We start from the raw sequence: 66,958 nt of genomic DNA on the forward strand, positions 1-66,958 counted from the left end.
TGTGCACGTGTTTTGATAGCGGAAGGTTAGGAATGGTGGCAGCATGACACTTGTGATTGTTGAACCGATATCTGAAGGGCGTTTCGGTTTGTCCAATGTACTGTAATTTGCAGACGGAACATTCGAGCAAATAGATGCAATTGTAAGTGTCACACGTAAAATTTCCTTTACTTTTATAGAAGAAATCAGAAGCAGTGCTTTTAGCAACGTGTGACGTCCTCATATGCGCGCAAACCTTGCATCGTGGTTTTTTGCAAAGTCGGCAACCGACAATATCGGGAACCCTTGTTTTAGATGAAGTTAGGATGTCATGCAGATTGCGAGACCGTCTGAAGACTACCCGAGGTGGCAATGGAAAGATTACTTTAAGATGAGCACTGTGCGCTAGTATGTTGAAATGTTTCTTGAGAATTGAGGAAACGTTGGCACCGATGCTGAGTGTGTTAGAACTAGATTACTTTGTGCCTGAACGGATGGTTGCTTTTTAGCGCTAAACAAATCCTTGCGATTCAGCGCATCGGCTTTTGACGGCATCCTCAACAATGCGGGGTGGGTATTGCTGCTGGATCAAAGATTCGCGGAGTTGTGCGCAGTTTGCATAAAAGTCTGACTGCTCAGAGCAAATTCTCTTAAAGCGGAGCGCCTGACTGTACGGTATACTGGTTTTCCAATGTTTTACATGCGAACTTTTAAAGTGAAGATAACGGTGCCTGTCTGTAGGTTTCCTGTAAAGCCTAGTGGTTAGTTTGTTGTCAGAGATGCAAACTGTGACGTCCAGAAAGTTAACGGTAGAACGAGAGTAATCATGCGAAAACGAAATAGATTGGTGAACAGTGTTGAAATCAGCTATAAAAGATAAAAGTTCATTTTCACCATGGGGCCAGATCAAAAAGATGTCATCTATAAATCGCTTATAATATAGAGGCTTTAACGCGCGATTTCTTAAAAAGTCATTTTCCAGAACAGACATGAAAAGGCTAGCGTAATTAGGTCCAATGCGAGTGCCCATTGATGTTCCACTTACTTGAAGGTAGTGGGAGCCATCAAATTCAAAATTATTAAGCTGTAAGATTAATTTCAATAAGGTAGCTATTGTATCACTTCCAATGGGCTTTTCATCAGACAGTTCTTCGTACGCTTGAATTACTGCCTTGATGCCATCGCTATGGGGTATATTGGTATACAGTGAAACCACATCTAATGTCACGAGCACGGAATTATCTGGTATCAGGAGTTCATCAATGTCCAACAATTGTCGCCTAATTGATTATCTTTTACGAGATCGTTGACGGTATCTTGGACAACTGTTTTAAACTCTTCAGTGGGATCATAGTATAAGTGCTTATAAAAATCGGATTGTTAAGCTGTCTATGGGCTTCGCTTATATAATCCGTTTTTATTCATAATAACAACGGCACCACCTTTGTCGGCTGGCTTTATCACGATATCACTGCGTTTAGCCAGTGATGAAATAGCTTTCCTTTCCTCAAATGAAATGTTTGATTTAAACGGTTTTTGCTTTTCGTAGGCTTTAAGCACGTCGCGTTGGACTGCTTCAATATACATGTCTAGATATTTATCACGTTGGGCCGGAGGGGTCAAACGGTTATTGGTAACACAACTGGCTGCATGTCGCTAGTGGACGGACGGTCATGGAAATATTCTCGTAGGCGCATGTTACGTGAAAATTCTCTAAATCCTTAGCCAATTGAAAATCGTCATATCCACCAGTTGCAGGACAAAAAGTGAGGCACCGTGACAAGACGCGGAGTTCGTCCCTGTTTATACTACATGCAAAAGGTTCACTACGTTGGGGACGGCGGCGTGCTATTATCTAGCTCAGGAAGCGAGTTAGTCGGGACCGCCGTTATTACCTGTTTTGGAAACAACGATCGGTCCACGCCGTCACGGAGCAACTTTTTACATTTCTTGTCGTAAATTTCACTTAGCTTTTCACTTTATACCTTTCTAATTTGGCAATTTCATGCACACTGAGGTCAGCACTCGCGTACAGTTGTCGTTCAGTGTTTAGAGAGTGTTTACAGCATGCTGGTAATGGTTCTGAACAGTACGGGTAAGATCCAAAGAGGCTTTTTTAAGGATTTCATGCCATTGAGCGATATTTTTAGCGGACATATGGCTTGTGGCTGCTTTTACAGAAATACAAAGTCCCCTAGGTGCAACACGATCCGCTAAATATGCACTGAGGGTTGAAGCATGCAGTTCGTTTCGAATGCGCTTTTCCACGGTTTTCTCAACTTTAAGAATGCATGGGAGGTATTCGCCTTTCTGGCAAAAGGCACCTAGTCAGTTCGTCACTTTGTTTTTCTGTCTCCGAGTCTTTCGGGGATGGTCCGCGTAGCGCTTTGCGTTGCTGGTTGGGGCGGTCTAGGTCGTAGCCTGGTTCCTAGTGGACGCTGATCGGGCAGAGGGCCTGGTTGATTGGTTGGCGGGCTGGTTGAGGACACGGCAGCGGAAGCCAGCTGTTGCACGGAAGGGTTCAAGTCCGTTGTACCTTGCACGGGAGCAGGGAGGCTAAGGTGGTGGGTCGGTTGGTTCGATGACAGTTGAGTGATTGGCGCAAGCGGCGCTGGTGGTGAACGTCGTGGTGCGGTTGCAATTAGGGCAGGGAATTCACTGAGACTAGGAAAGTTTGGGCCATTGAGCGGCTCGCTTGCTGACTGCCGAGAGCGCATTGGCTCTATCGGCAGGCAAGGAGCCGTGTCTTTCCAAAAAGAAGAAAAGGCATTCTTTCTTCCAAAACACAGTCTCTGGAGATGCGTACCATTAACGCGACGCCCTCAAGCTAGGATGGACGCCATCAGCAGCGAGAACGCGAGCGGAAGGCAACCATTCAAAACCATGGTCGATGAAGTACACGAAACTGGAACGCCGGCAGAAGTTTTGCAGTAGGCCATTGAAAGTGCAGGCCTCACGATTGCAGTGACGAACAAGTCCATCATTTCGCTGGCCATAATGACGATTAGTAGCTCTCGGCAGGACCAGGCTGGCGTACACACGAGTGATACCTGGTCGTTCCTTGGCTATGATGTGAAGGTCACGGTAGTTTTCGAAGGTTACACGTCCGGTAGAAGAGGTCAAGTCGTTGGTACCCACATTGAGGATGAGGGTCGTAGTTGACGATGGCACGAAGTCTAAGAGCACCTATCACGTCCTATCACGCGCACCGTTTCCCCACGTGCTTTTAACAACCGCTTGCCAGCCAATAACAGCGCTATGATACGTTACTGCGCATTTTATATTGCGGTACCGTCGCATGTTCGCATCACTCCGACGAAGGCCGGTCCCGCGGCCGAAACGTCAGTCCTTTACTGAACAATTTTTCCTTCGTGCTTGATTTTTTTCAACTATATATATATATATATATATATATATATATATATATATATATATATATATATATATATATATATATATATATATCCCTTCTTAGGCTTCGACGACAACGACAACGGCGCAGCATTGTGAAGTAAATAAGAAACGAAACAAAAGTTGTGCTTTTTTATTTTGCTTTCATTAAACAGAACAATCTATTGCGGGAAAAATGGCACCGAGCGTAGGGTTCTTGAAGCAACTTCTTTTGATGCATTAATTTGAGCTTGCGCAATCTTCTGCAGCTCTGCCTTGTGTTCGGTAACTTCGGACTCCGTGCGAGCGAGGTTGACTGGACGTCCGTGACGTGTGAGGCTGTTGTAACTTGCTTTGATGTTTTCGTTGGAGTGACGCAAGTAAGGCCCCACGTTCGAGGGTAAAGTAACACTGTCGGCAACTATGGTGTCTACGTCAGAGTGAACCACCAGTTCTGTGTCAATTTGAAAAAAGGCGGCAATATCTTGAAACGTTTCAGTACTGCCTGGGTCGTCCTTGTTAGACTTGCTTACTGCCAATACCCCAAAACTCAAACTTGGTTGAATAGTTGAGTGCGCCATCGTTTTTAAACCTCGGGTGAAGTAAGTATTTGCCATAGGGTCCAAATACTTCACGTGGCGCGCGTGCATATCGTCGGGCCGAAGCCGCATGGTGATGTTGGTATCTGGCTTTTGCTCGTACGATTCGTAGTTTGACATGTTGCTAGTGGTGTAGGATACAACGTCAGCAGGCAGGCCAAGGTGTGTACGAGTTAGCAACTCGTTTCCCGCGTTGTAAGTTGGACCCATCTTTAGCCATGCGTCACTTCAAACTGGTACTCAAAGTTGACTATAGGTGTGCCCACGTGACCTTTGAACGGAAACTGGTTTACGAACTTGGTCAAGCGGGGACTTGCCTTGTCAATGTGAATAAAGTCGTAAGCAAAGTTGTGACGTGGTACACCCATGCACGCAGGTATGCTCTTTTCGTTATCGCCATCGTGATCCTCGTTTCCGGGTGTGATCTTTAGACCCCCGTAGCTCTTAGCCAGATCCGAGTGGTCCTTCTCCTGAAATGGTAAATAAGACTGGCTTCATCGGTTGTTTGTCTCGCCTTTCTTCACACGACACATGCCGGTATCCAAGTAGTGGTTCAGTCCGACGGAGCTAAGGCCATAAACTAGCATGTCAGAGTTGACGGGTTGGACAACCGAAGAGCCAGTCTTCCATGGCGTGCGTAAACCATGAGGGGTTACCTTGACAGAGCAGCTAACAGCTCTTGTGTGAGCTGGTAGGTTAAGGTAGGTGCCGTGAGGAATGTAAAGATACGGCCGGTCCACTGGCAAGCGTGACAGGCTAGTCAGAACTCCTGGAAACGTTTTCTCGGTGTCATAAACTAAATTGTTCTTCAGCATTGCGTAGGCCCATGTGGTGAGTATTTTGCTGTCACGGAAGACTGTGACCACTCCGTGGTCGCGAGGTACGCGCAAAATCTGCTGAACGAGCTCTGTCGAATTTTCACCGTCACCTCCAACTCCTGCTCCGCCTGGACGGGTGGGGGCGTCTGAGTGCATCTGCTGCGACATCTGCGCACCTTGGGCGTCGCCGGTAGTTGAGTCAGGCTGGTATCGCTTTGCGTCTGCTGTATCTGATTCCCCGTTATGTGCACGTTTCCGTCTATCTCCTGGCATTCCATAGAGACTACGGCCCAAGACGTATTGTTCCACAATATTCTTCGTGCCCAGACCAACTGCACCTAATGCGGAGTGCCAGTTACCCGTGCGTCTAAAGTCGTTCAAGAAGAGAGCCACAGATGCCTGATCAGCAGCAAAGACGTCCTCGTGGCTCGTGGCCCGCTCGTAGGCTTCGTCGTGTGACTTGGCTATGCCGTCGTCCTCGTCCACCGGAGCTCCGTTGCGCTGTGGATTCCCGGGACCCAGGTACCGGTGGCCTGGGAACAAAGGCATACTACTCTGGTTAGGAGATATAGACGTCAGACTCTGGAGGTTTCATGATGTGTGGCGCCACCTGTCGGAGAAGTATTGAGTAGTGCATAGACCGACTCTTCGCACAGTTTGCTATGGGACCAGGTGCAACTAGCGAGTGCGAAACAACGACTGAGCTTAATATTGCGTGTGTTTGCGCATTTAGCACTCAGAACGAGAGCTGTGAGTTGCTCTCCGCTAGTCGGACGCGCCACCGAGCCGTCGTGAAGTGCTTGCTGGATCACTCGCCTGAACGACGGCGAAAACAGCAGCAGACGAGAGCCCTCCGCACGCTACGAAGAAACTCCGCAAAAGACGCACTGTTGCGTTGTGAATTGCCACGGACGTAAAAGAGTGAATAACAACGTTCAGTTTTACCGATTTCCATAGTTTTCGTACGAGGAAGAAAAGCGAGAGCGCTGGATACGGGCCGTTGCGAGCGTGGGGTAAGCGAAGTACCCGCGTTCTCCACAGCCGGTGGCATGAATGTGTGGCTCTGCTGTTGTTTTGCGTAGCCCTGATGCAAAACCGTGGTACCCTTGACTATGAAGCTCAGCAGAGGCTCTGACCGCGGTGCTTGTCGTGTAACACGAAGTGAGCAGCTAGAGGCAGACTGGAGACGCGTGATAGGCACGCCGCGACGAGTTCGTCGTCACAACACAGCATCGCGGACGTACGTACGTTTGAAGGCTCAGAGTTCTGGTTCTAACTAGCTAACACCACGTGCGTCATACAAGTAAATCGCAGAATGTTGGTCGTGACCCCCTTCAGGTTTGTTTCGCCCGTGTCCTCCGCGGTTGCCGTAGCTATCTCGGAGGCCACGGTTTTGCCTTTGGTTGTACCCCGCGAAAGTGGACACGCACGTATCCCCATTTTCAGTACATACAAACGGAAGACGACCATCAAGAGACCATTTGAAAATGCGTAATAAAACACTCCAATGCACAGGAAGCGAGAGATGCATGAAGGGAGAATGCAACTGAAAAGGCGAAAATCGCCGGAGCCATTCGCCCCTGATGAACCGAGTTTTGTACCGCTGATCGTAAGATGCATAGCTAAGTAAAATGATCGTGTATGTAGGTACTTTATCGCTGTGGCATACGTATATACCCGATTTTAGCGCATTTAGGCTCTAGAGAACGGATGTCGGAGGGCTTGCCTCGAACTCGGTGTCGGTGATGCTCGCTTGTACTTGCGAGTTGCAGCGCGCGGGAACAACTAAAACTTATTTTGCATTGTACTCGCAGTTCGCTTTGATCAGCTTCCCTTGTTTCTGAAGCGTGGATTGGCGGAAGAAGCTTTCCAGGTCCTTGATTTTCAGGAAACCGCGCCTCGACGCCAACGAAAGAGGAGGGTTATATTGCGGCCTATGCACATTCGCTTGCGGGCGCCTCTCTTTGCACTACCCAGTTAGTGCCAGGGCTACGATGAGGGCGCTGGTGGCGGTGTTTTTCGCAGCGCCGCCTGGGCAGAGTCTGACGTCTATACACATGGTAGCGGTAGCGACATCGACGACAGCTACACTCTTAGCCGCCTCTATTTAATTGACTGAACTGAACTGATGACTGACTGACTGACTGACTGACTGACTGACTGACTGACTGACTGACTGAGACTGACTGACTGACTGAGACTGACTGACTGACTGACTGACTGACTGACTGACTGACTGACTGACTGACTGACTGACTGACTGACTGACTGACTGACTGAACTGACATAAAAAAAAAAACAAAACAGACTGATTGAGCCGAAAGCTTCTTTTTTGCGCTTGTCGGTGTCGGTGTAGTCGGAAAATGCAAAGCATTTGACGGCTCGCTTTCCATGCCCTCACGCTTGCGCTGGCTATCTCATGCTCCTTTGCGAAGCGAAACTGACGAAAAGCCCGCCGTCAGGTGGCGTATTTATGAAAAGGGTCTATAGTTGCTCAACCACACCGGTCTAGCGTCCGAAGAGGCAGGCATAAGTATTAAACGACAGCAATCATGCAACAACGTCTCGCCTGTGCTGCGACTACAAGCAGCGCATGTCACGTTATAAAAAAAAGTCATTTTCGCCGCAAGTGCGAAGCTACGAATGCGATAGCAAGAAAGTGGAATTTCACACGAGAAACGACAAGCAGCTCGATACTTGCATCGCACAGCTGAAGCACAAAGGACGCCCGAAATGAGCGCACAGGTGTACACACGACAAGCGTCAACTAACAACAATACCGTGGAAATCGATGTTATGCGGAGCATGCGCAGGAAGATGACCGTGTCGCAATTTTTCCCATTGAGCGAAACGTTACGGAATGACGCTAGGGAAATGTGCAAATGGTATACGCACACAGATATCTTGAAGAGTCGCACATGTGATATATAACCAGTTGTTACCAGTTGCTTAACGATGCCAACAGAAGCACAGGTGTTACCAACACCAGACGCAGTAAGCTGGTATGTAGTGCTTATATTCTTCAATACTGGATAGCGCGAATTCGAATAGGGCAACGAAGGAACACAGATGCACAGGACAGGCGATACTCGCAACTAAGCTTATTCATAAAAGTTTCCCTAGATATACACACAGCCGAGTGGCACGAGCAGGCACACTGCACGCACGTTACAGTCACTGTTGCAGTTGTTAGAGTTGCGTTACAGTTGCTTTATCTGTTACGATGGGGAACGCACGGACGTTTCACGAACCCGTGTGCATGTGTGGAAGAGGTTCTTGGCAGTTCTTTAATAAGGTCATCATCACCCTGATCAGTGAGCACCAGCAGCTGGACAGGACTTGTTATCGGATCCGTTCGTGAGCGCGGTTACGAACGGTTAAGTGTAGTGAAGTGCGAGGTATAGTAGAGCTTGTTGAAACCGCGGATGGCTTTTACCAAGAACTGATTTATGTTATGCTTCCTGTCCTGGACGTGGCACCGATGTCTTGTGATGCCCTGTCCACATCCAAGCCGTCTTTCATGCCGTCTAAGAACCAGGCGTTGCTGGGTTTTGATAAATCAATGCTGAAGTCACCGGTAGTCAGTAGGGACATTGTTCTCTCGGCAAAGTTATTGCAAGAAGCATTGACCCCAGTTTTTGCGTAATTCACGTGGTCGATGTTACGGATCACGTGGACGAGTGGATGGTAGCCCAGCGTCTTCCAGGGCTGCTCTGTCTTCAGCTGCCTAACTTTCCTTCCGTCGGCCACTGTGGTGTAGTGGTTACGGTGCTCGACTGCTGATCCGAAGGTCACGGGTTCGATCCCGGCCGCGGCGGTTGCATTTCGATGGAGGCGAAATGCTGGAAGCCCGTGTACTGTGCGATGCCAGTGCACGTTAATGAAACCATATCGTCAAAATTTCCGCATCCCTTCACTACTGCATCTCTCATAATCATATCGTGGTATTGGGACATAAAACCCCAACAATTACCATTATTATCACTTTCGTTCTGTCAATGTGTATGTCCGCGGTTACTGCTTTGATTGAGACTTGGGTCAAACCTGTGGCACATACCCGAACATGAACTCTGTTATGAGGGTGTGTGCCACACGGGACTGAGGGAAAGGGTTTCATGACGTATGCGACTGGTATTTTGCGTTATTCATGTCATCACCAGTGAATCGCGTTCGTCATGCACTCATCCTATACTATGCAAATTTTGGTATATTGCAATCTATGGAGACGACCGGGAGAGCCCCTAGACGTAGGCGGCTAGATAGATAGATAGATACGTAGATACGCCCAAAGTGCCTGAGGTTCGCTAAGACATGCTTCGCATTTACCAGTCACTGTTGTTACGTCTTTGTGCTTGAGCAATGCGCTACAAGTGTCGAGAATGGAGAATCAGACGCTCTTAGATATTTGTTTCTCTTTTAAACTGCGGATGTGGAGTGACCCCTCTACGTCTCCTCCTGCACTGGGGCGTCTGACGCAAGGTGTGCCCGGCGTTCTTTTTTTTTTAGGAGCTAGCTCGCCAGGTTCTTCAGCTGGGGCGAAGTCCCGCGCCATAACTGTAACCTTAGTCCAAGAGGCGACCGCTACAGACCCAGCTCGCGCGAAAGAGAAGTCTTCTTCCTCTTGTTCTTCGAGCGCCTAGATGGTCATATTAACGCCGGCGAAACCACATATAGCATAGCCAACTGTAGCATGCGCACGCTCGCGCGAAAGAGAAGTCTTCTTCCTCTTGTTCTTCGAGTGCCTTGGTGATGATAATAACGCAGGCAAAACTACATGTAGCATAGCCAACTGTAGCATGCGGCGCTCGCTCCGCTCCGGCGTGCGCTTCGATACTAATAACATGAACGACGTAAACAAGGCGGTGGAGCGGAGGGCTCGCAAGGCAGCAGCAGTGCGATCTCGCCGCTAAGACCCTGCGGTGAGAGCTCGCGAGGCCGCAGAGAGGTCAGCGTCGTGCAGACCCCGAGATACAAGCCCGCGAAGCCCGAGAAGCGCGGATGCGGCGGCAAGAAAACCTCGAAGAGGTACGGGCGCGGTATGCAGCGGCCAAGCGCCGAAAGCAGCCACTACCTGAAGTTGGTGGTGCCGACGCGCGCTTCAAACGCGACATCCTCGACTATACGTTCGGCCACAGCTGCAAGATCTGCGACCGCTTGTGGTTCAAAAACAACCTGACCACAATCGCTACTATAACAACGTGTGACGTCTTTATATGACAGTAGAGGAATTGCACGGAGCATTCACGGTTTACACTCTAAGCCAAAAGAGAGCAACGGGGGTATAGGGGTTCCTCCTTTGAGGGAGCAAGTGCATTGCCACTCCCATTACTCTCCTAAAAGGAGCAACGGCAAGGGGACGAACCGTTGCTCTCCTTTCAGTTGCTACTTCAGAGGATGAACGGTTAGTCCCCCCAGTCGCTCCTTGAGGACCATCTGTTACTCCTTCCTGATGCTCCTCAAGGGAGCAACGGATGCTCCTTCCCATTACTCCTTAGTTTCTTCTTGGGCCAAAAAAAATCGTTTTTGATTGACTTATAGAGCATATTGAGGTTTATACAGATATTTGTTTGGATGTACAAACGATATAAACATCTCATTCAAAATAAATTTCAGAAAGTTTGCAACAAACACACAGGATTCGAACTCGCGACCACTTAATCGCCATGCGCGTACGCTAACCACTAAGCCACCACACGCTACGGCCCCACCTGAAAGTAAACGGGGCTATGTAGTACCGACGGGTCGTTGCGCGTTCTGACACGTTAATGAAATGAGCATAGGCGTGCAGAGCCAGTGGTGATGTTCGAAAGAGAATCAAAAGTAACAGTGTAAACATCTGAAAACATCAGGGTAATGAGTCTCGCGAAAACACAGGCTTTGCCAGAGCTCCCTTTTGCGCTAGCTAAAAGGCCAGTAATTTCTTTTTTTCTTTTGTGCCTGGAGGTGTGTTTCTTCTTTATTATCATTATTATTATTAATATCAATATTATTATTTTTTTGCGGAAGTCACCTCCCCTTTGAAAAGACAACACAGCCCGAGCTGATAACGTCCATTTGCTCTGAGATTAAACGCAATGTCAAACTACCGGACCCGATTGCGATAGCTGCCCTCCCGCCAAAATCAGCCAGTGACAAGGTAGAGATGAGGGGGGGGGGCAGCCGTGTTAGCTCGCTGTCGGTCTTTCTGCGCATCGCGATAAAAGTGTTCGTTGCGTGATCTCTGCTGCAACCCTGCAGTCGGGGCTTTTGCTGATTTGTACTGGAGACTGCCGTTCAGCAAAAAACCGCAAATGTAAAATCTATCAACTGTGTACTTCTCTCAACCGCTTCTTTGTCGTGAAGTATATACGGAGTCTCGCGAAGCTTCGCAGTTTATTGCCACATTCTCAGGCTATATATTTATGCCAAGTGTTATACGCAAACACACCATTTACCTTGCGACGACAGCAGCTTCAGGTGCTGGCGTTCTAGTGCAACCATGCGTTTTATTAGGAACGTTTAGCTTGCATTAGGGGCTTTTAGCTTTTCTTTACCGTGTTACGAGTTGCCGGAAGGAATCTGTGCATGCGCGGGCCTTTACGGAACGTGAACTACTCGCCGGATTGACTTTACATTTACGGCCCTATCTCGCAAATCCACCTTCATTCGCGGCTATTCGCGATACCCGCTTTACCGAGGCTCCAGCCGCCGAGTAAAAATAAGCCGAAGTGCGAGCGCCAATTGCCATCACCTTGTTGCAGCGGCTAAAGTCACTAGAGTGAGCTAGAAATAGAATACCGAAGCCGTAAAAACGTGAGAAGCCTTGACATAAATACCCCCGACAGGCTGAATAGGTGATGCCATCTAGCGGGAACAAGATGAACCAGGCAAGCAAAAAATTGTTATTGCAGAAACATTGTGCGTTCTATCTCTGGTGTAAATGCCTTGCCGCGGCATAATTACGAATGAGTTATCTTTTCAATCATTTTTTTCCTCAAAAACACTCGACGAAAACAAACGTGCCCATACTATGGTTGCACGAGGCGTCAGAAGATGGCGACATCATCGTCGGATAACTCTGTATTTACACCCCTTTGCGTATACCGGGATACTGTACACGCTAAAAACTCCTCGTGATTTTGCCGCAGCGGTGATACAATCTTATCTAACTTGAATATAATTGAAGTGCAGTTATCATCACCATTTCATGGTTTAATCAAACGTAAAGGTATCAGTTTACGTACTTACGTAAACGTTTGCGTACGGGGAGCTAAAACTTTTCTAAAACATGTGTTCCGGTAACACGGTAACGTTCAAAAGTATACGTACAAGCTCAATGTCCCTATTACCGTGCGTATCTCTCCGTTCAGATTACAAAAAGTAGTTTCCTTACGCCAGCCCGCAAGAAAATGTGGCCCATGCATCGACCGATACAGGGTGCGTCCTGCAGGAGAGCAGTTGCGCGCCGAGAGCAAAGGTTGCCGTTCGTCCTTCTGTTGCTCCCTTCCACCTAACCCTAAACGGTTACTCCCCGCACTTGAGACATGTCAGCCATCTTGTTCCACTTCGTCTTTTTGGGGAGTAACAGTTGGTCTTTAGGACTAAAACCCGCAGTTACTCTCATTTTCCCATTTTGGCTTAGAGTGTACCCGATTATTTCCGAGCCAGCTTCTCAATCATCTTCACTTCGTGGATCTGGCGCGATTTATTTTTCGTTCCACATCAGGAGTGGGTACAGAAAGGGGCCCACTTTGTCGTGCGCGTCTCAAGTGCAATGTTCAAATTGAAAGAAAGTGGAGGAGGTTGCGTGATAGAACACGCTAAAGCTTCACTCAGATCTGCGCACCACCAGCGTTAAAAGGTGCGTACAATAGCTCACCGTTATTTCGCCGGCGCATGCAGGCGTGTGGTTGAGCTGTCTAACGCAGCGCGCTGGGAAGCGGGAGGTTGGTGGATCGAATCCCCGTTAAGGTGGTTCAGAATTTTTTCTGGTTACCTTATTTTTGTGCCCTATATATATATATATATATTATATATATTAGATCCTGGCATGACGGCGAACGGTAAAAGCGACGGCGACGGCGAAAATCCACCGAGTGTCTGCATATAATTGCTATCCAATAAAATGAAAGGGAGGGACATCATGTCTTGCCTGAGCACCATTATCGCTCGTTCTTCCGACTGCCGCGTCTATATCCTTCCAGGTTATCATTGCGGTGGTTCGCTTGCAATAGTTCTTATCTGATACTAACATTCAAGGTATGTTAAGCACCATGTCACTTTTCGTACAACAGCAGTGGCCTATCGTTCACATTGTGTGGGAGATACTGGGCTTGAGCCCCAGCACCACCAGAAGCTCACTAATTTTAGTAAGCGGTGGGGCGGGGCCTACTGTGGCTATCTGGGTGGTTGTTTCTAGGACTTCTGATCTTGTAATGAGCCTTAACAAGGATTTCTTGCGGTGTCATTGGGTATCCATGTATCTGATTACGGGCTGGATTCTGGACAGCATGCAGGAACTACCATAAAGTGCTGCTTACGAATTTAAGCCCTCAAATATTATTGTACAAAATAGTAGTAGTCAAAGTGGCTTCATCAGGGCGGCTTACGGGACTGATAGACTGCAGTACTGACAGAACACCACCTCAGTAGGAATGATTACCTCTAAAACGACTGGAAGCCCTCCCAAGGTATCGTGAGAGACTGCACGACTCTGTAGACTCGCAACGTCCTATCCCGGCAGAGGATGTGCGCTCCCCTCACATCATTTACTAATAAATACTTTCAATCATTGATGCATTATAATTTGTTTTGTCGTGCTAGAACACTAAAAATTCTGAACAAAAATGTGTGATATTCTTTCACAGAAGATTCCTCCATGTCCAAATAACGCCGTAAATCTTATTGTGCTTCGACTCAGAGGTGCCGTAATTATGCACGTTTTATATGCAAAAACTGCATCATAGTTATCACCGATAAGGAGACGACTGATTACATTATGTGTATTCTTTCCAATATCATGTTCCTAGTGATTCCCCTGTAAAGCAACAAAAATAAGGAAGCGCGTACCACCTGACCACCAGTTCACCACTGTAACTGATTTCAAAGAATACAATGTTCAACTGCTCTCTCATCATTATTACTTGTGGCACATATCAATTCATTCTACATCATTTGATTTCCCGCATCTGTATCACATTTTCGAAGGAGAGTTAAACAACGTAAATGAACACATTTCTGCAAATGATTCGTTTACTATACCTAAAGCTTGGCAGTACTAGAATCGGCTAAGAAGTAGAGTAGAACTCTGAAATCGTTTGCACACGCTCGCGCTGCGCGAGTGGCCAAGAAGAAGCCGTTCGTTGTAGAAGAAAAGGAATAACAGCCCGCCAGATGAAATCCTTGGCCATCCCCCACATTGGGTGTGAGTCATAGTTATAGGTGAACAAGAACAAGGACAGATATGGTCTGTCATTTTCCTCTAATTGTTCTTTTTGTTGAGTCCAGTAGAGAATAAAAGCATTTTACACCTTGTAATAAACATTCTTTCTTGCGAAATATTCCCTGAGACGGACGCTTTTATCTGCTATGGTTAGACTTAAAGTATCACATATGCTTTATTTTAGGGCTTCGTCTTTTATACACAGCGACGGGAGTGTTGCCGTTGCCTGCAGGAGTTTCTTACAGGTCAAAGAAATTTTGGCTAGAGATTCAGTGCTTACACCTTATGATTATTTATTCTAAATTTCCGTATTTTTTTCTTGCAAATTCTTTGATTCGGTATATATATGAGAATTTTCCTAGTTACACATGCATAAGATTTAATGTTTTCTTATGTTTCTTTCGTTTAGTTTTATTTGATAAAATAGAACATTAATATTTAAGTATTTCATGAAAAGTACCCTGTTCTCGGCGATCCTCCGGTGTGGTTGCGTGCCATAAACTGAGCGTTCCGCTCAGATCTACAATATCGACACCTGCTGTTGTCTTAATCATAAAAATTCCATCCAAACGAGCAAGAGAGCATTTTCAACCGATTACATTATTATAATCGTGCTTTCAACTTTCATCGTCGCATATCGGCCTGCCGCCCTTCCAACTGGGCACAATATGTGTAGCATATGTGCGATTATCGTTCGCATTTATATATTCTGGTGCTGTTTATCAAGAAATTTCTGCTACACGACTGAGGGCAACTGGCACGATTTCATTCCGGAGATTCTTTTTTTAGAGCATCTGTCCTTGGAGTCTGCCTGATATCTTAGCCGTAGCAGATTTTATAACTTGTTTGGGCGATTCTCAGGATATGCTTTCCGCAAAGTATTTTTGCGAGTGTTTTTTACTTCATTTTTCCTGCTGTCTTCTGTATAAAATTATTACCTTATTTAATGGCCGCGCACGTCGCCCGTTTCCCTGCAGAGCGTGCGTATGATCATTAAACGAAAAAGAAGCATAACGAATCTGGGATAATTTTAACATAGACGCTATTCTCACCTTGGTGCTTCAGATTTGGGCGTCAGCCACAGGAATGTTTTTGATGCTGTAATTGCTTTCCTTCAGGAAAGAAAACGAATTTGTTTTTAAGTTCTTAAATGCAAACCTGTTCCGATAATAGCAATGAATCAATAAGAAAAAAAATCAATAAAAAAGAAGACGTTCGGTATCACAGTAATTTCATTATTCTAATTTCTAGTTAGGATGAGAAGTCTTGACTGATGTAGAAATAATTATTGCACTAGTTCTATTTATGTGTGCTTGTCTTTTGTGTTACTTAGTAGTTTTAAATCTACAATTCTTGGCCAATCCCCCAGAGTGGGTATGAGCCATGTGTAGAGGAACATCATCAATCATCATCTGGGCTCGTTCGTCGAAGCAGCAAGCAAGCCCGTTCTGTCCTCTCCGGTTTTCAAGCGAATCCAAAGCAGCCAGCAAGTAAGTGCTACTTGTTCACCTTTATGGACGACTCGGGCCAAGCGTAGCATAGATGATGAGTCCGATCGCAATTCATGTTTTTTTGTGGATGGAACACATAAAACAGCGGCGCAGAGGTTCAGGCACTATTCTTCCCCGAAGAGAAAAACGTGCCATAATACTGATCGTAGGATTTATTCATATTAACTCAATTATGTATAGGCTAACTTTCAAGCACTCCAATTTCTCGCCACTATTGTTCCGGTTTAAGCTAAGCCTGTAGCTGAATTCTTAACTGCTCGTCTCGTGCAGTGTTTACTGGCTTCCTTTTTATGCTGCCATGGTAGATTAACGGCTCAGGTAGGGCGATGGGAAGCTCGAGGGAGCGGGTTGGATTCTTGTTCACGGCATTCACACTTCGACGATGGCATTTTTGCCCTGTGTCGTAGATTAGCGGCTGAGTTAGGGCGCTGGTAAGCTTGAGGGCGCGGGTTCGATTTGCCGCTCACGGCGGCCACACTTGGATGGTCGCATTCTTGCCCGGCCTGGTAGATTAGCGGCTGAGGTAGAGTGCTGGTAAGATTGAGGGCGCGGGTTCGATGACTCCCGTTCACGGTGACCCCACATCGATGGTGGCGAAAGGCCGAAAGCCCGTGTACTTAGATATAGCCATACATTGATAATGCTGAAACTGTCCTGATTAACCTGGCTTCCTTGGTACTGATTTTTTTGGTCTGTAATGTAATTTCCGTAATTTATTTTTCATGTTAACTTATTAATTTCTTAGGAGAACAGAGTTCGCCTCAATTTTTACTGAGGAGATAACCGTTCTGGTTGGTGCTGCATTGCATGCGTGCATATCTATTGAAAGAATACCAATGTTCCAGCAGGAAAGAGTAATAACATTCTAGCCATACGCAATCGCTAATAAAATTTTCGTTCACACACAAAAAAACATTGCGTGGAGGTAGGTCACCAGCAACCTTCTACAGTTTTACAGCGAAAACTGTTATGAGATCACTTCAGCGGCCGTTTTGGCGCCATAGTTGTCCCGCCGCCGCTGCCGCTGCCGCCGCCGCCACCGGTGTCCGTAACCAGTATCGCTTGAAATCAGAAAAAAAAACGAAATGAGAAAAAAAATTCCAGGATGGAACGAGGTGCGAACCTGGGGCCTCTGCGTAGTAGCCCACTATTTAACCTCTGAGCCATGCCGGTTCTTTTTTTCTTTATTGCCTATGAGCCATGCCGGTGCTTGAAACTGCTTTGCAAAAAGGTCCTATACAGGCTTCAAGTCGGGAAGGAGCCACATTAACGTTTGCAATATAGCGTGGTAGAAGAGTAAAATGAGCAACAACCGTCGCACAACGCGAATTCGGTAACCAGGCGTCACACAATGCGAATTGCGCAACGAGTAGGTTGTTGAATGCTTCCACCTCATTACAAAGGCTCCGCCATAATTCTCCTCGTCATCAGGCCCAGCATCAACAAAGTGCGCATAATGCCTTACATGCGTTTAGCAGGTACCACGGATCTCCGTAAAATGTAGAAATGTGGCACAGTGCCTGCTTCCCAACTTCTCAAAAATTACAATGATTTATAGCGCAGTGGGTTCCTCGCAGTGCACTTGTATTGGTTGCCAAGAAGCCCATAAGCGCATGATCCGTTTCTTCGGGGTCTCAATAAAGTTCTTTCCCCCCCCCCCTCTCTCTCGCCCCCGTCAACCTATGTTATACAGCATGGCGGGAGAGGGAAATAGTGACCGGGCGTCACCCAATGCAAATTACATACCTGGGGCCCGTTTAAAGTTCCAACCCATTACAAAGGGCTGAACCATATTTCTTCATCGTCATCATTCGTAGCGTCGACAAAGTGCACAATAATACCTTACAGACGTGTAGCTGGTACCTCGCTTCACCGCAGAATGACAATAAGGGCTTAGTAGATGCATTCCCAACTTCAACAAAAATTTTGGTTTATGCGTAGTGGTTACCTTGCTAGTGTACTTGTATTAGTAGCCCCAAGAGAGTTTAGAACGGGCTCTAGACATGCCACTCGGCCAGCTTTCGCTGTGACTGTGCTGGCGCTTTCCGCGCAGGCCTGGCGTTTTTTTTTACTTGCTCATCACGATTTTGTAGACGTTTTTCTGTTGCGCAACTCTGCCGCTGTGTGCATTCTTACTTGCTCATTTCTGCATCTAAACACTTTAATCATTTGTGCACCGGTAGCTGTGGGAAGAGATTGTCCATATAAATGCTATCGCAATAAAATAACTCCTGAAACTGTTATTGACAATATTGTTACGTCACGGTCGTGAAACGTGCGATTTGTCCTTAAATTGTCGTATGCAGTTCATCTTGACTCTGCATGGAGAAAAACATGGCTCATCCCTCTGTCATACGAATCGGTATAACCGAAAGTGAAGCGTGTCATCACAGAGGTAGTTGATTGTTATAGTGCATTAGTATATGAGAGCTTCTACAATGTGTACTGTTGTTTGGGAGATATAGCACCGCTTGATGTGGACGCACTCACATTGACGTCTAGTGGCACATCTCCGTATCGACGACTAACGCCCATCATCATAATTTAACCTTTGCGACTAGTGACGTGATGTTACGCGAATTTTAGTCTCGCGACTAGAAGCTACCTGATTTTAGTCAGGTGACTAGATGTTACGTTATTTTTAGTCATGTGAGCAGGTCTACAGGATGTTACGTGATTTTTGTCACATGGCTGCTTACGCGATCTTACGTGATTTAGTACTGTGACTAATGGTGACGTAATGCTATGTGACTTTCACTCACGTAAGAGACTCGCGCATCAAGTGTATTAGATGCATGCCAGACAAATCGGTGCACGTGTTGTGGCAGCGAAGCAGAAGAGGACGTAGCAAGCGCGTGCCTGTTCATGATGATGATGACGATTTCTCTTCGCACTACCCGGCGCAACGAAAAGCTTAAAACAGCTCCGGTGTTCAAAACGCAGTGTCAATTCACTTCGTAAAGTTGGGTGACGAGCGGAGCTGACGACCGCAAAGTCTCCGTTTGGAAGCGTCCAAGAGATGCGTGATCGTAAAGGTCTATTGGAGGTTGGCACCGTCCCATGAACGCGGTTTTCGGGTGGCACCGCCGTCTTCTTTTTTACGTTCGTCGGCACTCTGAGGAGCCCGTTTGAAGGCGCATGGCGAAGCGCACGCTCGGAATCTAATGTTCGCAAAGAGAAATTCTACTAATGTGTACAACTATCCACATCGGCTTATGCCTTGTCCTGCATATGAGGAAGGAACGCGATTGACGTTGACGGAGAAAGGGAGATTGATATCAAGCCAACAAAGCAGAGCGTAAGATAGCCATCTAAGGGAGTAAGCACAACAACCTTCTGTGGTTAATTTACCTTTGGACTCGAAAACCATGTGCCATTTGGCCAATGATTGAAGGCGGTCAGTCAGCGCTTTGTGTGCGCTGTCGAGTGGTTGTCTCATTGAGCTGTTACATCAACATGAAGCACTTCTTTTACGTCACAATCGATCACATCACTCGGTCAGAAAGTGGTTATCACGGTCACGGCGCATTTTCCTTTCAGCAGTGTCGCCTCTATGTGACAGTTATCACTATCTGCCCCAACTGAGAAGTAACTGTAACATGAATAGCGTCACAGTAAACATATTTCTACGAAGGGCAATGTGTCGATGTAGCAGAGCGCCGTTATAATGGAGTCTTACCGCACTTATTTCTTGCGGGAGTGGTCACTATTTACATAGATTATACACCCGTTCGAATGCTGCCGCCAAAAGTATTTTCAAAGGAAGAGTTAAAGAAACTAAGTTTTTTCCTATATGTCACTCATTACCATACATTGTCAAAGTGTAGGCAGCACAGGCAGTAGACAGAACTGGCTCTAGCTATCGTCTCGTGAGCCGCTGTTCCGCTCGCTCTCCAGCTGTATCTTTGTTCGCTTTTCTGAAAAAGTCCGAGACAGTGCATTGGTGTAATCTATGTAACCATGTCGCAATATTGCTTTTTGTTTCAGAAATGGGTGACCAATCGGAGATGTCCAGCATGTCCATGGCAGAATCGTCTCAGATGTCAAGCATGGTCAAGCATGTCAAGCACGTCAAGTATGTCGGTTGTACATTGTTCCGGTCGTATGCTGTTGCATGAAAACGGGTATTCTCTGATGCAGGTTGACGCACTATATCCAGCTAACCGTAGAATATCCAGCTAAAGTGTTTATTGTGTCTACAGCGAGGAATTATTCATCGCACATTTGCAAGTAATGCGGATTACTATGCAGAAGAAATTCAGCATCAAACAAAAGTTACAAGATATAAAATATTAGGCAAACGCCGACTCGAGTACACCAACTGAAAGATATAGTACAGCTGCGATAAAAGAGGTCATCAGGTAAAACTTCGGAGCTCTTCTGAAGGGCCTGACGAGAGATGAGTGTCCGCGTCGCGTGTAACACCCCGCTTGCCAGATACACCATAGATGGCGCAACTGCCGCGGTCGCGGTGAAGTCACTGGAATGGGAAAAGTACTGCGACCGCTCGGCCCGCCGCCATATTCGTTCCAGCGCGGCTGAAGCTGCGGCGGCGCGATGTTGATTATACGCGGAGTAACGCGTGTTTTACGCATTGCGTGCGCTTTTGCAGCCCCGAATCAAGCATACTGTTGTTATCCAACTGATTAGGAAAGAAATAGCGGCAGTTTTACTTGCCTACACGCGCACGCGCGCATACTGCGCGATCAAGAAATACGAACCGCGCGGCATTTACGCGCTCAGCGGTCGGCATTTATTAACTGCGAAGCATTTCTGAGCGGACTTCTGCGGCTTTGAACGTACTATCTATCTATCTATCTATCTATCTATCTATCTATCTATCTATCTATCTATCTATCTATCTATCTATCTATCTATCTATCTATCTATCTATCTATCTATCTATCTATCTATCTATCTATCTATTCTATCTATCTATCTATCTATCCGCCCACGACTTTGTGCTCTCCTGCCCATTTCGTTAACGGGACGTATACAAAAATTGATATGGTTTAATATGACTATGGCGAATATAAGTGACACGTCGTAAGATGGATGTGACGAACCGCATGATTTACACGCCACTGTCTGGTGCTCCTGCGGCCGCTTCGTTAACCTTATATACGTATATAACAATTGTTATTGCGTGACAAGATTGTAAGACGAATATAAATGACTGATCCTAAGGTGGAAATCATGGCACCCACATCATGTACAACATGATTTACATGACATTGTCTCGGGGCGCTTGCTGCCGTTTAACAAATGTATATATATATCAAACCATTATGACGAGACATTTCTCTATGACGAGCGTAAATGACAGGTGGTAACGTGAAAACATGACTTGCATGTCATGTACGGCATTGTCTACTTGTTACGCTCATAGTGTACTCGCGGCTGGTTCGCTAGCTTGACATACACTAAAACTGGTATTGCGTGTCCTGACTATGACGAAAATATATGACAGGTGGTAACATGAAAATCATGACATGAATCTCAAGTACGGCATGATTTACCCGCGGCGCTCATGTTGGGCTCGCGGCCGGTTCGCTAGCTTGATATACAACCAAAATTTGTATTATGTCGCGTGACTGGTATGACACACGTGAATGACAGTGGCGACATGAAAATAATATGAATGTCATCTAAAACATGATTTACATGCCACGCTCATGGTGTGCAAGCGGCCGGTTCGTTAGGTTGGTATACACCAAAATTCGTATTGCGTGAGGTGATTATATCACTAAGTGACAGGTGGTAACTTGAAAATGACATGCATGTAATGATTTTAATGTTACCATCTGCATCATTTATGTTCGTCGTAACATGAAAACCATGGCATGCAACCCAAGATTTTCATGTTAGCACCTGTCATTTACGGTCGTCATACAGAAATGTCTCGTAATAGAAATTTTGGCATATATCCACTTACTTAAACTGCCGTGATCGCCCCTAGACCATGTCATGTAAATTATGTTGTACATGACATGCGTGCCATAATTTGCACGTTAGGACCAGTCACTTACGTTCGTCATTATTAAAGCTATTCCAATAACTTTTGTTGCAAACTTCCTTTCACCACCTTTACAACATATTTGTAACAGAGCGCTACTAACAGGCATTTTCCCAGCGTCTATAAAAACTGCTAGGGTGGCAGTTTTACATAAGGGATCAATGATTTTAATAATTACCGACCGATATCGGCATTACCCTTATTTTCGAAGGTTTTAGGAAATGTAATAAAAACGATGATAACGAAATTTCTTGATGATCATGAATTACTTGTCAGTGAGCAATTCGGTTTTCGTGAAAAGAAATCTACGAATGGCTTTACTTGGCATTAAAAACAAATAGCTAAAAAATATAGACCGCAAGGAGTTCACCCTGGGAATATTTTTAGACTTTCGAAGGCATTCGAGTCGGTTAAGCACGATATTCTGTTTAAAAATTACCATACTATGACATTCGAGGTGTTGCCCCTAGAGTTAGTACGTAGCTATTTAACAGACAGGTTACAGTATACATATGTTCATGGGTATAAATCGCATTTAAAGCCAGTAAAACTAGGTGTGCCACAGGGTTCTATACTGGGACCCCTATTTTTATTATTTACATAAATGACATCGTCCGTGTGCCAGTAGCTTCTTCTATAGTCATGTATGCAGACGATACTAGCCTGTTTTTCCTCTGGCAGCTCTTTAAAAGATCTAGAGAAGAAAGCGAACGAGTGCTTGATCTCTCTTTCATACTGGCTTGATTCAAATCAACTACAACTGAACATTAGTAAAACTAAATTTATCTTATTTAAGAGCAAAAACAAGTGTGAAGATTATAAAATTTCTCTCTGGTTTGAAAATAACGAGATTCAACGTGTCCTATTGTTTAATTTTTTAGGTGCACATTTCAATGAGCACCTAAGCTGGACACCAGAAATAAACAAAATACATGCAAATATGCCTAGATCGATTTCTGTTGTATAAAAACTTAGGTCCCTAGTTCCAAGCTGGTTGAAGCTCCAGCTATATTATTCTTTAGCTCATTCATGTCTACATTAGTGTCTTTTAATTTGCGGCACTACTTCAAAAACCAACCAAGACAGGCTATTAGTTTTACAAAAAAGAGCTGTCCGCTTTATAGAAAATCTGCAACCTAGGGAACACACTCCTACATTTTTCGGCAAGCTTCAGATACTGACTGTCTACCAATTATACAATCTTAAACTCACCTTATATATCAGTAAAGAGATAGGAAACAACATTGGCAGTTACATGGAGCATTGCTACCCAAGAGAAAGTCCTTATGATCTACGCTTTGACCGTTTTCGATTACCTTTATTTAGGACAATTTACGGAAAGCAAACCTTATCTTATCAAATACCTCATCTAATAGACAACAACAGCTATATCCGTGGACTTCTAGAACAAAGTAATGCTAAAAAGAGTCTGAAGGAAAAAGTTAAGGTGTACTTCCTTTCTTGTACCGTGCCCTAACTATATTATCTATTACAAATATTTCTTTTAGTGTTGTTTGTACATTTGTAATATTGTGTAAAAGTCTCTTTTCTTGAGATGTGTATTTCTGTATAGCACTGTGTCTTCTAACCAGTGTTGTAGACGTTACTGAAAAAAGTAACTAAATACGTTACTCGTTACACTATAAAAAAGGAACGCGTTACCGCCCTGCGTTACCTACAAAAATGTAACGCGTTACCGTTACCGTTACCGAAAAAAAAGTAACGGACGTTACCTCTGCCGTTATTCCGCAATCATAAATTTTAATCAACGTGTGATTGCTGCAGGAACCCACAATAAGAATTTTTTAAACTTGAAATTTATGTTTCACATAAATCTTCTAACCCAAACAACGATTACACCCAAAATGCCGATTTAAGGAGAGAGAGAGAGAGAGAATAAACATCTTTCATTCGGTAATATTTAAGCGTCGTCTTCGGGGTGGCCTCCCCCTTTCAGGAAACCATAGGCTTTCGCCGCGTCGACAGCCCTCGCTGTCAGCTGGCGCAGGTCTTCGAGGGTGGGGCTGGCTAAGACTCGCTCCCAAAGCTCAGGCGTCTAGTCTGGGTTGGACTATGTGCACAAATGTACAGGCCTTAGCATTGTTATAGTGGCTTAAAGTTGCTTGTAGAGTTACGTGTGATGGCTTCTGATTCTGGCACATGGTGAAGCCATTTTTTTCTCAATGAGAGATTATACACAACATGAGATTCAATCATCAACGCTATCCGCAAAGAAAATCATGACTGAACTCTCAAGAAATTTCCAGTAATTCTAACGGCGTGTTTCTAGTAGCAAAGTAGATGCGAAAATTTTCTAGTAGTAAAGAAATGCTTCAATGGCTTAGTCACGGGAAATAACATCTGTGCATAAACATTTTTTGTCATTTTAACCTGTACAATTACCGCAAAAATTGCGAGCGTTTATGTGAAGGTGTTCAAGATCAGCCTCGCTCGCAAAACTTAGCTGCAGTTGCGGATAGAAAGAAGCAAAACTTATTTTCAAAAAGTTGATAAGCCTTATCAACTTTGTAGCAGCTATAATACGATTTCGCACATCTAGACATTTAAAAAAAATAGTTTCCTTCGCTCTACAAGTTTCAAACAACGTTACTTTACTATTGTTGCGCACACATTTCATACACAAAATGTCTTCTTTTTAACGGCAATATTTGTGTTTTACGTCGCCGTGAACTTTACAGTAATGAAATTGGTCCCTCCATAAGTTCGACATTTCTCCCTCGCAAATTATGCAGTTAATAAGAAACTAAGTCCCTTTCCGGCTGTTGAGTGGTATGTGCACATGATGTAAAATACCCAATCAAATCTAAAATATCCATTTTCGGATCCGTGTCGATTTCTCGTGGAATCACTCGTTTGCGATAACCATGATTAGGAGTCTAACTGCGGTTATGTCTGCCGTGTAGCTACCTGTAACCGTGGTTAGGCCGTAACCGTAGTTTGCTTAACCGCGGTTAAGGCTGTTCGTGTGACAGCGGTATTAATGGGCTTTAGTTTGAAACAGAGGGCCGCCAACCAAGGTAAGGAGTAAACACTCGCATTCTTTTTCAGGGTTTCTTCCTGCCATGCGGTCACCCCTATTCTCCATGATGTCAAGAATTCCGTTGAGGCAGACTCGATCTGCAGCGCACCAGTAGACCAGTTGACATACCGGCTGTCTCCTGGATGGGCCAGGATTCTGCAAAAGCCGCCTATAGTAATTGGCGTCTAAGTCGACGACACGGGAGTTGTCAAATTCGATGTGGTGTTCGTTCACCACGCTGTGCTCGGGCGAGTGTGCTCTGTCATTCGAACTTGCGGACGTCGTTTTTATGTTGTCGCAGCCTCTCGGGGAAAGTCTTTGTTTCCCCCACGTACGAAGGCGTCACGATCAGCACATGGTATGGTCTAGACCAGCCCTTGCGCTTTCTCTTCGGGTGGCCTGTCTTTTGGGCACGAAAAGGCGCAGTGGCAGCAAGGCAATCCACCTGCTACAATCCACTTCCACGAAAAGCAGTTTCTCATGGCGGATTCCGCGGCTTTCTTCAAGCTTTGGTGTGGCGACAAGCGATTCCGCCCGGGCATACTTTGTCAATGCCCGGCAAGCCGAACGCAGTCCGACGCTGCGACAAAAGAATTCGTCGGGGCGAGCTTAAGGAAAATGGCACCTGCAGGATGAAAAAGTAACGAGTAACGTGACCCCACACGTTACCGAAAAAATGTTAACGTAAGTACGTTACCCGTTACAGTTTTGAAATTGTAACGAGTACGTTACTAAGTTACCGAAAAAAGTAACGCGTTACCGGTAACGCCGTTACTTGTAACGCGTTAGCGCCAACACTGCTTCTAACCTAATATTCTCATGGTATCAGTTTTTTTTTTACATATTTTTTTTTTGTCGTGCTAGGTGCAAATGGGTGCGGGCTGTCGCGTGATATTGTAAATTGTATGTCTTCAGGTATGCTTTCTAGTTTTTGAATTTGGCTTTTATGTTACCCCGACAAAACTGGGAAATATGTATTTTTGTTGCACTGCTTCTGAGCAATGTATGGGTGGAAGGACCCTAGTCAGGCAGAGGTAACCTACCTTTAGTCCCTTCAACCCAGGCAAACTTTTCCTTTTGTCTAACATAAACTGAATGAATGAATGAATACACCCTTGTCGCGCACCACCGCCACGGTGTTCTAGTGGTTATGGCGCTCGACTGCTGACCCGGAGGTCGCGGGATCGAATACCGCCGCGGCGGCTACATTTTCGATGGAGGCGAAAATGTCTTAGGCCCGTGTACTTAGATTTCGATTTAGAACCCCAGGTGGTCGAAATTTCCGGAGCTCTCTACTACGGCGTCTCATATCATAATCGTGGTTTTGGGATGTGAAACCTCAGATATTATTATTATTATTAGTTGTTGTTGTTGTTGTTGTTGTTGTTGTTATTATCACGCAATACCAATCCTGGCATATATAATGCTAATGAAGCGGCCTCAAAAGCTCGAAGACAGTGGCGTGTAAATCATGCGGTTTATGACATGCATGTTATGATTTCTTGTTATGACTTATCACTGATAATCAGCATACACTCATGTTATGCCACATCAGTATTGGTATACATCCCATTTAAAGGGGTACTGACACAAAAATTTCTGGCCTCGCGTTTTTTTGCTGCAGTGTTTTGCGGGGGCCTGTTAGTCATAACACGGCACATCGTTTCCTGCGTCGCGCGACGGAAAATTATTTCCAGGCTCCTCATTACCGACCAGTATCAGTTTCGTTTCACAAACGACGAGCCTCAGGGTGGAACTATCCACGCTAGCGGGTGCAGCGGCTCGAATCAAGCCAGCACACAGAACTGTGACGCACTTTCGCGCGGTTCGCGAACAGCCGCCGAGAAGCAGGCTGCTGAAGCAAACGCGGCAAAAAAAAAACATGGCGGCTATGACGTCATCATAACTTCTTGCAGCGGGTCACGTGACGGAAGCAGCGGGTGCCCAGGGTCCCCTTTGAGGGGTGTCAGTAGAAGCGAGGATGTCGATCGCTCCCGCAAATTTTAAATTCATTTAAAATACCTTCCAAGCTATATTCGCTGTTGATATTTTGCAGATGATATACGCATGTTCACGGGAATCAATCCGCAGGCTATCTCGGCCGCGAAGTTTGTGTCAGGCCCCTTTAACGAAACGGGCAGGAGAGCACAAACCGTAGGCGGCTTGATAGATAGATAGAAGATAGATAGATAGATAGATAGATAGATAGATAGATAGATAGATAGTATAGATAGATAGATAGATAGTAGATAGATAGATAGATAGATAGATAGATAGATAGATAGATAGAATAGATAGATAATAGATAGATATGTTTAAAGTCGCATGACGTTGGCTAAGAAATGCTTCGTATTTCATTCCTGTTGTGAATAGCAAAGATAGCTGTGCCGATTCCGCCGGTTGCTGCATCAAAAGCGCAGCACCCAGGCATTCTGCGGTGCCTCAGCACTCTTGTGATTTAAGTCAATACAATATCGGATGTCGTAAAGGTTCCTGGCACGCTTTCTCAGGCTATTAAAACCATCGCCTTTTGAAGCACCATGCGTCGGCGGTTGAGAGGCACTAGCGATGCGACCGAGCTGGACCAGTTCTGAGGTGAAGTCGCCGAGAGCGCGCGGCGGCGAGAAGAGAAAAGGAACGCGGTACTTTTCCCGTTCTAGTGATCCTTAGGTCGCGGGCGAAGCGGCAGCACGCATTAAAATGTGGAAGGGCTGCTCCAGCGTGAGTAGTGCCTAAAGTCACTGCAGCAGGGGCGGGTGTGGGCAGGGCCTAACACGTCCTCTCCAGTGCATATCTTCTCTGCAATGACACAATCACACACAACCACGTAATATCAAGAAACACCACAGAAATCAACAAATCACAAGGAGAACACAAGAGAACCGCAGCTCCGCTGTTGCTGCAGAGTTCACACTGGACGGAACTGGGGTAAGCTGTTTATCAAGTGGAAACTACTTCAAGCATTAGGGATTTATTTGGACAATGACGAATTACGTATAATTCAGTGAGGAAGCAAAATAACCACACACATGATTGTCGTTCTAGGAGATGTTTGTTTCTTGAATACCTAAATCAGAAAAGAAAAGTTCGAGGTATAGTAGGTCCCTCATTGCTTTGGACATGATAAGCTAGATTTATGATCCACGTATACACACACAAATGTCCTAACAGACACCAGAGTAGGCTTTCCTGGGGCACATCATTGCCTCAGTAAATATGCAGTACTAAAGCAAACTCTCTGACGTAAAAAAAACAACACAAGCACAGTGAATAAACCCTGTATATTAAACACTGACGAATAGCAAATGCAGACACATATATAGAGACATCTCATTAGTCAGAAAATGTATACTATTTTCCGGTGGGCTGTCGTATTTACCTAGTAAAAATACTAATACAATGTTTTCATGGAGTGAACAAGAAATGACTATACAAAGACTTGCTGTGGTCTTTTTCATTGTTATAGTGAACACATTGGTTGAATAGTTCCATCTTGAAAGAAAATACAATCAGTTGACGCCCGTATGATGCTGAAGCAGATGTCGTCATTGGGTCACGTGTCTGCCGGTAGATTACAAAAGGGCAGCCAACCCGGCACATTTTCTGAAAGATGGCGTATTACGAAGTTCGTTTCCTCTCCTCTACACTGCTGAAGTCAAAATTGTGCGCGAATGTAACTTGCGTTACATTTCGCGCACGCATGTACACAGCAACGGAACATCACTGATTTACGCCACGTACAAGCTTCCCGCGAAACAACTCAAGACGAACGGCTGTGTTAGGAGAACTTTAATGAAACCAACAGATATAGCCAAAGAAGGTATATGGGACGTTATTTGTAGTTTTTTAAATGCATTCTAGTAATTACATATAAGTGTGAAGAATTAAAGCGGACCGAAACATCAACTTTCCGCAAGCATGGCCCCAGCCTGAAACCTTCGAAGGATTATTGGTCAGCTGGTCAGGTCGTAAAAAGAGCACGTGCTACGGGACGGTCTCTGGCAAAAAGTATCTCCCACACTCGCCGTCATGGTTACGAGCGGCGCTGGCTAACACTCCCACGATCACATGCACAGCAATATCCGAACAATGTGGACGACCGCCGCTGTAGCTCAATAGGTAGAGCATCGGACGCATTATCCGAAGGGTGAGGTTCGGTTTGTGCCTGTAGCAATTTGCATATTGGTCCACTTTGATTTCATCACACTTATTGCCCTTTAGTGCAATAAAGTTAAACACCTACATATAACGTCCCCTATACATCGCTTGGCATCATTGTCTGTGGCTTTTCATTAAGGTTTATGTCTAGGAAAGAAAGAGGACGCTTAGCCCTCCTTGCGTTATAAGAATAGCGTACAAGACTTCAGCACCCTCGTTAGACGCTTTAGCTGACTCGCGGTCACTTATAGCGACTAACTTGGTTCCAAGGTATGAAACTAGAGACGGCAGAACGTTGGCTGAGAGCAATGAAATAAAGAAAAAATGGAGGCACTAAATGGCATCGAGTAGATTAGACAGCTCACTTGGAAAATGTTAGCAGCGGCTTTTGTCCTGCAGCTGGGCGCAAAAATAGGTACATTCATGTCTATGACTATATGTGGACCAGCTCATTAGCGGTGTGGTAACATCACTAGACAGTGCATTTAAGATATTTCTACTTTCTACTGTAAGAGCGGAAAGGCTGGAGCCAGTGTCAGTGAAAGCATATGTCCACGTCAACCATCGATTAGTAGGAAACTGATGTGGGCATATGTTTTGCTTTGACATGTTTTGCAACGTTTTGTTTCATTGGTTTTTTCAGCTTTCCTCTTTTATTCTTTTTTCTTTACTACGATACAAACTGACAATTGCTGATGCTTCGCAGATTTCTCGGGCTCTTCAAAAGAACATAAATAAGTTTAAACAGGAAACCACATCATTTTTAAAATACACGGCGCCGGATTCTATATTATTGTCTTCAGCAAAAGGTTATCGCTGTGGTCATATACTAGCACACTGCTTTTTTGTTTTTTTTTACAGATATGAGTAGCACGACTCAGCAAGGAGACGGTACGTTTATACATGGGCAATATCATAGTGTAATATCGTATTGCCGGAGTCCGTTGTACCTCCCCATCGTAATTGTCGTCTATGTATGCACACGCGTCAATGTGAATAAAAACTGCAGCTCTCACCTCGCCTGGACATCATCATAAAGAAGCCAACAAAGAACAAAAATATCCTGGCAGGTACCATGCGACAGTTTTCCTTGCCTCGTTCCATGATCCCGTCGTCATAGAAAAGCGGTGGCCCGCGCAGGTATTACGTGACCTTCCATAAACTAACACGAAAGCGGCTTATGTCTTCTGCGCTACCGCCGCCGTTGCCGCTCCGTAGCCGATTGCGCCACCGTCGCAACTGGCGATTATGACGAATGTCTCGAGGCAGTTCACCTGGTAGGGTTCATTTTGAATGGATTTGTACAGCTCAATATAGGAAAGAAAATACAAAGACGCACACACGGACAGCACTGTGTGTTTCTTTGTTTTCCATATCGCATTTTTGCGCGGTACAAATCGCATCGCAGTGAATCGAGACCAACTAGCCGAGCTGTACGTTTTCTTATCCCGAGTTAGTGCTCTGCCTTACCCGTGATTAGGCAGATGGCCCATGATAGGAGCAGCCTCATTTGGGTCTCCGTGGAGTCTTCATCCTCCGAAATTGTGACGCTCGAGTCTCCATCGTCAGGCGCGACATCAAGGCGTGGCCGGAAAAGCCGCTTGACTGCCGACGAAGCACTTGACCATGGAAACTGAGTGAAACGCGCAAGGCCAGCTGCTGCACCGAAAGGACGCTCACGGGCCAAACCTTTCGAACTGGAGGATCGAGTGGCTGCGGAGCTGTTACGAAGAGCGGCAGCAGATGTAGCTGGGCAACATGACACATTGCGATACATGGACACAGTGTGAAAGGCTCGGCGAACGAGCGCTGCTCTCGCCTTTACATAACCATGGCAATGCTTACAGCCTAGTAGAACTTTACGAGGCACGGGCATTTCCTCCTCAAAGGTGGGCCAATGTGAGGCTGCGCGAATGGGCGCGCGCACCCTACACTGACGTCATGAGCCACACTGCCGGTAACTCTGCCGTTCGTCTGGTGTGCGGCGCTGTTTCTTTAGTCGCGCAGTGTGACGTAGTGTCAGGGGTTTGGGCCCAGGACCGCTAGGCAAGGAACAATCGAGCCACGAGTGCACACACACACACACAAATATATTTACAGAAGAGAAGCAACTATTAAGGAAGTATTTCGTGAAAATAGGCTGTCACATGCAGTCTTACTACTAATGTGTCTCTAAATGAGAAGTCTCTCGCCGTATTTAGCTTGTGGCTTGTTGGACGCCGATCGCTCGGGGCAACGCGCCGCTCGCTCGTTGACGTCCTCAGGGGTAGTTGGCCCACGCCATGTCACGGCCTTCCGCCGCAGCCAGCAGCAGCAGGAGGGTGGCGGTCGCTCGAAGCTCCGCAACAAGCCCGCCAGCCTTCTCAGCCGCCGCGTTCGTTCCAGCAGCACACCGGGGCATGCCAGCCACCCGGAACGGCAGCAGTACTAGCGGCCCACAGCAAACTATGCAACTCACAGCCACACGGGACGGCAGCCGGAACAGCGTAACCTCGCCTGGTCCTGGGCCAGTCACCCAGACCGGAGTACAGGCCTCGTTAACTGGTTGTCCCGCTGTCAGGACGGCAGCCGGAACAGTAGCGATTCGCCTGGTCCCTGGGCCAGTCCACCCAGCCGGAGTCCAGGACAGTACAGCGCCTGGAAGGAACGTCGCCTAGTTCTCCGGACCGGACGTCCAGCCGAGAACTGTCTGTCCTTGCACGCTGCCTGCTTCGAACGCTGTTCACGCGCTTTTTCGATCCCGCGCTGCTCTTAATTGTCGTCTTCCCTGGTGGTCGCTCTTTCTGCCCATATTATCACAATACCCCGGGTTTTAAGAAAGTTGTTTACAACTTTTCTGATGGGCCAGAAGAGGAGCAAATGTCACAGGGTGTCACAGTCAGTGGACATGCAAAGTTCACGAAAGGCGAAATGTCCACTTGGATGTATACACACTGCCACGTCACGACATGAAAACATGGGAAACGTCCGTGTACTACACAACACTATGTGCAACACCCTTATCGGCTCCAACGTTATCACAGCCCTTGATGTAGTCTACGTAAATGGTACTCTTGCAAGAGTAAACTCCAGCGTAACACTCTATTGTTTAGATGTTTGGCGGAGTGTAAGTACTGCAAAGGTTGATGGTCCGATTGTATGATAATGGTTTGCCGTACAGATAAAGGTGGAATTTCTGTACTGCCCATACAAGTGCCAAACACTCCCTTTCAATAGTGGAGTACCGTGTCTCTCTTGGCAAGAGGTTGCGGCTAACGTAAGCAACAGGGTGTAACAATGTATCATTGCCTTGCTTGCAGCAGTACAGCACCAAGACTAATGTTTGAAGCATCGGTGCGTAGGACAAATTCTTTTTTCATGTTAGGTGCTTGTAGTATGGGAGCTTCACCAAGCTTCCTCTTCAATATGGTGAAAGCTTGTTTCTTGATCCGGTCCCCAGGCGATATTTGTGTTTTGTCCTTTCCGTGTAAGATCCGTCAAAGGCTTTGTGATTTCGGCGTAGTTGGTATAAACTTTCTGTAGTACCCAGACAACCCCAAAAATGACTGGAAGCGCCTTCTTCGTTTCTGGTGCTTGGCTGCTAGGATTTTATCGAGAGTCTTCAGGATAGGGTTCCACTTTGCCATCTCCGATTCGATGACCCAGGAAACAGATACTTCGTTCTCCTATTTCACATTTACTTGGCTTGATAGTCAGAGAAGCCTTTTGAATTCTCTGAAACACATGTCGCGAGTGTTGTTAGATGTTCACTCCATGTGTTTGTAGCAATGACAACGTCATCGAAATAATGGTAGACATTTGGTAGTTCACCAAGGACGGCTCGCATGAGTCGTGCGAAAACAGCCGGGGCTGTTTTGATGCCAAATGCATGTAAAGGAAGTGGTACAAGCCGGACATACTGGAGAATGCTGTCTTTCGCGGCTGTCCGCAGACATGGGCACCTGCCAGTATCCTTTGGTAAAGTCAAATTTTGAAAAAAACTTGCTCTGTCTGCAAGTGCAAGTACTACATCAATACGTGGATGGGCTCGCTATCGGCAATCAAAACTTTGTTGAGCTCTCGAAAGTCTATGCACAAGCGTATCGTGTTGTCTGTTTCTTAACAACCACGATAGGTGCATGGTAAGGCGATTGCGATTTCTCAATTATGCCCAATCTTAACATTTCTTGCACCTCCTTTTCCACGCTTTCTCGTAAAGCTAATGGAACAGGATACTGTGGCACATGTGTTGGGTTTTCCGAACTCAAGCGTAGTGCGCATTCAACGAGCTCTGTTTTTTCCTGGCAGGTCAGAAAATATTCCTTCGTATTCTTGGAACAGGTCACGGACCTGGGAGCATTGTTCGTTGCTGAGATCTGCCGATACCTTCACGTCGTGCCTGTCTGTGTACGGACAAGGCTAGGAGATGGAATCTCGTGCGAAACATCGTCGCTGGATGACTCCTCCGCTAGATTCGAGAATCTTGACTAATGTCAGTGACCACGGAGACCTGCTGCGGGGGAATGGGCTCGCGTTCCTCATATTTCTTTAGCATGTTTATTGTGAATATCTTCATTTTCCCGCTTAAGTTCAGTACGTAGTCGACGGCATTTTTTCGCTCGATGACTTCGAATGGCCCTTTCCACTGCATTAACAATTTGTTTGTGTCAGTAGGGAGCAAGACTAGACTTTATCGCCCACATTTAACTTGCGCGGACGGCTCTTTCGGTCGTAGTAACATTTCTGTTTTGCTCGCGCCTTGTCCAGTTCCTCATGGGCAAGCTTGCACGTATCTTCAAGACGATTCCTAAGATCGACGAGGTACGTTACGTGGTGCGAATTTCGTCATCGATGTTTCGTTAGTCCATAGTTCCTTGAGGACGGTCAGTGGTCCTCGGACGTGCCGACCATAAATCAACTGGAAAGGCGAGAAGCCCAGACTCGCTTGCGGTACCTCTCTGTAGGCGAAGAGTAGTGGGTGCAAGGTATCTGTCCCAGGAACGAGGTTTCTCCTGGCACATCCTTTTCAACATCGTCTTTAGGGTTCCGTTGAATTTTTCAACTAGTCCATTCGCCATTGCATGGTATGGTGTCGTCCGAAGAAACTTGACAGCTAATAGGCGACCAACCTCTTTCATCAGCTCTGATGTAAAGCTCGTCCCTTGGTCGGTCACAATCTCTTTCGGTAGCCCGACACGAGAAAAATCTCGATTAGTGCTTCTGCCACGTGCACTGCATCGATTGCAGGTAGTGCTATTGCATCTGCATATCGAGTGGCAAAGTCTATGAGCGTGAGCACATATCGGTTTCCCCGTTCCGATTTCGGTGACAACGGACCGGATCAGATCGACTGCCACACGCTCAAAGGCGTACGTATGGTAGGCATATGTCCCAATGGCGCCACACCAACTTTTCGTTTTGGTGTTGTCCTCTGGCACACATCGCAGGATTTCACGAATCTTTTGACGTCCCCGTGCAGATCTGGCCAGTAAAATCTGTAAAGACACGATCTGTCGTTCGCCGTATGCCTTGATGTGCGGCCATAAGACTTTCGTGCGCGACTTCCAGTATTGACCTTCTGAAGGACGTTGGCACGACGAACTGGTTAAACGTCCTTCCTGTAGCAAGTTCATACTTGCGGTACAAAAGTCCACCTTTTTCAAAGAACGAATAACAGTGACCTTTTTGCGATTTGAAGTTTCTGCCCGCTTTAGCGAACAGTGACTTCAGCGTCTTGTCGTTCTGCTGTTGCTCGGCGAGCTTCTCTTTGTTACTTCGCCAATCTTTATGGCTGGTACACATAATGGAGTTATCTTGCCTTCTTGTGGCTTGATCGTGGCGGAAACGTTGTGAGGCCTCTCTTCTACACGGTAGTTTGCCGATGTGTCGTCGCTTCCGTCGACCACAGCGCGTCTCCAATTGGGATCTGGCTCTAGGGGTTATCTGACGCCAGGAAGGTTGCCTAAAATAACATCATAAAGAGGACTATCCATACATAATGCTTTGATTTCTCCAGTAAAATATGGTGTATGGATCTTTATTCTCGCCTCCGGAACCTCTTTACAGATCCATCTGTTAGCACAACTCGGCTTAGTGCTCCTGTCAAGCAATGGTCTGGAACTAAGTCTCTTCGTATGATTGCTGTATTGCTGCCTGTATCTCTGAGGATTCTTACTTTTCGACCCAGGACTTGTCCTTCTACTACAGGCATTCCATCTACCAGGAAAACAGGTTTCCGAAACGTCACGTCACGTTTACTGTCTTGGCGTCGGACAACCTTGTCACGTGGAGGCAGACTACACTGGTTGGCTGTGGCCTCATGAACGCATGCTGAACTCTGCCCCTTCTGTGCCTTCGCGCTCCAGCAGTTCTCGCTCTTATGGCCACTTTTCCCGCATATGTTGCACTTGACCCCTTCCTTTGCTGGGCGGCGACATTCCTGAGCTTGATGGCCGATACGGTTACACAACATACACCTCGGAGGTGGTCTCTTTTGAGCATCTGAGGTAGTCTTGTTGTACTCCTTCCCATCATCCGGTACTCTTCCCAGGTTGGAGAGGTTCTGCGCCTCGATATAGCGGTCAGTAGCGTCAGCGAGCTCCTGAAGGGACTTGCATTCTCGTTCTTTAAGGAATACGGTCAGCTTCGGATGGCAACACTGAAGAAACTGTTCAGCGATCATGTGGTCTCGGAGGTTGTCGAACGTTCTGGAGACATTGGCCATATCAATCCAGTGATCAAAGTATCCTGAAAGTCTAGCAGCTAGCTGTCTTCCAGTTTCTCCATCCTCCGGTCGCGCCTTTCGGAATTTCTCGCGATAACCTTGCGCGGTAAACCGGAATCTCTGCAGCAATGCCTTTTTCACTTTATCATAATCCAGTGAATCAGCGGCAGTCATGCGACCGATCACTGTTAGTGCTTCCCCAGTTAAACACACGCTAACTGCAAGGGCCCATTTATCTTGTGGCCATTCCTGCCCTGTTGCCACGCGCTCAAACCTTTGCAAGTATGCATGCAGGTCATCGCGTCGCTCATCAAACAAAGGCAGTAGTTTCTGTGGGTTGAGAACCGAAGAGGCATGATTCGGAAGAGGCATAGGCTCAGAGTTAGTTGCTGCAGCTCCACTAGCACCTTCTTGAAGCTTTAGCTTCAGCTCAAGAATTTGTCGAGCTCTTTCGTCTGCTTCTTTGCTCGCCTCCCTTTCGGCAGCACGTTCATCCCTTTGTCTTGCCTGTTCGTTCTCAATCCACTTGCGTAATTCTGCGCCGGACAAGCCTAGCTGTGACCCTACTGCGGCTAATTTCTCAGTATCCATGACAGGATGAACTTCTGTGAGGGTGCACTCGAGGGACGATATTTTCCTTCGACGCTTTTAACAGCGGTATCCTGGCAGGCTCGCCAGATTGTGACGTAGTGTCAGGGGTTTGGGCCCAGGACCGCTAGGCAAGGAACAATCGAGCCACGAGTGCACACACACACACACACAAATATATTTACAGAAAGAAAGCAACTATTAATGAAGTATTCGTGAAAATAGGCTGTCACATGCAGTCCTATACTAAATGTGTCTCGCCGTATTTAGCTTGTGGCTTGTTGGACGCCGATCGCTCGGGGCAACGCGCCGCCTCGCTCGTTGACGTCCTCAGTGGTAGTAGGCCCACGCCATGTCACGGCCTTCCGCCGCAGCAGCAGCAGGAGGGTGGCGGTCGCTTCGAAGCTCCGCAACAAAGCCGCAGCTCTCAGCCGCCGCGTTCGTTCCAGCAGCACACCGGAGTCATGCCAGCCACCCGGAACGGCAGCAGTACTAGCGGCCCACAGCAAACTGCAACTCACAGCCACACGGGACGGCAGCCGGAACAGCGTAACCTCGCCTGGTCCCTGGGCCAGTCACCCAGCCGGAGTACAGGCCTCGTTAACTGGTTGTCCCGCTGTCAGGACGGCAGCCGGAACAGTAGCGATTCGCCTGGTCCCTGGGCCAGTCACCAAGCCGGAGTCCAGGACAGTACAGCGCCTGGAGGACGTCGCCTAGTTCTCCGGACCGGACGTCCAGCCGAGAACTGTCTGTCCTTGCACGCTGCCTGCTTCGAACGCTGTCACGCGCTTTTTCGATCCCGCGCGCTCTTCATTGTCGTCTTCCCTGGTGTCGCTCTTCTGCCCATATTATCACACGCAGGCAGTCTGCGATCGCACTTCGGACTCGTGGTGGGGCCTCTCCTGCTTTTTCAAGTTTTATGAGACACTATGGTGTCCCCGTAGCTTTTATTTCTACTGGGAGCCTCCTGTTCTTTCAGCCCCAATTCGAATTTTTCGAACTAAGCGAGTTACCAAGGCCACATCAATAAAGTGCGCTTTGTGGTTTTCATAGGAACCTGCCTAAATTTGCAGGCGACAAGCGCGTAGCTCTGCGAACGTGACAACCCTACCTGCGACATACCTACTGCGTTGGAGAAGCCGCTCATGAAGGATAACTTAGTACGCGTACATTAACGTTCATTTTGGAAACCGTATTGCGTTTTTGTTTCCTCTGATGCGTGCTACTAGTCGATGTAATACTCGAAAATATTCATTGACTCCAACGTTTATGAACGCATCACCTACACGCAGCACAACTCTGTGGTTTGTTGCTAATATGCGATCAGTGTAGCGAAATGTGCGCTATTCAAAAAAGAAACAGTGCGCAGTTACAATACCAGTACCCGTTTTGAGCTGTGTGTATCGATTATGTCATTGACTGCAACCTCTGCTCTTTTGCAGGCCAATCGTAAGTGTTCAGCACTTCTCCTAATTTTGCTCTTTCGCAATTAAGTAGGCTGCCTTCGAAGACAACAAAGCGCAAATGAGAGATCCCGATCGTGAATGCAACCATACTTTCGCTAATAAATTGAACCTCGCTGCGTCCACAAAAGGTTTCTCTAATGCGAGTCTAGTGTGCTGTAGATATGAATACGTACAAATTTGCGAACACAGCCTTTACAAGCTCTCCCAAGTTCGCCGTGTTTAAATTTGTCTATTATAGTATGCCCGTTTCTTTCTCTTTTTTTTTGAGGGCGGGGAAGGGGAAGGCAACGGTTAAGTTGCTTTCCAATTCTGCAACGTCGACGTGAGCCCCATCGTACAGTCGTTAAGCGATAAATTTCATCATGGAAGTATAAAACTGTGAAATTATAATGATACTGTGCTCGTACAGTCCTCACGCACTGAAAGACGACATCATTCATGTTTGTATGAAGTGGAATAGGTTGAAAAAACAGGAGACAGTGCCTCAGACAGGCTGGCCGAAGTTTCGATTGGGGGACCTATCATTGTGAAAGGCGCATTGTCATCCTTGGTGTGTTGGTTTGAAGGGGTTAGTGTTGATGTCACGTTCTGTGGTGGCGTGTGTCGGTGTTGGTAATTGCTGCCTGGAAAGCAAAAATTAAGCAGAAGAGTGTAACCCTTGCCATGTTTCAAGAAAATTTGGAACGGCGCTCAGGCATCTATTCTCAGAGTTAAGGGGAACTGGAAAAAAACGCATTGAAAGGAGGAGCGGTACAGCAAAGCGAGAGCCGCCAAATGCACGGCGAAGAAAAAAGCGGAGCATGAAAGCAACTTGGACAACCAGCTCAGGGGCGCCGAGTCTAGCTGTCGCAAAGCCTTCAGAAGATGGTGGCGGCTCTCTATTTCCAACCAACCGTCTCTGAATGGTAAGCACCAGGAGAAGCAATAAAAAAGGGGCAAAACGGGCGGCGTACTTTCAAAAGTCCAGATGTCGACTGTGATACTGAGAGGGGTGTCTGAAAAACACGTGTTTAACGGGAAGAGTCATTGGCAGACATATGCATCAAGTGCCACATTAGGTGGCCCGCCCAGGGGAATAGCCTCAAAAGTAGGGCGGCATGTGAACTAATGGAGAAAAAAAAACGGGCGCAGGGGGAAACAATCGGAATAGGACGCGCAGAACTTCCTGGGGAAGCGAGGACTTTGACAATACGGGCAGGTGTGTTCTTAGAAGCGGGGAAAGGTGAAAGGGAACAGTGGTTCGAAGCTTATAGAAATAAAACTTACTTAAGAGTAGTATATGTATACATGATATATACGCAGTTACATACACAAATAAATATGTGAAAATGAAAAAAAAAAGTTTATCAATGTAGCCTAGTATGGATTTTATGTTGCGAATGGGATAATGGTAAAGGTTATTTGAAGGCTGAGCGTATTCTATGTCTCTTAATATTATAGAAATTATGGTATCGCTCTTAGTGATTCCAAATTACCGCGTGCCAGATTTATTCCTGATAGGTGTAGGGATTGGAATTTGTGTATCAAATACGATTCCATCTACCTCCTCTCACGTGGAGACCGGAAATTTGTTAGTAGAATGTAAAGTTTGCCTTGGTGAAAATTGTGGTCTTGTTAATTGAAGTGGCTGGCTACTGCTTTTGGTAAATTGTGCTTTGCGTCTGCGCGGTGGCCGTTCACTCTTACATTAATTGGTTGTCCACTTTCGACTATGTATTGTTTTTTACAGATGGTACATTCAATGAAGTAGATTAGGTTGTTTAAGGCACACGTGAAGTTCGATGTTACATTGGGAATGTAATCCGATGCTGTTATTTTTATGTTGGTGGGCGGCTGTATATGTTTGCATGTAGAGCATCTGGAGCGCCCACAGGGACCAGATGTTGGTGTAGTTCTTGTTGCGAGTTCTCCGTGAACGAGCCTGTCGTTAAAATTGGCATAGCGTCTGTAGGCGAGCTTAGGTGGTTCGTGGATGATTTTTATAAGTTTCTGGTTGTTCTTAGGAATCCGATAGTATTTTACGAGGATGCTGTTTATGTTCGGAAGTGCGTTTGAAAATTTTGTGGTGAGAAGAGGCGTTGTTGCGGTTGTGGTTTTAGGTCGGGGTTTGAGTATCTCAGTGCGGTCTAGTTGTAGTGCGCCCGTCCGTGTAAACTCAACGCGTTGAGATGGCTTCTGTTTGCTACACTCTTAGCAAACGACCGCTTAAAACAACGCATATAAGGTGGAAAGTAGGTCAAATTTTCGACGCTTATAAATGGCTCTCTAAGCGGCACACTTATACGGCTGTTTCGTGCGACTCTTCTTTATGCGGCCTCTGGCTAAGCGGCTCTTTCTTATGCGGCATAAGTTTATGCGGCTCTTCCATATGCGAGGCCATCTCGTTGCCACACACACTCCACCACGGGGATTTGAACCCAGGCCAACCGCGCCACAAGCAGACACTGTAACCACTACGCCACCGCACCTGCACGGGGGTGGACTTCCGCGGCTTTATATATATGCACTTCACGTTATCTTGGACGATTTTACGATCGGCTACAACGCTATAATTTTGCATATATGACAGGCATCGTTCGCGTATTGTCACGCCCACTTCTTGTCTTGTTTTGATGTATTCGGGTTTGACCGGCAGGGACGGTTATCAACGCTCGACGCTGTCCGCGACGCAGTGTTTGAGAAGCTTCGCGATTGTAGTAGATCGTTTTGTTAAGAAATCGCCCCGCACGCGAATGTTCCAGCTTTGTCGAGAGATAACGCCGTCACCAGCGATGTTGCTGTAATGTTCGATAGCGCCTGTATAAAGGCCGACGCGCTTGACCGCTTGTCAGTTGATCGACGGTCGACGCTTTGTTCGCCGCTATCAGTGCCTACTGTGTGTATTGCTGTAAATTAACTTTCTGTTTCGCGGCCACAAGTTCAGCCAAATAAACAGTTTCATCTTGAAAACGCCGACTGCTGTCTTCGTCGACGTCACGACCACGTGACATCTGGTGGAGGTGCTGCTCGTTCATGTTCCGGACGCCCCCGTCAAGCCGTGAACCCAGCCCACGTCGCGAAGAAGACACCGACACCATCAGCGACAGTCGAGCCAGCCGCACATTGGAAGGACTACCCCCCCAATACGGACCCCTACCGGACAAAACCAGGATCACAACGAAGAAGACAAGAGCCACAATGACCGCCGCTGTGGCGCCTGCAACGGTCGTCATGCATCAACCGAGGGAGCCGCCGACATTCCGCGGATCACCATGCGAGGATCCAGAAAGCTGGCTGGAGGCATACGACCGGGTCTCCACGTTCAACAACTGGGACTGCGACGAGAAGCAACGCCATGTCTACTTCGCCATTGAAGATGGCGCAAGAACCTGGTTCGAGAATCGAGAGTTTACGCTAACATCATGGGACGTCTTCCGCACCGGATTTCTCAACACCTTCACGAGCGTCATCTGGAAAGAAAGGGCTGAAACCCTTATCGAGACTCGTGTACAGCTCCCCAATGAGAACGTCGGACTGTACACCGAAGAAATGACTCGCCTATTGCGCCATGCCGATCCAGCCATGTCTGAAGAAAAGAAAGTTCGCTTCCTGATGCGGGGAGTGAAGGAAGAACTCTTCGCCAGACTTGTGCGCAACCCGCCGAAGACGGTCTCGGAATTCGTTTCGGAGGCCACCACAATCGAAAAGGCACTATAAATCCGCACTAGGCAGTACAACCGCCGCATTCCTACGGCGACCTACGGGGAGGTTCAGGCGCTGCAGTCTGATGACCTGCGTGACACCATCAGAGCGATTGTGCAGGAAGAGCTGCGCAAACTGTTACCTTCGCCGCAGCATCAAGTGGGAAACGGCGCAAATCGAAGCATTTGAAGAACTGAAACAACGCCTTCAGATGCCTCCGATACTAGCGCATTTCGACGAATACGCCAATACGAAAATCCACACCGACGCAAGCAGCGTAGGACTCGGCGCCGTCCTTGTGCAGAAGACTGACGGGCAGGAAAGGGTCATCAGTTATGCTAGCCGGTCGCGATCACAGGCGGAAACGAACTATTCCACAACAGAAAAGGAGTGCCTAGCGATCATCTGGGCTATATCCAAGTTTCGCCCCTACCTATACGGCAGGCCCTTCAAAGTTGTGAGCGACCACCACGCATTGTGTTGGCTAGCTAACTTGAAGGACCCTTCAGGTCGCCTCGCACGGTGGAGCTTACGACTTCAAGAATTCGACATTACCGTCGTTTACAAGTCCGGAAGAAAACACTCCGACGCTGACTGCCTGTCTCGCGCCCCTGTCGACCCACCGCCGCAGGACGACAAGGAGGACGACTCCTTCTTGGGAACCATAAGTGCCGACGACTTTGCCGAACGACAGCGAGCGGACCCAGAACTCAGGGGCCTTATGGAATACCTCTATGGCAGGACCACCGTTGTTCCGAATGTATTCATGCGGGGACTGTCGTCGTTTTTCTTGAGCAGCGGTGTTCTCCTAAAGAAGAACTTCTCACTGCTTCGACCCGAATGCCTTCTCGTGGTACCCTCGACATTGCGGCCAGAGGTCCTCCAGGCTCTGCACGACGACCCGACGTCTTTACACCTGGGTGTTTCTCGCACGCTAGCAAGAATACAGGAGAAGTACTACTGGCCGCGCCTTTCCGCCGACGTCACTCGTTACGTAAAGACCTGCCGGGACTGTCAGCGACGCAAGACACCGCCCACTAGGCCAGCCGGACTTCTGCAGCCTATCGAGCCACCTCGACGGCCGTTCCAGCAAATCGGGATGGACTTACTGGGGCCGTTCCCGACGTCCAATAGCGGAAACAAATGGATCGTCGTAGCTACGGACTACCTCACCCGCTACGCCGAGACGAGGGCCCTGCCTAGAGGCAGTGCCGCTGAGGTAGAGAAGTTCTTCGTTGAGAAAATAGTCCTGCGTCATGGCGCCCCAGAGGTCCTCATTACGGACAGAGGTACGGCGTTTACCGCTGACCTAACTCAGTCAAAACTGAGATACAGCCAAACAAGCCATCGCCACACCACAGCGTTACAACCACAGACAAATGGCCTCGCTGAGCGGCTAAACAAGACCATCGCCGACATGCTGGCCATGCATGTCGACGTCGAACACAAGACGTGGGATGCCATCCTTCCGTATGTGACCTTCGCATACAACACGACCGTTCAAGAAACGACGCAGATGACGCCGTACAAGTTGGTCTACGGAAGGAGCCCGGCGACGACGCTTGACGCCATGCTGCCCAACCTCATCGACGAAGAAAATCTCGACGCCGCCGCTTACTTACAACGTGCCGAAGGAGCTCGACAGCTCGCCCGCCTGCGCATCAAGACCAGCAGCACACCGACAGCTGTCGCTACAATCTTCGACGACGCTTCGTGGAATACCAGCCCGGCGACCGTGTTTGGGTCTGGACGCCGATACGCCGACGTGGGCTTAGCGAAAAACTCCTTCGGCGATACTTCGGGCCACACAAGGTTCTTAGACGCCTCGGCGCTCTGGAATACGAGGTCATCCCGGACGGCATTACGAACTCCCAGCGACGCCGCGCACGGTCTGAAGTCGTCCATATCGTGCGCCTTAAGCCGTTTTTGCGCGTTAGCGAACCTGGGGCTCTATTTTTTTTCCTTTGTTATTGTAATTTATTTGTGTATGCACTTGTTTTCTTTTTATCTTCTATGTTCTTTCACAAGCATCGGGACGATGCTTTTTCAGAGGGGGGAAATGCCATGCCCACTTCTTGTATTTTTTGATGTATTCGGGTTTGACCGGCAGGGACGGTTATCAACGCTCGGCGCTGTCCGCGACGCAGTGTTCGAGAAGCTTCGCGATTGTAGTACATCGTTTTGTTAAGAAATCGCCCCGCACGCGAATATTCCAGTTTTGTCGAGAGACAACGCCGCCACCAGCGATGTTGCTGGAAAGTTCGATAGCGCCTGTATAAAAGCCGACGGGCTTGACCGCTTGTCAGTTGATCGACGGTCGACGCTTTGTTCGCCGCTATCAGTGCCTACTGTGTGTATTGCCGTAAATTAACTTTCCGTTTCCCGGCCACAAGTTCAGCCAAATAAACAGTTTCATCTTGAAAACGCCGACTGCTGTCTTCGTCGACGTCACGACCACGTGACATCTCCACCACGGGGTCGAAATATATGTGGTACTTCTCGCAAATTGTTAAAAAAAAATTCGGCAGATCCCACGTACCGTGGGAGTCGATGTTGCGCGAAGCATGCGCGGGATGGTGACTGCGGCGTAATTTTTCACATTGAGCGAAACGTTAAGGAATGACGCTAGAGAAATGTGGAAGTGGTAACGCACACTTATATGTTGATGAGTCGCATATGCATTATATAACCAGTTTACAGTTGCGTAGCGATGCCAACTGCAACATGGGTGTTACCATCACCAGACGTGGTTAGCTGATATGTAGTGCTTATATTCTTCAATACTGGATAGCGCGAATCCGAACAGCACAAAGACGAAACACAAATGCGCAGGACAGGCGTTACTCGCAAGTAAGCTTCATTCAGTGAAGTTCCCCTAGTTCCCCTAGGCACACGCAGGCGCACTGCACGTACGTTACAGTCACAGTTGCAGTTGGGTTACAGTTGTTATGCTTATACTTATCTCTTATAACGGGGGCGCACGCACGTTTCGCCAACCCGTATGTGTAGAAGTGGTTCTTGACAGTTCTTGAACAAGGTCACCATCACCGGGATCAGTGAGCACCAGCAGCTCAACCGGACTTGTTAATCGGATCCGTTCGTGATCCCGGCTACGAGAGGTCTAAGTGTAGTGAAGTGAAAACTAGAAGCAGCGCGAAAAAAACGACGACAAAAATAGGAACACACACAACAGGACTAGCGCTGTGCTGCCAGCTGAATGTTTATTGAAAAATCACCACCTATAGCTATGTCACCAAAAACGCCTTGTCATACAAAAAGCTCCACAAAAAATCAACGATTGCGGACATGCGTATTGCTAAACTAGCAGGTGTTTATCGAGAAAAGATCTCTCATGAGTAGTTAAACTAAGTGACGCCGCGCTGACACACTTATCTCCAGCTTTATTGATAAAATAAGCTTCTACGATTTCTCTTTCTTTTTTGGATTTTCCAAACGTCAAAAAACTAGTTTGCCCGAACTTGGGTGTGCATGCGCATTTTTTACAGTGCGAGGCTAGATGGCTGCCATAGCCATTTTTGACATTGTTCTTATGTTGCCTGGCCCTATCATTAAAGCATTGCCCAGTTTGTCCGATTCCCACCACTTATTGGTATCTCATAAACATCAGAGGTGCACTTGGTGAACTTCGTTTCATGGTTAGTAGCACAGATCATTTGTTTTCGACTTTCCATAGGATTACACAGCGTTGAAAGTTTACGAGGAGCAGACAATACGAGGTTGACTTGGTGCCTGTTGGCCGCTTTCTTCAGGGTATGCGATAACCTGTGCACATATGGTATCACATGAAACGGTCTCTTGTCTTTTTCTTGCTCATCAGTTTTTCTTCTTGAACGTTTCAATCTTTGTAGCAAAGTTTCACTCACAGCTGTGATGACGGAAGTAGGGTAACCGAATGATTTAGGTCTTTCGGTCTGATGCAATAGGCTAGCCTTCATTTGGTGCTCACATGATTTTTTAATTGCACTTTGTACACAGGTGATCGCGATTCCTCTTTTTACAAGCTTGGAATGAGCACTATCATACGGAAGGATGCCTTTCTTAGATCTAGGTCATCTAGGTAAATACTCCCAGCAGACATGTTCATTAGATTCAAGAAAGGAAATATTAACGCCCAAAAACTGTATGGTATTATTCTTAGGCGTTTCAAAAGTGAATTTCAGTCCCCCTCCAAGCATCCTAAAAATGCCCAGAATATTTTGGACTTCGTCATCAAAACAGTCCGACGAAATCCGACGAAGTCCGACGAAGCCATCGCGAAGAACTTCAAGGTAGTGAACTTCGATCCAAAGAAGCGAAGGAGGGAAGCTCTCAAGCTACTTGGAGATCTTAATTTGGAGCATTTGAAGAAGATCACAAGCAAGACAGATTCTGGGTTCCTTGACGTGTTTTTTACGTGTAAAACGCACAAACCCACCTACCCGTTAAGGGTAATTGTGTCTGAAAAAGCTTCGTGGCAGTTGCATGTCGGAAGGTTCTTGCAAGGCATTTGAAGAAACTTCCGTTGAATGACCCTTACTTAGTGAAAAGTTCTGAGGATTTCGTGAACGAACTAAGCGGCTTTTGTGTCACTAACGGAAACAGTGTGACGGCGTTTTCTGTACACGGAGAAGATTTGTTTTATTCTCTTCCATGTGATGGTTTGCTAGCCGCTGTGCGGGAAAAAATTCGTGAAACAAATGAACAAGACTTCCAAAACTCAGCAGGCATAAATGTTGACAATTTTATCACGGTTTTAGAATTTTATCTCAATTCGACAGCCATTAATCACAATGGAACTTTTTACATTCAACGCTCCGGCATTTGTATTGGTTCATCCATTGCGCCCAATCTCAGTGACATATTTTTATCTAGCGTTGACAACCGTATTTGCGCTGCGTTAAATGACTCTCCAGTCACTGGTATTTATCGCTACGTTGATGACTACCTCATTCTTTTAAAGAAACGTCCAGGTTACTGTTTTGATGACGAAGTCCAAAATATTCTGGGCATTTTTAGGATGCTTGGAGGGGCACTGAAATTCACTTTTGAAACGGCTAAGAATAATACCATACAGTTTTTGGACGTTAATATTTCCTTTCTTGAATCTAATGAACATGTCTGCTGGGAGTATCGACCTAGATCTAAGAAAGGCATCCTTCCGTATGATAGTGCTCATTCCAAGCATGTAAAAAGGGGAATCGCCATCACCTTTGTACAAAGTGCAATTAACAAATCATGTGAGCATCAAATGAAGGCTAGCCTAATGCATCAGACCGAAAGGCTTAAATCATTCGGTTACCCTACTTCCGTCATCACAGCTGTGAGTGAAACTTTGCTACAAAGATTGAAACGTTCAGGAAGAAAAACTGATGAGCAAGAAAAAGATAAGAGACCGTTTCATGTGATACCATATGTGCACAGGTTATCGCATAACCTGAAGAAAGTGGCCAACAGGCACCAAGTCAACCTCGTATTTTCTGCTCCTCGTAAACTTTCAACGCTGTGTAATGCTATGAAAGGTCGAAAAAAAATGATAAGTACTACTAACCATGAAACGAAGTTCACGAAGTGCACCTCTGATGTTGTTTATGAGATACCATTAAGTTGTGGGAGAGTGTACATCGGACAAACTGGGCAATGCTTTAATGATAGGGCCAGGCAACATAAGAACAATGTCAAAAATGGCTATGGCAGCCATCTAGCCTCGCATTGTAAAAAATGCGCATGCACACCCAAGTTCGGGCAAACTAGTTTTTTGACGTTTGGAAAATCCAAAAAAGAAAGAGAAATCGTAGAAGCTTATTTTATCAATAAAGCTGGAGATAAGTGTGTCAGCGCGGCGTCACTTAGTTTAACTACTCATGAGAGTTCTTTTCTCGATAAACACCTGCTAGTTTAGCAATACGCATGTCCGCAATCGTTGATTTTTTGTGGAGTTTTTTGTGTGACAAGGCGTTTTTGGTGGCATAGCTATAAGTGGTGATTTTCAATAAACATTCAGTTGGCAGTACGGCGCTAGTCCTGTTGTGTGTGTTCCTCTTTTTGTCGTCGTTTCTTTTCGCGCTGGTTCTAGTTTTCGCATCATGAACCGACTCGCCCAAAACCTACAAGTTGTTGTAGTGAAGTGCGAGGTATATATAGCACAGCTGTTGGAAACCCAGGATGCCTCTTACGATGAAATGATCTATGACGCCTCTTGTCCTGCACGTGGCAGCGAGGTCTTTTATTGCCCTGTCCACATTCAAGCCGTCTTTCACGCAGTATAAAGACCAGTCGTTGTTGGTCTTGATAAATCAATCTGGAATTCACCGATAATGATGAGCGGCCTGGTTCTCTCGGCAGATGTATTGTAGGAAGCATTGACTCCGGTTTTTGCGTAATCGACCTGGTCCACGTGGCGGGCCACGTGAACGAGTGCATGGTAGTTTCCTTGTGTCCGCCACGGTGGTGTAGCGGTTACGGTGCTCGGCTGCGGACCCGAAGGTCGCGGGTTCGATCCCGGCCGCGGCGGTCGCATTTCGATGGATGCAAAATGCTAGATGCCCGTGTACTGTGCGATCTCGGTGCACGTTAAAGAATACCAGATGGTCAAAATAAAGCCCCTACAATTATTATTATTATCACTTCCCTTGCTGTCAATGTGTGTGTTCGCGTTCACTGTGTTGGTTGAGACTTTGTATCACCTGTGGCACATACCCGCATAACATAAACTCTGGTATGCGGGTATGTGCCACAGGTGACTGAGAGAAAGGGTTTCATGACGTACGCGTCATGTACTTTGCGTTATTGATGTTATGACCAGTGAATCGTGTTCACCATACACTGATCCCCTGCTCTGTCAATTTTGGTACATAAGAAATTATGGAGACGACCAGGAGAGCGCCCAGACGTAGGCGGCCAGATAGATAGATAGATACGTAGATAGAAACGCCCAAAGTGCCTGAGGTTCGCTAACAAATGCTTCGCATTTAAAAAAGAAATTCTTCTACACTGTAGGGATGGTCGATTAAAATTTTTGATCGATTAATCGTTAATCGTTAATCGATTTAGCCTTTAATCGATTAATTGCTTTCGGTGGAATCTTTTCATCGATTAATCGATTAATCGACATTTTTAATGGGTGCTTTAAAACCGATATTTCTTTGTTTGAGAGGCATCGTTCGTGTTTAATATGGGCCCAAATCTTTTCATTAGACGCGCTGACGATCCAAAATTCCCACTTTTGAAAGTGTCGACGACGGGCCCCTTGTGTGCAGTGTGCGAAAATTCACACTTTCGCACACTGGACATAAGGGGCCCGTCGTCGTTGGTTGATGTCGCGGATTCAAGCATCTGTGGCTATCATCCCTGGACTATTCGGCAGCAGGTCGGATTTTCTCGAAACCTGCCTACTCGAGCTCATCGAAACCGGAGGCGCGTTCGGGGACCACACTGGTTGGAAAGTCGCAGTTGAAACATGCAGTGTGGCAGAGGGTGAGGAAATCCCGAGAAAGGTAAAAGAGAGACGAGGAGAAATTAAATAAGACGCTCGGTCCAGTAAGCAAGTCATCTATTCTCGGTTTGTCGGTTAGATATTGTGGAAGCCCTACATAATACTATAATTGCGGACTGACACGATCTTTTTCTTGAGGTCACCTATGCAGAGATTACACAGAAATATACTGGCCTCAAACAGACCATCCGTACAGGCAACTGCGGGAAATAGAAGGAAACAAGGTGACATTTAGGGGCTCGTTTTTCTTTGTTAGACACAATATTAATTAGAACTAAGAGACAATATTGCCAAGAAAAAGTATAGGGGGTGTTATTTGTAATAATTGGGATATAAATCTGAAGAAAGTGAAGTGGACGGAAAGATAAGTTGTCGCCGGAAGGGACCGAACCTGCGACCTTCGAATTACTTTTAGGGGCTCGTTTTTCTTTGTTAGACACGATATTAATTAGAACTAACAGACAATAATGCGAAGGAAAGTATGGGGAGGTTAACGGTGTATGACAAAGAAAAACGAGCCCTTAAAAGTCACCTTCTTTCCCTCATTCATAGCGAGGGTCTCGTTCTGGCAGACTTGGTGCCTTCAGGTAGTATGCGAGGGATTATTGGTCAGCTGCCAGCTCGTAAAAAAAGGTCACTTGCTACGTGACGCCAAAAGGCAGAAAACGAGTGTTCCACACTCGCCGCCATGGCTGTGATCCGCGCTGACTAACACTCCTAGGTTTAAATGCACATGTGTACCCTATGAAGTGGACGGGGTATGACCGCCGCCGTAGCTCAGTGGTAGAGCATCGGACGCGTTATAACAAGTGTGTTTCCTTCGGTCCTGGTGGCAGCTTCACTCGTCGTCTGCATCAGAGAGTTGCAGTTTCCCAAGTTCGCAAGTTCGGTCCCTGTGGGCGGCAAGTTATCTTTTCGTCCATTTTACTTTCTTCACATTGATATCCCAATTATTACAAATAACATCCTCTATACTTTCCTTGACATTATTGTCTGTTAGTTCTAATTAATACTGCGGGAAATAGAGTGACATGAGTTTCTGCCTCCCAGCTAGAAAAAACAGCAGTTGCGCCAGTATACTCCGCAGGTTTCACCTGATCTTTGCCGTAACACGGCGCCACTCACACCTTTTCAATTGTGCGTACATCCTAAACTGTGAGCGCTATCTAGTGTACCAGACATTACAACATAAATTGCGCGACTGTCCTTTCTTGTCACAGCAGAAGACGGGGGCCTCTAGCTGAAAGCTGTATTTCTTTCTAAATATGCGACCATACAGTATTACTAAGTGCTACAAGTCACTTCTTCAATAGTAATGCAATGGATGCTAGACGTTCGGTAAACCGGCGCGTAAAGTTGCGGATTACATAAAGGGTCTATAAGGGCCTTTTCACAAATCGCGAGTGCGCATTCCTGCACTACATTTTCTCTCAACTAATGGCAGCAACTTTCGTGCTTCAAGAGAAGACGAGGTCGTAGTTGCACGTGCTGGCGTTTGTCTATTATGCGTGTTGGTGTCAAGAGAGCCGAGTTTACACTTTCCGCGTCCCAGCGCAAGCAAACCACGCTTGAACACTCTGTTTGAAGAAGTGACTAGCTGCCATTAATTGGGCTAACTGCATCGTAGGAAAGTTAGCTCTACAATTATGAAAATGGTATATATAAAGACGGACAGTTGGGCTAGTTGGTGTACAGCAAATAAAAGATGTTTACTAGCGTCGTTGTCCTCTTTACGCTAGCAAACGTATCTTATTATGTATATACGGATCACCTAATCATCTCCCCATCATCGTATACTTCATCACTCTTTTTGCCCCGTTGCGTTTTCCCCGGTGCAAAGTAGCAGGCAGGAGCCTACTAGCTCAGGCCACCCTCTCTGCCATATAATACATTTTCTCTCTCTGTTTCATTGGTAAACGATATTTTATTTGCTAAAGAGTAAAACAGAACGGCACAAAGAACTAGTGAGTAAATAAGCAGCGCATATTACAATGCCGCACTTACACAAGAAACGAGTAAAATCTGAGGGTTGAATAAAATACAAAGAAAGTTGCGATTGACACTACAGGTGACGAAAACTACTCGTTTACCAAATGTAAGCAGACATGCGTTTATGCGGCAACACGATGAAACAGCGCGACAAAAAACAAACACGAACAAAAAAGCTACAAGACGATGCGCTGGCACGTATGAAATTTACAGAAAAGAATAAACTTCTCTTTTGAAAGTTGGCGAATCCACGTGCTGCTTACTTTCTCAACAGTCCCCTTCATGGGGTTGCTGCTCCGAACTACATGCTTTTTTCTACTGAGCGAAGAAATGGCAGTTGCCCGAGATGCTCGGGCGACAACCGACACCTCCTTTGGGTCGCCAAACATCCAGCATGCGAAAAAAAGGCGCTCGGATGCTACTGACGTTGCAGGAATTGGCAAATACTCCATTGCAACGTCAAACACATGATCTAGGCCAGTTCGCATGTTGGGCCGAGTCTCAAGTGGGTTTGGATTGGTGCGGCGATCGACTACAGGGTTACTATAGTATGTCTTGAACTGAGAAGGCATTTAGTTCATCGGATCGTACTCCAGTGCAACGCAATTGCGTAGAAGTGCGCGATCGACGGCATCCCAAATAGAACCAAACAAAAGTAGTTGTATTCGGCTTTGCAACTTCCTGCGTCTAAGGATAGCGTTTAGGGTCTGCGTCTCAGGATAGCGCGCCTCGCAGTCATGCGCTCCGGCCAAGGGGCGAGGTTGGGGGCGGGAGTGGGGGATGCCATAATCGATTAATCGAATAGTTTTAATCGATTAATTCGATTAATCGAAAGGCACAAATCGATTATGATTAATCGATTAATTGTGAATCTTTAATCGATTAATCGTTCATCGATTTTACCATCCCTACTACACTGTAGTTGATCGTGCAGTGTTCCTCATTTTTTTGTTTTGTTCTTTTCAGCCTTCCAACTCATGAATATGCATTTACACATCACAAGAACACTGCACAGAGAGTCACAAACCATGTATCAACACACACACTCCACCACGGGGATTTGAACCCAGGCCAACCGCGTGACAAGCAGACACTGTAACGACTACGCCACCGCACCTGCACGGGGGGTGGACTTTCGCGGCTTTAAATATGTACTTCACGTTATCTTGGACGATTTTACGATCGGCTACAACGCTATAATTTTGCATATATGAGAGGCATCGTTCGCGTATAATGCGCGTGTATACGTGTGCACGACCTTAAGGGAACCCTCGCGGGCAGTCACAGTCAGTTTGTGTGTGGAATTACGTTTCTCATCCGACGGCTTCCGCATCCCGCACGGAGACAGAGGTGAACAATGAACGATGCGTTTCCGAGTGCGTTTCCATTTGCCGGCATCATACAGCAGCCAAACGTGCCCTGATGTGCAACTAGCCGCCAAAGAAAAGTTTTCTGCGATGTTCGACGCAGTACAGGGGTGGAAGTGAGCTGATCTCATCTCTACTTGGCGAAGTACAGTCTCCCACGTCCTTCGCGAGCATCGCGTTGATGTCGGTGCGTTTATACAGACAGTATTGTGTAGAGGTTCATCTCAGGGAATCGGATTAAAACACATACTCGCTTATTCGCGCAACAGATGGGTTTGGTGTAGTGCAGCGCATACGAGGCGACGGACCAGCTTTCAGAACGGGCGCGCTCATTTCTCTCCCGAGTATAGCATAGACGATGAAGAAACGTTGTTGTTGAGTCGAAAGAACAACGAGCCTTCGCAGAAAAAAGAATGCAGTCTCCCGAGCTCGAGGCTGACGGCGCCGACGAGCGATGCCGTGGAATTGTCATGCTGGGGAGAACGGCGGGTCTGAGGTTGTTCGTTCTCGTGGTTCGTTCGTTGTTGACAGTTGGACGTGATGCTCCCCTTGGCTTCCACGAAAGATGAAACTTATAGTGCATGACTGGCGCGGAAAGAGCATGCATGAAATCGCTTGCATCACCCGTTAGAACATATGTTTCCTGCCAAGCGTCGCATCAAAAGAAGCTAGCAATGCTTGAAATCGAATGAAGTGACAATATGATCCAGCTTTCAAGGATAAAATCATGCTATTTGTTCAAAAGGCAGAAGTGGCCTGAAGGATTCAGAAGGATCATGTGAACAATTAAACTGAATAATGCAAAGATTAACTTGAAACATTCTAGTATTTAATAGGCGCTGTTAAATCTAAATAACAACCCCAAATTAAATATGCACTTGTTTTGCACCTTGAAGGTTCATGAACGTTAAGCTCTACAACATGCCTCAGTTGACCGCATATCAGCGCCGAACAGCGATCTGGTGGAGGCCCTGTGTTGGGGAACATGGCAGGTTGAAGGTTCTTTTCGTATTGCACCCATTGTCGACGAGTGAAAGTGATTCTTTCCTTGGCTACGAGATGTAATCGGAGCGACAAGGGCCAGTATTACTTCCCTCCACGTCATCCAGTCGAGTATGCTTTGAGCTTAACGACGCTTTAACGTATAAACTAGCAAACTGCTAAAAGTGGCTGAACTCGGGCAGTAATCTTGACTTCTAGGAATAAACGTTCACCTGTCTTAAAAATGTGCAGTCAGTAGCATCCTGCTTGATTCGGATCATAGGACACGACATGCAAACGTATAATACTAAATAGTAGATATAGAGGAAAAATTCTTATACTCACTAGGGTGTCATAATTGCAAATAACAGCTGCAAATAAAAAGCACGCTTTCACACTAATAGCGCACCCATACATGTTGACCTTTACGTGTCCCAGTCAACCTCCCTCATGTTGAACACCGGGGGCACAGCCAGAAATTTTTTTCGCGGTGGGGGAGGGGGAGTCATCCATGCTTTATGTATGTTTGTGCATGCGTTTGCATGTCTGTGTGTATATATACGCAAGCAAAATTGAAAATTTTTTTTGGGGGGCGGAGGGGTGGTGATTGAACCCCCCCAACCCCCCCTTGGCTACGCCCCTGTTCCATACCATGTAGCTTTACGTGCACCTTTATTTAAATATAAGGTGTCATGCAACATCCTTAGCCTTGGCTGGTACAGCAGCTAATACAAACTGTGCTTGAGAATTCAAGATTTATTGCCAGTACCAACACTAGATATACACAAAAACATTCTGTAGTAGTTCAAGCGCAAGTGTTGCAGCTTTTTTTCAGAATTAGCAGCTCATATAGTGCTCACATAAGCATGCAGACATACACGTCTAAATGTGCAGCCATTATTGTTTTTTACGAAGAACTGCGCGAAATAAACTGGCACAAGGAGCCGCACGGACAAGCGTCTTCCTTGTGCCAGTTTATTTCGCGCAGTTCTTTGTAGTCATGAATTACCAACTTGCCCAGCGATCAATTCTTAGATATTATCCTTTACATGCAGCCCACTTCCATGGCAGTTACCACGGCACACCATCTGTGAGACATCGTGCCACATGTAGCGTATTCGCATATAGTACTACACAATTGTCCTTCACTAAATGTTGAGACCTGAAATGTATTTGTTCTTTTTCTGGCATCATTTCAAAACATGACATTTCCCTTGCAGTGTTGAGACATATATTTGCAGTAAGTTAGGCATTGTGTCCAAATACATCACTGTGCCAGCCTGGCACTTAATTATGTATGCATGGGTGCCTTATTTCCATTCTCTGCTCCAAGCCCTTTCCTTCACCCATTATTGTAGAACTGTGGCATTTAGGTGTTTCATCTGGCAACGCTAATTGTTGTTTTTCTACGCTTTAGGGGTTTCAGGCCTTCTCATCTGACAAGAATTAATTGATAATGACCCAGCTTGAGTTTCAGCACGCCTATACGTAGAAAAACTACTTTCTTGCAGAGTGCAAGTCAATACATCCATTGAAAATTGCACCACATAAATGGCATAAATGCCTTCAATTATAATAACTTTACTTCAACACAATAAGATAACTAAGAATTGACTAGAGTAACAAAGACGTATTGCAAGTAAGTGGGCCTTGATCATCGTCATATACGTAGCCTTGGAAACAGACGAAGGGCTTGAGGTGTGCTGCCTGCCTGTTTCTGGCACTAAATTTGCAATATATGAGTAGAATACAAAGTGAAAAGAATTCTATTCTATATCATGAGCTGTGTAGTGCACGTAGGTACTATGATTTATCACAAATGTATGACTAAACTAGATACCCTCTATATTAGCAGGCCTGAAGTTTCAGGACGCAGCTTTTCTGTAGGTAGTGGCTAATAAAATTTCAAAACATGGGTATCAGCTGTGCATGAACGACAAGTGATATGCTAATATAATGCCCTAATAAATAAGATTTTCATAGTAAATGCATCAGAAATAATATGATGACTGTGTATGTTATACTCCGAGGAAAACTACAAAATGAACAATGAACATGTATCCGACTGCGAAACACGATATGGCCGACGGCGTATAACACCAGAACCGTCTGTTTCGATGCGGTGTACAGCAACGGAGGTCTGGCTCAGTGTTGTGGCACAGCTATCGAAGCAGGCTTTGTGCTTAGCTAAAAGCGCCAATAGCGCTTCGGACTGCGCAGATGTTAGGTCAGGGCCGATGACTGCTCGGAAAGAGGAAGCACTCGAACCTGAAGCTGGTACTGGCGATGACGACGGGCAAAGTGCTGCGATGGAGGTCAGTGGAGAGGCATCTATCGTCGCCACAATCATCCCCTTGGGCAACAGCATGGATTCTGCAGTTGTGTTGCAAACCGGCAGGAGAGCGCGGCCACAGGCCAACCGGAGGAGACAAGAGGCGACGAGAATCCCACGCGATGTGCAGCGAGAAGAAGGGGCAACTAGTGCGTCACCATCGGCGATTTGGCTAGATGTGACAGCTACCACGTGTTCGTGACCAGGGCTAAGGACGCAGTCTTCAGCGACAACCAAGTTGAAGATCGAAGGTGACGGGGCCGAAATAGATGCATCCGATGTGTCCGTGATGTGAACGACGTTCTCCTTACATGATATAACGGCGGAGGCAGAATGTAGGAAGTCCCAACCGAGGATAAGTTCATGGACGCACGTGGGTAACACAATCATTTCGATGTGGTGACGTATGCCGTCGATGAAAACACGAGCCGTACACTGTCCGTCGGGTTGAATCACTACGTTATTTGCGCCGCGCAACACAGGGCCTACATAAGGTGTCCTGACTTTACGGAGCCGCGAGCACAAGTCACTACGCAAAACAGAAGTGGCGGCACCGGTATCGACAAGAGCTTGCACAGGCACACCTTCAAGAGTCACTGACAACATATTGGCCGGACGAACAGGAGGTATTTGAGATGATCGACAGGACGCAGTTTTCCCTCCAAAAACTGCAATCCTTAGTTTTCCGAATTTTGGTCAACGAGGCGGGAGATAGGGCGAAGCGGCGAGGCAGAGCGGCGGTAGGGCGAAGGAGAGCGTCGTCTAGAAGAACGGGAGTCCTGACGTTGACGCGGGGACGCTGGAGGAGACGGAGACCGGTGCTGCGTGAAAGGGTAGAAGTCTGGGTTATAAGGATCAGGTCTTCGGATTCGGTCTCGCTCGAACTCAGCATAGCCGCGGCGTTCATCCTGCTGGCGGCGACGGCAGTAGCGAGATATGTGGCCACGTATACCGCAGTAAAAACAGACGGGTCGGGATGAACGCCATTCGGGGTACGAAGGTGCAGCAGGTGCTCGGCCGCCCACAGAAGCCAACTGGCTACAGGCAAGGTCAGTAGGTCCAGATGTGACGGCAGCAGGCGGCATTGCAGCAATGTCGGCGTATGTGGGCATCAGACGCGCTGTTTGAGCAGTCGATGGTGCCGGTGTCGTCATGGCTGCCATAGCAGCGTATGTGGGTATCGGGCGTGCTGGTGAAGCGACAGGTACTGTCGGCGACGACATGGCTGCCAACTCCTGCTTCACAAGGTTGCGTAGGTCGAAAGGTGGGCATGGAGAGGAGGCAGCAGTCAATCGTCTCTGTTCCTGCTCTTGAAGTTCTTCGCGGATGATGTTGCGGATGAGGGCTCGTAAATCAGAGTGAGACGTGAGGCGAGGATCGCTGTCTTGTTGAAGACGAAGGGACTGCAGCTCGTCCAGGCGTTGGCATGTCGAAGTAATGTATTCAACGGTAGTGGGATTGTGAACAGCCAAAGCGTTGAATGCAATCGTGCCTATGCCTTTGAGAACGTGGCGAACGCGTTCGGCTTCCGTCATTTCGCTGTTCGCGCGACGGCAGAGGGCCAAGACATCCTCGATGTACGAAATGTATGGCTCGTGTGCGAGTTGAACACGTGCAGCGAGCTTCTGTTTCGCGGTCTCGGAACGGCCCGATGATGATGCGAAGATTTGTCGCAGTTTAATGGCAAAAGTGGACCAATCGACGAAGTCAGTTTCGTGATTGAAGTACCACGTTTTCGCAACACCGGTGAGATAAAAGGGGACATAAGTCAATTTCTCGGCTTCAGTCCACCGATTGACTGAACTCACGCGGTTGTAGATGTCGAGCCAGTCGTCGACGTCGTCACCACGAAGACCCGCGAACACGGGTGGTTCGCGTTGAGCGCTTGTGACAGTGGATGATGGGGGAGTAGCCGGTGGCATCGGTGTGGTAGCGTTAGGGCTAACAGTTAGGTCCGATGGCTGCATATCTGTGAGGGTAGCCGGGCGCAAGCGGCGACCGGATCGTAGCTCCAGGTAGGACACGAACGTAGGAGGACGTCGGGATCTTGACGAACCTCCACCACTGTGAAAGACGCAGGACGACCGGACCAGATGACGCCAGCAGAACCGTTTAATCCGCAGTGTCTGCCTCGGCACACAACACCAAGAAGAAGAATAGCGATGATGATGGCTATGTACAAGTGAGAAAGATGAAGTACGTTAAATGTGCTTACAATATGAATACACACACATACACACACACATACATACAGTTATTATTGCACATGACGTCTGCCACAGATTCCAATGCTAATGTACCTGCTACTCAGGTATCCTAAAAAGAAAGAGCATTGAAAAGTACGTGAACATAAAACAAACTTAAATGTCTCTAAAGTTTGTGAAAATTCAGCTAGCCAGCAGCCTTATCTACCCAGCCTAACAATGTAACAAAAACACACCAAACGAAATAAAACTGCACAAAAAAGAACATAAGTTAGGCGTTGTGCTTGAGCTTGTCGAGAATCTTCAGCAGTTTACTGCTTGCCCAGCAACGTGGAAAACTCTCTTCCTTGAGCAGCAAACTTTGAATTAGTCCCAATGTTTGGGCGAAAGCGGACGGGTACGTAACATCCTTTATGTAATGTACGGTCAAACACAAGAAAAGTGCCTTTTCAAGCGTGCAGTCGTCTTTCAGGGTAACACGCTCGTCCTCAGCACAAAAAATAAGCTTTGTTGCCGAGCTCCAAACAATCATGGGCCCTGGCAACCCATGGACATCTGCAAGATACTGAAAAAAAAGTAATAAAAACTAATATATGTTTTATGTTCTGCACAGCACATCTTTATACAAAAAGCTAACAATTCAGAGGTAGCAATTCAGTGGATGGATCAATGCCAGCACTAAAATATTGCAAGCTTTAGATGCAAAACCGTGCATCAATTGAGATTTTTATGGGCGTTGTTCATGCCACAGTAAATAAAGCAGTTTCAGCAACCCCGATACGCAGCTACAGGTGCCACTGCTTGAAATTTTGCTAATGAATTCAAAGCAGCCACAAGTACAATGTCAGATCTAACAAGTGTATAAGCATGCGTTTCTTTGTGTTTCGCACGCATTGTTCATATTGCCACGTGCGTTTCTTTATTACTTTTGCTGTATTCGGTTTTCGGCCACAAAGACTGTCAGCAACGCTCAGCGCGAACCGCGCCTCATTGTTCCAGAGCCTTCGCGATCATTGTAGATCGTTTTGTTATGATTGCGCGCAAGACGCGCACACTCGCGCTTATTCTAGAATTTGCACGACAGCCAGCGATAACGCTGGAATATTCGACGGCACATGTTTAAATGCCGACGCGCTTCAGAGCTGGTCAGTTGATCGACGGACGACGCCCTGTTCGCCGCTATCATTGTACAGCGTGTATTGCTGTAGTTCTAGTTCTCAGTTTCTCGGCCACAAGTTCGGCCAAATAAACAGTTTCATCCTGCAAACGCCGACTGCTGTCTTCGTCGACGTCACGACCACGTGACATCTGGTGGAGGTGCTGCTGCTTCCATGATCCGGACGCCCCCGCGAAGCGCTGACCCAAACCCAAGCCGCGAGGAGGACGACGGCAAAGAAAACCCGGATCGTCGAACTAGCCGCCGGCAGCTAGGACTAAAGCCAGAGTACGGACCTCTTCCCGGCAACGCCAGGCAACCTAACGCCCTGACCTCGACTGTGACGATGACCGACCCAGTAGCTCCAACATCGATCCGGCTGCATCAGCCCCGGGAGCCGCCAACCTTCCACGGGTCGTCGCTCGAAGATCCAGAGAGCTGGCTGGAAAGGTACGACCGGGTCGCTGTTTTCAACAATTGGACAAGTGAAGACAAACTACGGCACGTGTATTTCGCGCTAGAAGACACCGCTCGGACATGGTTCGAGAACAGAGAAGCCACGCTGACGAACTGGGACCTTTTTCGCGCCGCATTTTTGGACACCTTCGGCAGGGTCGTCCGCAAGGAAAAAGCCGAAACGCTGTTGGAGACCCGTGTACAGCTCCCGAATGAAAGCATCGGGATGTACACCGAAGAAATGACCCGACTGTTCCGGCACGCGGACCCGGCTATGTCAGAAGAAAAAAAGCTTCGTTTCCTGATGCGGGGAGTGAAGCAAGAGCTCTTTGCCGGACTTGTACGCAACCCGCCCAAGACAGTCGCGGAGTTCAGTTCGGAGGCCACAACGATTGAAAAGGCCCTAGAAATGCGTACGAGGCAATACAACCGCCGTATGCCGACGACGAACTACGGGGAAGCACATGCGCTGGGCTCCGACGACTTGCGTGAGACGATAAGGGCGGTCGTGCGCGAAGAGCTCCGAAAGATGTTTCCTGCATCGCAATCCCAAGTGCATTCCATAGCCGACGTCGTTCGCGAGGAAATTCAGCATTCGCTGGGAGTTGTTGCACCGCCGCCACCTGCGCCGGAAGCCATGAGCTATGCTGCCGTTGCACGCCATGCTGTCGCCACTCCGGGCTATCACCAACGCCCCGCGCCATCGCAGTTCCGTCGCCAGACACCGCCGCCACCTCCGACGCCATCCCGTCCGCCTGCAGGCCAAAGCTACACCCCCCGAAAGACCGACGTTTGGCGCGCCCCTGACAACCGCCCGCTCTGCTACCACTGCGGGGAGGCCGGCCACACGTACCGCCGCTGCCAGTACCGACAGATGGGGCTACGCGGATTCGCCGTCAACGCGGCGCGCCCGCAGCCAGGCGAACGGCCTCGCGACATCGACGACTACCTGACCGGAACACAATGGCAAGAACGACGACCTTCCCGCTCGCCGTCGCCCGGCCGCTACATGTCACCGCACCGTCGGCAGCACACTGGCCCAAACCGGGGCCGGTCGCCTAGCCCGTATCCGGGAAACTAAGGGCAGCAACCGATGGAGGTGCGGTTGCTGTGCGACGAAATGCCGAATATCCTCCGCGGCCGCCGACGACGACTACGCGACGAGACCTGCCGAACACGACGCGAAGCAGACGAAGCCCTGACGACGAAACCTCGGTCCCTGAAGAAGACCTGTCGACGCGACGTACAAGCAGCGGGACAAGCCGACCTAGCCGTGACCCGACGCCGCAATTTAACCGCAACGCAAGACGACGGATTAGCGACCTCGACGTACTATTCGACGGCCACAACGTCACCGCTCTCGTCGACACTGGAGCCGACTATTCCGTCGTCAGTGGACCATTCGCCAAAAGATTGAAGAAAGTTAGGACCGCTTGGCAAGGGCCCGAAATCCGGACCGCTGGGGGCCATCTAATAACTCCGGCTGGAGTCTGCACCGCAAGAGTCACCATCAATAACCGGGCTTATCCTGCGAGCTTTGTAATCTTACAGCATTGCTCCAGGGATGTGATACTTGGGATGGACTTCCTAAGCCACCACGGCGCCGTCATCGATCTGAGATCTGAGTCAATAACACTAACCTCAGAAAAAGCGCTGCCGCTACACACGACGCCAGGAAACCCCGTGTTGAATGTGATAGAAGAACACGTCACCATTCCGCCTCTCTCCAGCATCATCATTTCCGTCGGAACTCAAGAACCCGCAGACCTTGAAGGTGTCATCGAGGGCGATCAGCACCTACTTCTGAACCGTCAGATTTGCGTCGCAAGAGGCATAGCCGAGCTGCGTGATGGCAAAGCTAAGGTAGTGCTGACAAACTTCAGCCACGAATATAGGCACCTCAACATTGGTACAACGGTCGCCTACATCCACAAATTCGTGGATGCCAGCAGTTCTTTCGCCCTCTTCGATGCTACTGAACCTGCTTCGACGGATCGACGAAACCAACCCGACTTCCACATCAACCCGAGCTTCCCGAAGCACAGGCAAGACCAGCTAAAATCCCTGCTCCTACAATTCAAGGACTGCTTCTCGTCGTCGTCAAGAATACAACAGACCCCAGTCGCGAAACATCGCATCATAACAGAAGAAAGTGCCCGACCAATCCGTCAGAGCCCGTACCGAGTTTCGGCGCGAGAACGCGAGGCCATCAAGAAACAGGTCGACGAAATGCTACGCGACGACATCATCCAGCCGTCCAAGAGTCCGTGGGCGTCACCTGTGGTGTTGGTGAGGAAGAAGGATGGAACCCTACGTTTTTGCGTCGACTATCGTCGCCTGAACAAGGTCACGAAGAAGGACGTGTACCCTCTCCCACGGATAGACGATGCCCTAGATCGACTCCATAACGCCAAGTACTTTTCGTCGATGGACCTCAAGACCGGCTACTGGCAAATCGAAGTAGACGAGAGAGACCGAGAAAAGACTGCCTTCATAACACCAGACGGCCTGTTCGAGTTCAAGGTCATGCCCTTTGGTCTTTGCTCGGCACCCGCAACTTTCGAACGTGTCATGGATACAGTGCTGGCTGGCTTGAAGTGGCAGACTTGCCTCGTGTACTTGGACGACGTCGTTGTGTTTGCCTCAAACTTCGACGAACACCTACGGCGGCTTGAAGCTGTACTTCAAGCACTAAAGAGCTCCGGACTCACCCTGAAGCCAGAAAAGTGTCGCTTTGCGTACGAGGAACTTTTGTTCTTGGGACACGTGATAAGCAAGTCCGGAGTACGCCCTGACCCCCAGAAGACAGTCGCCATCGCTACATTCCCGCCGCCTACCGACAAGAAGGCCGTGCGTCGATTTCTTTGCCTGTGCGCCTATTACAGGCGGTTCGTCAAAAACTTTGCCCGCATCGCCGAGCCACTTACTAACCTTACCAGGACCGACGTCGAGTTCAAGTGGGAAACGCCGCAGCGGGAAGCATTTCAAGAACTAAAACGACGCCTGCAGACGCCTCCGTTACTCGCGCATTTTGACGAATACGCCCAGACGGAAGTGCACACCGACGCAAGCAATGTAGGACTCGGCGCCGTTCTTGTGCAGAGGACTGACGGAGTGGAAAGGGTAATCAGCTATGCTAGCCGGTCGCTATCAAAGGCGGAAGCAAATTATTCTACGACAGAAAAGGAGTGCCTTGCCATAATTTGGGCTACAACAAAGTTTCGCCCCTACCTTTACGGCAGGCCCTTCAAAGTTGTGAGCGACCACCACGCCCTGTGTTGGCTAGCTAACTTGAAGGACCCTTCAGGTCGTCTCGCACGATGGAGCTTGAGACTTCAAGAATTCGACATTACCGTCGTTTACAAGTCCGGAAGAAAACACTCTGACGCCGACTGCCTGTCTCGTGCCCCCGTGGAACCGCCGCCGCAAGACGACCAGGACGATGACTACTTCTTGGGAACCATAAGTGCCGACGACTTCGCTGAACAACAGCGATCCGACCCGGAACTCAGAGGCCTTATGGAATACCTCGAGGGCAAGAACGCCGTCGTTCCGAAAGTGTTCAAGCGAGCACTGGCGTCGTTTTTCTTAGGTAACGGCGTTCTCCGAAAGAAGAACTTCTCACCGAATCGAGCCAAGTACCTTCTCGTGGTGCCTTCAGGATTGCGGCCAGAAGTCCTCCAGGCCCTGCACGACGACCCGACAGCAGGACACCTCGGTGTTTCCCGAACGCTCGCAAGAATACAGGAAAAGTACTACTGGCCGCGCCTTGCCGCCGACGTCACTCGCTACGTAAGGACATGCCGAGACTGTCAGCGACGCAAGACACCGCCAACAAGACCAGCGGGCTTTCTTCAGCCGATCGAGCCACCTCGGGGACCGTTCCAGCAGATCGGGATGGACCTCCTGGGACCGTTCCCAACGTCGACTAGTGGTAATAAGTGGATCATCGTAGCTACCGACTACCTGACTCGTTACGCCGAAACAAGGGCCCTACCTAGAGGCAGTGCCGCCGAGGTAGCGAAGTTCTTCGTTGAATACATCGTTCTGCGTCATGGCGCCCCAGAGGTCCTGATCACCGACAGAGGTACGGCGTTTACTGCGGAACTAACTCAGGCGATCTTGAGGCACAACCAGACAAGCCACCGCCGGACCACTGCCTACCACCCTCAGACCAATGGCCTCACCGAGCGCCTAAATAAGACCGTCGCCGACATGTTGGCCATGTACGTCGACGTTGAGCACAAGACGTGGGACGCCGTCCTTCCGTACGTGACCTTCGCTTACAACACGGCCGTCCTAGAAACGACGCAGATGACGCCGTACAAGTTGGTCTACGGAAGAAGCCCGGCAACGACGCTCGATGCCATGCTACCCAACGTCACCGACGAAGAAAATCTCGACGCCGCCGCTTACTTACAGCGCGCCGAAGAAGCTCGCCCGCCTACGGATCAAGAACCAGCAGATGACTGACAGCCGCCGCTACAACCTTCGACGACGCCACATGGAATACCAACCCGGTGACCGTGTATGGGTATGGACGCCAATACGCCGACGGGGACTCAGTGAGAAGCTTCTTCGACGATACTTCGGACCGTACAGGGTACTTCGATGCCTCGGCGCACTCGACTACGAGGTTGTCCCTGACGGCATTACGAACTCTCAGCGGCGTCGTGCACGACCTGAAGTCGTCCATGTCGTGCGCCTCAAACCATAATACGCGCGTTAGCAAATCTGAGGACTGTCATTTTGCTTGATTATTGTGCTTTTTTGTGCTTATTGTTTATTGTACTTTGTTGCTTTATTCTTGTTATTTATTGTTGCATGCATCGGCCTGTTTTAAGCATCGGGACGATGCTTTTTCAGAGGGGGGCATTGCCACGTGCGTTTCTTTATTACTTTTGCTGTATTCGGTTTTCGGCCACAAAGACTGTCAGCAACGCTCAGCGCGAACCGCGCCTCATTGTTCCAGAGCCTTCGCGATCATTGTAGATCGTTTTGTTATGATTGCGCGCAAGACGCGCACACTCGCGCTTATTCTAGAATTTGCACGACAGCCAGCGATAACGCTGGAATATTCGACGGCACATGTTTAAATGCCGACGCGCTTCAGAGCTGGTCAGTTGATCGACGGACGACGCCCTGTTCGCCGCTATCATTGTACAGCGTGTATTGCTGTAGTTCTAGTTCTCAGTTTCTCGGCCACAAGTTCGGCCAAATAAACAGTTTCATCCTGCAAACGCCGACTGCTGTCTTCGTCGACGTCACGACCACGTGACAGTATCATATGTCTGTTCCATGAAATTGGTATAAACAGCAGGCAAATGAGTGTACTGAGACCATAAGTTATGGAAAGCAGAGCCTTGGCTTGCTTCAATAGTAGGCTGAAATGGAGGCCTGAAGCCACCTCTCAATGATGACATATCACAGGTGGTGACAGACGGCATGTGTGCTGGGCATGTCCTTTTGCACTAAACTTGAGTGCTGTAATGTCATGCTCACAGGGGAAACCTGGAAATACCTGGTTTCTGTTTCTGTTGGGAAATGGAAGTACCACAGGACAATCAAAAAGGCCCGAATGAATTGCCTACATTGACGTACATGATTGCTTATATGTGTATGCCTTTGTGCATACAGATGTACTTGAACTATCTTAAACTATTTTAAACAAAGGAATTGACTGGGCCCTATTTAATGGCAGAAAAGGAACTCTGCTACAAATAAGGTGGACATAGCGACAGAGTCCACATTGAAAAAAGTAAGGGCCATGTCCACACTAGAATACATAGCAGTTCCCAGTCATCATGTAAGGTGGCTACGCATGTAAGGTGGCTACACATAGGCTAGTATCAATATTCTTTGCAGCACCAAGGAAACAAACTTCAATTCTACATGGATGTTCTAATACTGAAATTTGACATATAAACTTTCGTTGAGTGAATGATACAAATTACATTCAAAATCAATGTCACAGTACTTTAGCAGACTCAAAGGGCCCACTTTGTGCAAACAGATGCACGCAGTGAATGGTGCTGTTGTATATAGACTAATAGCACAACTTTGCAGGTCCTTTGAGCTGTCAATGCACACGTCTGAGAGTGGTGCCACCACCTGTTTATTGAATATTGTCTTTCTTTCATTGAAATTAAAGCTCTTCTGAAGAAAAACATTCTTGTATTCAAAAGTATTTTGTGTTTGCATATAGCATAATTGGGCGTAAAATTACCTTGAATATCTCCCTCAACGTGGTCTTGACAAACATGTATTTGTCGTCTGGTCAGACATAGAATAGCTTTTTATGGGCGAAGCTCCTCTTAGTCTAACCTTGTCACGTCTCCGTTGTCCGGCATAACCACCTTTGCAAACTGCCCACTACTTCGTCTTTGCAAACATCCCACTACGCCCCATCACTGATCCTTTGCAAACTGCCCACTACTTCGTCTTTGCAAACATCCCACTACGATCCATCACCGATCCATTACTTCACCGACCATAAAGCCGTTATAATGAAGGGGGAACGGAGCCACCTTTGCAAACTGCCCACTACTTCGTCTTTGCAAACATCCTACTACGAACCATCACTGATCCATCACTTCACCGACCATAAAGCCGTTATAATGAAGGGGGAACGGAAGCCACGTCTAGCTACCACTTACGATTAACAAAATTTCTTGCATAAATATATACAGTGTTTGTGACGTCTTTGATCATGTACTGGGCTATCGCTTTGATTACTGCTGGGCGAAACCACTGAAGATTTCACGGTGTAACCATGATTGCTTCTGGAGCTTCGCCCAAGCTCTTCATCATTCACCCGTGGATATGCTGTGAATCTTGTTTTCATATGTTGCGCCAAAAATTGCTGCATAATTGTGACAAAATTGTCGTGCGAAAGAAAATTCTTCAATGGAATGAGCTAGCTATAGACTTCATTGTAATTTATCAACTCTCCACCAGAAACAAATATCTATCTAAGTTATATCTGTTGCAGTACATAAACGCAGATAAATAGTTACTTTTTTACGAACGTTTTACGATAGTAAAGCGTTCGTAAACATGTTTTACGATAGTCATGCACGTACAACACTGATTCCGTTTTTGAGCAATATATGAGAGATAGATCCGCTTCAGGTGCACAATTGTAGATGCTGCTTTATATTGTTCTTGATTCGCGAACCACATAATTGTGAGCAACAGTGTTTCGCTTTCTGACAATTTGCGACCTTCATGCATTTCGAAGAAAAGGTCCGAGCAAGAGGCTCTTCCGATGCGCCTTTCACAGATCTATAGAGACTCGTTAGGAGCGGTGCTTTGTTTATAACAGCACAACACAAGATTGGGAGCATCGGAATAAGCTCACCCAGTCGTGTATGGTTCACGGGGCAGTGCCCGCAGTATGAGCACCAGGCAACTTGATGTGGCACGCCTGGTTCCCCTGGCTGGCGGCTGTGCGCGCGAGCAATCTAATGCACTCACACTCACATCGCACTCACACGTGCCATCATAACTGCACGCTCCTCTCGGAATGCCTTTGACGTCGGTCGAGGTGTACATCCCACGCAGCAGGGCTTGATCGGCACTGCCGAAACGTTGAAGCACGCCAAGACGATC

General features: G+C 47.4%; 1 pseudogene; it reads right to left on the reverse strand.

Moving 5' to 3' along the window:
• Positions 1–3,945: 3,945 nt before the first annotated feature.
• LOC125756448 (uncharacterized) lies at positions 3,946–35,635 on the reverse strand (annotated as a pseudogene).
• Positions 35,636–66,958: the final 31,323 nt, after the last annotated feature.

The sequence above is a fragment of the Rhipicephalus sanguineus genome, chromosome 11, assembly GCF_013339695.2.
Source record: "Rhipicephalus sanguineus isolate Rsan-2018 chromosome 11, BIME_Rsan_1.4, whole genome shotgun sequence".
NCBI lineage: Eukaryota > Metazoa > Arthropoda > Arachnida > Ixodida > Ixodidae > Rhipicephalus > Rhipicephalus sanguineus.